The 72089-nt window shown below is 45.1% G+C and overlaps 2 protein-coding genes across 2 annotated transcripts in view; both read right to left on the reverse strand.

The window, feature by feature from the left end:
* Positions 1-3828: 3828 nt before the first annotated feature.
* LOC149746867 (putative guanylate cyclase soluble subunit beta-2) lies at positions 3829-39841 on the reverse strand. The gene is given in 20 exon segments (XM_089899611.1): positions 3829-4063; positions 6215-6364; positions 6923-6924; positions 7396-7550; positions 13468-13612; positions 14158-14225; positions 14227-14315; positions 15923-16135; positions 16138-16242; positions 20190-20261; positions 20264-20402; positions 22219-22322; position 23451; positions 23522-23580; positions 23583-23628; positions 24615-24811; positions 25630-25729; positions 29244-29313; positions 29560-29668; positions 39564-39841. Coding segments are annotated over 20 exon segments (2139 nt in total). The 5' UTR covers positions 39778-39841; the 3' UTR covers positions 3829-3962.
* Positions 39842-67742: 27901 nt separating this feature from the next.
* Positions 67743-72089, reverse strand: part of C18H13orf42 (chromosome 18 C13orf42 homolog) — a 19091-nt gene continuing 14744 nt past the window's right edge. The window contains exons 2-4 of the mRNA XM_022574430.2: positions 71262-71409; positions 68877-69108; positions 67743-67917 (exon numbers count right to left, since the gene is read on the reverse strand). Coding sequence (XP_022430138.1) covers positions 67743-67917; positions 68877-69108; positions 71262-71409 — 555 coding nt within the window. The remainder of the gene's footprint in view (positions 67918-68876; positions 69109-71261; positions 71410-72089) is intronic.

Genomic DNA, 72089 nt, shown 5'->3' on the forward strand with positions numbered 1-72089 from the left:
GATCTCAGCTCGTTGGACACATCTGGGAAAGGCACTTGTATCGTCAAGACTCTGTAAAGCCAGGGGCAAGGACCCTGGCAATTAAGTGACCACAAACCCATCCAAGAATTACCCATGGGGGTGGGAAAGTTCTTCCTGTTGGGAAGAGTAAAATACGAAGGGAATCAGCAAGTTCCCCAGCAGGCATGCTGCTTAAACTCAGTCAGGAGAGAGACCCTCAGCACTAAAGTTCTCCAGAACGATTAGGAATTGTTGTAAGAACTCCTCCGAGCTGATTTAACCTGCCGTGAACCCAGCAAGTGGACACCCACGGCCTGTGATTTATGGGGAGGAGTTGCCTCCAGGGAGGAGCCCGGGCTGCCTGCCTTAGCGCCGTACGCGGGTCAGTCTGGAATCCATTATGATAATCGTTGGGGGAATCAGCTTGGAGACAAGTTGAAGCAAGTTGAAATTTGAAAAACACATTAACAGGGGTCTGAAGAGATGCCAGAAGAGCCTGCCAGCAGGGACAGCTGGAAGGCCAATTTTTTAGTCAATACTGAAAGGTGGTTGCTTAAATATCTGAGTCAAACACATGATTTCTCTCCGGCTCAATACTCCCGTTTAATTGCTCTGGGGAGTCTCTCCACTGACACATCTAACACCCAGATACAGAGCGGAGTGAAAGAAAAGCGTGTTATTGAAGTGCAAATGAGGTCCTGGGTGGAGCCTGCAGGCCTGGGTCCGGCTGGAGAGGTTCCTGCCGCCCCGCGGGCGCTGGCTGGGCTTCCCGGCCGACCGGCAGAGAGGGCTGAGGAGGGCGGTCCGTCTCAGCTGCCCTCATAGACGGCTCTGTGGGTCGCGCCTCGCCCCTGCAGCTCCACGGACTGCCCAGGCCCCGGGGGAGTCTTCAGGAGCCAGGGTTCTCCCAGGGAGAGGGAGGCACGGCGCTGGAGCCCAGTCAGAGGGAAATGCGTGCCCCTGCGGAGCAGTCGCAGGCCTGGCAAGCAGGTGACAGCCTGGTGAGGTTGATCGGTGAGGAGAGCCTCGACTGGCGTCCTGACGTTGGGAAACAGGCTGGTCTCTGAGGTATCGAGACCCAACAGCCTTACCTTCGGAGGGAGTCCTGCCAGACTGGTGGTGCCTGGTGGGAACCCTTTCCCAGGATGACGCCCACAGAGGGGCCCAGGACTGGAGGTGAGAGTTGGGGCAGCCCTCACCTACCTCAGAGCTAAGCAGGACGTTATCAGATGTAGCTAGAAACCCAGGAGAACTGGGACCTCAACCAGGATGAAAAGGAAAAGGCAGGCCCTGGGGGCAGGTGACACGAATCCCTCAAGGCAGAATCAGTGATAAGAAGAAGCCTGGTGAACTGGAACTCAGAGCACCTGCAGAAGCCATTAAAAGCACTTCCTGATTCAGCGGGTCTGGGTCTGGGGGGCTCACCTGAGGCCCACGGCCCAGCTGGCTTTGTCCTCATTTCCCCAGGCCTCCAGCTCATGAGACACGGTTTCCCATTCAGCCCCAGCGCGTGAGCTATTCCTTGTTCACAACTCCGCTAATCACACCCAACAATCAGAAACCTGTTCAGGTGGGGCTCAGAGGATCTGACGCAAACATGGCTGGGCCATCCTGCAGCCAAGAAGTCCAAGTGCAGCTGCCTATGCCTGGGGAAACTCTGAAATTGACCTGGTCTCTTCCTGAAGGACGGCTCCCATGGATGTGGGCTGCCGCAGACAGACAGCCTGAGGAGCGTCTTGCTTCCTCCACTTGCTGCTTGTGCGACCGTGTACAAATTATACCACCTTTCTGAACTTCAAGTTTCCTGCCTCTCTTATGGGACTAGGCATGGGACTGGTGTAGCACAGGACTTGCATCAAATACGATCATGTGGGTAAAATGCCCAGGACAACCAATATCAGTTCCCCCCACCCGCCAAACCGAGGTGGCCTCAGGTTCCCCTTCTCTTGCTGTTGGGTTTAGTTTTTGTCCAGGGAAGCAGCAGTTAAAAGAGGTACTACATCAGGGTCCCAGATGAGAAATTTGTCTCTCACCTCTAAGCAAGAGGCCAGCCCTGCCCAGCCCTGTTGGTTTCTCCCATGGAGGCACCCCCTTACGCAGCAGAAGTTTGAAAAATGAATCTCTTCGCCTTCCTGGAGCAGGCGTTCTTAGGGCTCCCCCTCTGAGCTGTTTATGGAGCAGCCATTGAGGAATACCGATGGCAGAGGTCTTCTCCCCTTGGGTGTCCCCATGGAGACCCAGCAGCTCCTAGTTTGTCCCGTACTTCATGCTCACACTTCTTGTGTGTAGATAGGGAAGCGCAAGGCCAGGCTTTCCACGGCTCTGCCCACCTCCCTGACTTCGTCCCCTCCAGTTCCCTTCCCCTCCCATCCCTCTCTAGACACACTGGCCCTCTTACTACCCTGTGAACTTGCCAAGCTTGTGTCTGCCTTAGAGCATGGTGCCGCCCGGAAGCCCGCACCTGGAGAGCCGAGTGGCTCTTACCCTCCAAGAATGCTGCTCCCTCCACGAAACCTTCTTGGCCCTCTTCTCCATTACTCAGTTTTATTTCCTTCTTAACGCTTATCACTACCTGAAATGATCTCATTTATTCTGTTACATGTTGGCTGTCTCCCTCTACTAAAACCCAAGCTGTGTGAAGGCAGGGACCTCATGTGTTTAGTCCGAGGAACATCACAGATCCCACATAATGCCTGGCCTCCACTCTCTGCATTCCTGGAGCATCAAGAAACATTACTGAATGAATGAATCTATGAATGTTACATTCCAAACTGTAATAGCATTAGACAACTGTTCAAGGCGTGAACACTGTCAGGAACATGTTAACTGCAAGCAGGTAGGGAGCAGCGAGGGGAGGAAAACGCCTCTGGGTGATGGCAAGAAGTCTGCTTTGAGCTTCTCATGCTCCAGAATCCAAGATTCTACCTGCCCCCAGATCAGAGCAAGGGAAGTTTTGCTCTGTCTCCTTTCACTGGAATTGAACAGAAGGGTGCTGGTCATTCCCTCAACCTCATGTTCTGGGATCAAACTAGAGGGAAGTGTACAGGCACTGGGGCAGTGCTCAACGCCAAGGGCTCAAGCAACACTCAACCTAAGAGACATCTATTAAAAAAACGATAGCTACCTCTTTGCAAGGATTATTAAGCTGTTCTAACTCTTTACGTGGATTGTCTCATTTGTCTTATGAAATTGTCTCAGTGACCAGGGATGGTTCTTGAAAGATGCCTGGGACGCGACCCTCTGTAACAGACACACACTGCTGCTTTGCCTCAAAAGCTTAACTCCACCGGGATCACCGAACCCTAAATGGGGTTTCCAGAAAGGGAGAAGGAGGCAGTGGCAGCACGAAGCCAGAAAGGAGAGGGGGGCGGGCCTGCTGCTACAGTGGTTCGTTCTGCAAGCCCGTCCCTGGTCCTCCAGCACTCCGCTGGGACCCCACTGTGTCAGTCCTGAGAAGGGCTCCTGAGGGCAGTCGAGGGTAAGCATGAATTGAGAGAAACACTCATTTCCACCGCCTTCAGGGACAACGAGGAAAAGAGGGTCCCTGCGCCGGGCTTTGTGGTGGGGTCCATGCTCTGAGGTGTCTAGGGGAGCACCACGCGGTACCGGGAGGTCTCCAGCACCCCTCCCTCACAGGCAGCGCGCCACCGAGGGCACCGCGTGCAGAGAAACTTCATTTTGTGGGTTCACGGGGGCTAAGAAGTTTTTCTGAGGATCACAGGTTCTTTTGGAGGGGGCAGAGAGGACCCTTTTCATAATGAGGGACTCCCACTTGGGACACTTGCGGCGGGGAGCTGGGCGGGTTGAGGAAACATTTTTTAAAAAGCTTCCTCAAAACACAGAAGCATCCTGCCCCGGGGCCCCAAACTCCACCTGAGCTGCCCCACTCCAGCCCTTTCCCCTCCCCGGGAACCGGGCCTCTGAGGCCGCGGCAGCGCTGGGAGGCTCTCTAACCATCTGGGCTACTCACCGCGGGCTGTTTCACTCTTGGGGAGCAGCTGCCGGCTGTCTGCGGACCTCATGACGGCCAGAGTTCCGCTGTCTCGACGTCCCTGAGCACTCGCTTCCGCAAGAAAAGCACGAGGGGGAGGCCTCCGAGCAGGCGCCCAGGCGGGGCCTTCCTAACTGCCGCGGAAGGCAGCAGCCCCTGGGCGCTCCCCACGCAGGTCACGCACGGAGGACCCGGAAGAGCATTGCCCAGGCCCCGCCCCCAGGGCACACCCGGCTCCCCTCCAGTCAACCGCTCGGCCTTTCAGGCCTCCGCGAGGTACCCAGAGCCCGTGGGCGTGCCCCAGGGATGACCTGAGGGAGGACGCAGCTTGGAAAGAGCACCCCGCGCGCGCGGCAGTCTTTCTGTTTCCCCTCCTCCATCCCGGGCTCTGAGAGGCTGATCCAGCCGCGTGGGGGAATGTCCCGTGGCCCCTGGAGGCTCACGGGTCACATTCTCGGACGCCTTGGACACTGAGGGAGCAGTGTCAGCACGGGGTCTCCCCTGAGGGATCCCGGCCTTCCTATTTCTGCTGGAGCTGCACCCCGGTGCGGATGTGGGGAGGGAAGAGGAGGGGCAGAGACCCCCTTCCCCAGAGCTTGACAGCCAAGACTCAACGTGGGAAATCCTAGGCTGATAGGGAAAAGGTGAGGGAAATATAAGAGAAGCATGAAAAATAAATAAAGAGAGAGAGATGGGGGCTGACATCCGCCCAGAGGAAGGGGTGACTTTCCTCTATTATAAGCCATAACCGGGGGCTACCAACCCCCTACCTACCTGGGTGCCTTTTCCCATTTTGCACCAGACACTGTTTGGGTGCTGTCCCCTCCGCCCTTTTCACATCCTCTCCTGTCCTCTTACTCAGGGTCCACCTTGAGATCTTCAACCAAGACATCCTTACTCATTGCTGTTTTGTTTTGTTTCCAGCTCAGAACTGAAAGTGGGTTAGATTCTACCGACCCAGACCATGTTCTAGAATCCTGTCTCTCAAATTTCCAGCTTGAGAGCCACCCGCGGGGGGGGGGGGGTCTGGGAGGAAGTGGTCTCAGGTTTGAGCTAGGCACACCTAGTTTGTTAACCCTGTACAGCCCTCTGTCCTGTGGGGAGGACCGGCTGGTGAGAAGAACCAGCGATGTCGGTGGGTGAAGCGCCCAGAGCCTAGAAATTCAGAAACTCTAATGAGGGTGGCTCCTGGTTCTTATTAGCCAAAGCTATTTCTACTTTTTAACTTAGATCTTTCTATCTCAAGTGTCTCCAGCAATAAAATGTGGCCCAAACCAGTCACAGCTCACAAGCATGCTAAGGTGAGCTGCTATTGGAACGACAGCACCACCAAAACCATTTAAAAAGCTTTCAAATTTCTATCTCTTCGTTGGTATAGCCCCACTTTTAAAAACAGTAACTATAATTCATTTGTCCCAAAGAGACATCCTTCCTAAATTAGCTACGTAAACGAGGAACCTCTGGATTTAGAGATTTTCCTCTGCAGGCCCCAGGAGCAGCTAAAGATTAGCTTCTGTCAGAATGAATCCATTTCCTTCACCAGTTTGCTTCAGAGGTTCAGGAAGGTTTGCTTTCGGCTACTGGGTCTCCCCTTGAGGTCAGCATTTCCCAGCATTAACTAGGGCGGTTGTTAAGAAACCCTGACCGTGTGGGGGGATGCACTCCTCCATACAGCTGAAGGAGGCCTCTTTGGTGGACTCCAGCCAAATGGTGTTTTAACCTAAACTCATTCTCTTGCCGTCACTGGAGCCAGGTGAGTCACAGATTTTGTCTTTCTTCCCTGTTTTCAAAGCCAACAGACAATGAGGAAGGTGGAAGCTGCCAGTGTGTGAAGAAAGCCTGTCTGGAGCCTCCCTGGAGGCTAAAGAGCCGAGGGAAATCCTCCCCCTGCTGCAGGAGAGGATGAGAGAAAAGCCCCTTCCTTGGACAGGGAAGAACCTTGAAAACAAACGCATGAGGGACCCTTTAGGCTGGTTCCATCAGGCCAACTCAAGAGACATCCTAACATCCAGGATGCAACAGAAGAGTGTTCAGGGCAAACTGGTCGCAGGGATCCTCAGGGGCTGTTACCAAATGGAAGGTTGCAGCGTGGGCGTGGGCAGGGATGGTACCCACGCTGGCCCTCAAACCCAAGGAGCTCACTAAACACAGCTGAAGTTGTTAGTGAGGAAAAAAAACAACAAACATTCAGCACAAATGACGAGGCTTATCTTTTTTGCTTACCCTCAGGATCAAGCCGAGTTTGAGGTCTCCCCATGATCTCATCCTCTGAAGCATTCAAGTTCTGGATCACAAAGTATGTGGTCATTTTCCCTTTCCCTTTCACTTCAATTTCACCCCTCTCAATTATTTCAAAACCTTGATTTTCCAGGGCTTTGCCCAGAGAAAAGAAAAATGCCCCTGATATCCAAAGATCGCAGGTCTGCAACTTGAGAGTCAGCTGCAATGGGAAGGGTGATGCGAGAAGAGGAGTACAGGGAGGGGACCATGCAAAGGGACCGGGCTGCGGGATGACTACGAAACGTGGAGTTGCTTATGTATTTACTGGCTGCTGAGAAATGTTGGAGACAAACCACAGAACGGTGCAGACCAGCAACGTTTCAGATTCATGGCCAGCTGCCTCAGCCAGGGCTCAGCACTCATCAACCTTCCCTTGTCCTTGGCCAGTTTTGTGGAGATTGCAGACCTTCACCATGCTCATCACGTTCCCGCATTTAGCACCTGCCCTCCCCACCCTCACGCTGCTGACCATGCCTCCTACTTCGTGACGTGATCCATCCACAAAATTACAACCCTTAGAGCAGAGACCCTGCACCTTCTCATCCCATTGACCACACCCATCCTTTCCCCCAACCTGAGAGGATGTCTTGTTCAAGGGCATCCCACCCACGCTCCCTTCCGACCTCCTCAACGCTTGGTGCCCTGAACCACCTCTTCCCTTATCTTCAGCTCCCTCTTCACTTGCCACCTCCCCTCAGCCTGCCAGCACGCCAAGGTCTCTTCCATCCTAAATAGAAGTAAAAACCGTCTCACTTGATTATCTTCTGCTTTAATCCCATACAGACACAACTGCTGTTGTAGCATGAAAGCAGCCGTAGATAATATGTAAATAAAGATCCTGGCTGTGTTTCAATAAAACTTTATTTACAAAAACAAGCAACAGCCGAGATACGGCCTGTGACTATAATTTGCCAATCCCTGAACTGCACCATATGCTCCTTGAGAGCAAAAACTATCTTACAGTAGAGGCTCAACAATATTGTCTGCCACAATGTCCTCTGTAAGTGTGGCATGGAAGGAAAAACACAGGCTTCCTCCACTACCCCCATCTGGTGGCTACTAGGCACTCTGTACGTTCTGGAAGAAAAAGGGACAAAGAGAGGCATGAATAAGTGAATGGTTACCTGCAGGCCCTGGGGCTAAGATGCACTTTGTTGGGAAGCCCGTGACTTTCCATCCTACAGACTGTATTCACAGTGTCACCAAACAAGCAGTTCCAAGGCATCTTGTCCCCCATGACACCTGCCAAGACTGGTGCCATAGGGATGCCCACTCTGATCTGCAGAGAGAATCTCACTGAAAAGGGACCATCAGATACTCGTTTTTATTTTTAAATTAAGGTATAATTTACATAAAAGGCATACATAAAATGCAGACCTTAAAGTATTTAGCTCCACGAGTTTGGTAAATATCCCTGTAGCCACCATCCAAAATAAAATACAGAATAGGTCCATCACCTTTGCAAAATTATCTTGTGCCCCTTTCCAGTTAAGGTCCATCCCTCCCTGCAGAGGTCACCACTTTCTTATTTCTTCTCCCAGAGATGAATTTGCCTGTTCTGCAACTTCACATAAATGGAGTCATATAGTATATTCTGTTTTGTATCAGACTTCATTTATCCAAATCAATGTTTTTAAGATTCACCCATACTGTTATATGTATCAGTAGTTCATTCTTTTATTTCTAAATATTAGTCTACTGTAAGAATATATCACAATTTATTATGTCCAGTCTTCTCTTCACAAACATTTAGGTTATTTCCCATTTGGAGCTGTTGTGAACATTCTTTTACAGATCTTTTCATGGACGTACACTTTTCATTTTTCTCAGGAAAATACCTAGAAATAGAATTCCTGGATCACAAGGCAGATGTATACTTGTATTACAAATATTTTTCCCATTCTGTGATTTTTATATATGCATTTTCCTTAATAAGCAGAAATTTTTAATTTCAATGAATGTATTAGTTTGCTAGGGTTAACAAAATACCACAAACTAAGTGGTTTAAACAACAGAAATTTACTTTCTCACAGTTCTGGAGTCTGGAAGTCCAAGATCAAGGGGTCAGCAGGTTTGGTTTCTCCTGAGGTCTCTCTGCTTCGCTTGCAGATGGCAGCCTTCTTGCTGTGTCCTCACAGAGTTTTTCTCTGTGCACACACATTCTTGGTATCTCTTCATGTATCCAAATTTCTCTTCTTATAAGGACACCAGTCAGATTGGATTAGAACCCACCCTAACAGCCTGATTTTGACTTGTTACCTCTTTAAAGGTCCTATCTCCCAATACAGTCACATTCTGAGGTACTGGCGGTTAAAGCATCAGCATATGAATTTCAAAGGGAACACAATTTGTCTTAGAACAATGAAGTTAACCACTGTTTTGCTTTCATAGTTTGTGCTTTTTGAAGCACTAAGAAATCATTGCTTACTTCAAAGTCATGAAGCTATTCTTCATATTTCCTTCAAGAAACTTTATGGTTCTATCATTTAGGTCTGTAATATATATCAAATTAATTTTTATAAATGGAGTGAAGTAGGATTGAGGTTCATTTTTCTTCCCATATGTATATTCAATTGTAACAGAACCCACCTTTTTTTTTTTTTTGCGGTACGCTGGCCTCTCACTGTTGTGGCCTCTCCCGTTGCGGAGCACAGGCTCCGGACACACAGGCTCAGTGGCCATGGCTCATGGGCCCAGCCACTCCGCGGCATGTGGGATCTTCCTGGACCGGGGCACGAACCTGCGTCCCCTGCATCGGCAGGCGGACTCTCAACCACTGCACCACCAGGGAAGCCCAGAACCCACTTCTTAAGAAGAGATTCCTTCTCCACTCAACTGATTTGGTACTTTGGTCAAAAATCAATTGTCCTTAAATAAGTAGTCAATTGCTGGGCACTATATATTGCACCAGTGATCTATTTGTCTGTACTTCTGCCAATTCCACTGTCTTTATTACTGCAGCTTTAAAATAAATCTTGAAATTAGGTAGTGTAAGTCCTCCAATTTTGTTATTTTTCAACATTTGAAACAGTCTATTTTTATTTTCCAATTTGTTTATCCTTAGTATATAGAAATTCAACTAATTTTTGTATACTGCTCTTATATCCTGTGATCTTGGTAAACTTACAAGATCTGGTAGTTTACTGCAGTTCCTATAGGATTTTCTAGGTGCACCACTGTTTGGTTTATGAATAACAATAAATTTACTTTTTCCTTTCCAATACTTATGTCTTATTTTTCTTTTTCTTGCCTTATTGCACTGGGGTGGGGATTTTGGTATATTTGACTAGAAGTGCCCTTCTTTGAATTTATCCAATTTGGGTTTCTTTAGCTCTTGAATATGTGGGTTGATATCCTCCATCAGTGCTGGGAAATTCTCAACCAGTTTAGTGAACTTTTTTTTTTTTTCGGTACGCGGGCCTCTCACTGTTGTGGGATGCTCTATTCCACTTTTTTCACCCTGTTTTCTTCTTTATGTGTCAGTTTGAATCATTTCTATTGCTCTGACTTCAAAATTCCTGATCCTTTCCTCTACTGTGTCTAGCCGCTTTTAACCCCATACATTGAATTCTTCTGATTTCTGACATCTTGGTTTTCACTTCCATGGGATGGATAGATAAGTAGTGTATATGTATATCTCATCAGTTCAAATGTGTTGTTCCCCTTTTCCAGCAGATTCTTTAAAATATTTATCAAAGTTATTTTAAAGACTGTCTGATAATTCCAACATCTGGCCATCTCTGGATCTGCTTCTATTGACTATTTTTCTCTTGGCTACACACCACACCACCATTTTCTCGTTTCTTCTTACAGCTCATATTTTTAACAATTTAATTGTATAAAAGTACAGTGGAGACTGAAATAGGTAATATTTACCCCTCAGAAAAGTTTATACCCCTTATTCTGGCAGACTGCTAAACTGGAAACTGAGTGAATTGAATCTGTATTTTAGTTAAGTCAGGGCTTTTTCCAGAGATACTGTTAGATTCCATTCAGCACTTTTTTCTTTTTAACATTTTTATTGGAGTATAATTGCTTTACAATGTCGTGTTAGTTTTTGCTGTATAACAAAGTGCATCATCTCTATGTATACATATATCCCCATATCTCCTCCCTCTTGCACCTCCCTCCCACCCTCCCTATCCCACCTCTCTAGATGGTCACAGAGCACCAAGCTGATCTCCCTGTGCTATGCAGCTGCTTCCCACTAGCTATCTATTTTACATTTGGTAGTGTATATATGTCAATGCTACTCTCTCACTTCGTCCCAGCTTACCCTTCCCCCTCCCTGTATCCTCAAGTCCATTCTCTACGTCTGTGTCTTTATTCCTGTCCTGCCCCTAGGTTCATCAGAACCATCTTTTCTTAGATTCCATATATATGTGTTAGCATATGGTATTTGTTTTTCTCTTTCTGACTTACTTCACTGTGTATGGCAGACTCTAGGTCCATCCACCTCATTACAAATAACTCAATTTCATTTCTTTTTATGGCTGAGTAATATTCCATTGTATATATGTGCCACATCTTCTTTATCCATTCATCTGTCGATGGACATGTAAGTTGCTTCCATGTCCTGGCTATGCAGCACTGGTTTTAAATATTATGAAGGCTGGATCAGGACTTTCTCTCCAGCAGGACATAGGATCTGAGCACCACCAAGGTTCTGAGGACCTCCTTATGCTAACCCCAGCCAAGCTTCCAGCTTTGTGAATTGTGGGAGATCTCTTTCTGCTTTACAGCCCAACAGTGAGATTTTGGGCTGTCTCCTTGTTCTTCACTCCCACCTGGACTCTCTGCACCTTGGGAGATTTTTCTCTACCATTCTTCTCTGCCCCCAGACTTCAAAGGGTCATTGTAGTGCAGTAGGTGAAGGTCAAGAGCACCTCAGAGCAACTTGTCTTAGTTCTCCGACTCTAACATTACCCTTCCATGGACCACGGCCTTGCATTTGGGAAAGGCCCACACTCCTCTGGAACTGGTGATCTCTCTCAGGTCTCCTCCCCTATCCCTAGCCTTTGACCAAATGAACCTATGCATTTGGTGAAGACCTGTGGGGAAAAAGTTGGTAAATGGGTACCGACTCTGTGGCTAGAACTTAACAAAGACGGGCTCTTTGGGATTCTAACCTGTTATCCCAGCTCCAAGGTGGCCATTACAAGTTCACTAAACTTTTGCCGCAGAGCGGCTGGGCCCGTGAGCCATGGCTGCTGAGCCTGCACGTCCGGAGCCTGTGCTCCGCAACGGGAGAGGCCACAACAGTGAGAGGCCCGCGTACCGAAAAAAAAAAAAAAAGTTCACTAAACTTTAGACTGGTTTCTTCTTACCCTCACCTCTGGTAGATTACTTCTCCTGGGGCTCTACAAGGGATGAATGTAGTCAGTCATGGGTGTCCTCCTCAAAAGAGTTTGCCACTTTCTGGAATTTGGTTCATTTATATTTCTTTGCTATGTGATTTTTTAATTTTTTTAACTACTGGCATGGAAACAGAATTCTCTTGCAGCTTTCAATATCCCAGTCAGACTTACTTGTCTTTTCATCTTTTCATGCTAGATTTTCTTTTCCCTAAAATAAGATTATAAATTTCTCTAGGAAAAAGAATCTGCCATACATTTCTCTGAATCCTTCAAAGCACCTAGCACTCATGCATAGTGTGACCTCAGCAAATGTGTATTAAAGGCTTTATGAATGAAAGAATAAAAGATCTCAATGAATATTAATTTTAAAACTGTAGAAGTAGCAGCACAATTCTCTTAAGAGAGAGAATGTTTCCAGCCCTCTCCCCCACTTCCTTAAATAAACCCACATGATATACATTTTCTGGTGGATATTTAATGATGCTTTTAACTATGTCCCTATTCTTATCTTAGAATTGATAACATCTTTTCCTGTGTTTTTCTTGGTAAATCCACGATGCAAGTTTCCAGGAATTCATTGTTTAATTTCATTCTTTTTGGTGTAGCACTATTATTATCTCTGTTGCCACGCCTCCTCCACAAACAGACACACATGCTATCTATTTACACAACAGTATATTTTCAATTATTCTTCAACAGCTTACATTAGAATTCTTTAACCAAAACACTTATCTCGTATCTGACCTTCTTATCTCTTCTTATCTCATTACCCCCCATCTTGATCTTTTAATTTACATTTAATTTACATTTAATTTATTACATTTATTACATTGGGGGTTTTATACAGCAGCTGTATCTGTGTGTTTGCAATGGGCCGGTATCATGGACATGATACATGACCAGCTTTTACTCTGAAGACTGCCATGGACACCATAACCAGGACCTGCAGCATTTCTCAGCTTCTAAATCATGATGGCGAGCTGTGGTGCATTTTCAGAATCTCCTACCTAGGGATTATCATTTGGGAAAATCCTATTCCATCTTATAATTGGCTTTATTTATTTTTAGTTGGCTGTTTATTTTGCAGATCTGACTGACAGGAGTGGGAAAGGGATCTAGATTTTAAAAGACTGAGACACTGCTCTACGCCACCGCGAGGCAGTTAGGATCAGCCGAGCAGACAGAAGACATTTACTTTTCATCACCAAACATGTCCAACTTTTACACTGTGAACAAACTTCCGTACGTGGAAGAGTAGCTTCCTGTATTCCTGTGAGAAAGGCGAGCAGATGTGTCGCTCGTGGCCACATGCTGAAGGGAAAGCTATTCTGAATATCTTATGGCACCCCGGTGTCTGGACGGCTGGCTGGAGACAGTTGCACACCTCAGCCTGAGTTCCAAGCCTGTCAGACGGCATGCTGGATATACAACTTCCCTAAGCGAAGAAAAGTGGGCTGTTTAGTAAACCTGAACCACTTGTTGAAAGTCTCGAACAAAAAGGCAGGAATTAGAAGTGAGCTGGCTCCCTATGGATCGAGTGCTACAAAGTCAGTGAGGAGACGCGCTCAGCGCTGTCCTAGGTCATGGACAAAGGAAGCCAGTGTGAATCGCATCATAATCCCGAGCTCCACAGCCTCTTCTCAAATTTGAGAGAATAACATCCTGACTAATATCTCTATTACTTAGTAACATATGCAAGAGAAGAGACGAGTTGGGAGAAATGACCCATTTTAATTACTGTCACATACCCAGTAACCATCCGAGCAGACTAATAAACAGAATTCCCCTTTTTTTGTGCGAGGTGGCTGGTATTAAGCAAAGAACTCAGCTGCTCTCTGCCTGGATGGGTTCTCCAGTAACAGGATTCATCACTTCTTTTGCAGAAATTCTCATCCCCAAGGCAAAGTCAGCTATTCTTTGAGCGTGGCTTCCAATAGGCACTGGTACACCCCCTACCACCATATAAGCATCAGGTTGTTTCCACCTGTAAGGAGCAGCGGTAAGGGGGGATTCAGAGGGTTTTCTTAATGCACTAAATATAACACTAAATATTTTTTTCATTTTCCATGTATTGATAGAAGGATCATATTAAAGCTGGTGATTATTTTCTAGGGGCATAAGGGGAAAGGTGAGAAGAAAAATGACTCAGGAAACAGCCATGAGGGAGCCCAAAGGGCTTTCTGCTTTTGGTGGAGACAAGTCCCAGAGAAGACAAAGCTCCTGGGGTCATTGTATGATGCTGTGTATTAGATCCACATTATTTAGGTTAGACTTGCTGCTGAAATGAAGGAGTACTATTCTCTGGGAAAACAGTATGCCCCTCAAAGGCAATCTTAGCATTGTGTAGTATAAGAGGATTTTTTCAAAATTAAAATCCTAAAATACCTCTACTTCCTTTTTAGTTCTTCCTCCCACCCCCACTCTCATCCACACCAAACCCCAGACCAGTGAGGGGAGAGGAAAATGAGGACCCACCGCCAGGTACGTGACCTGCCTAGGCACACAGGGACACGCACCCCAGAGCACCACACGCTTACTCTGTAGACATCGTGGACACTGGTTAACCTGTCGAACTTGGAGTACATTAAATTCAGCATTATTCACCATCTGGATTGGTTCACAGGCAGCACAGATGTTCGTAAATGTCACTACGTCGCTGAAGAGAATTGTGCAGGTTTTAAATTCTCCTGCAACATAAACCAGGTGTCAGTGATAGCCAAGGATGGAGAACACCAGTTCTACTAATTCTGTATTCAAGTGCCCTTTGGGAACCAAATCTGACTGTGCCTTGGAGTAAAGGAGCCAGAATGCCCATCACCATTCACCATCCACCCACCAGACATTTATTGTCTCTTATGATCTGGTCATCATGCTGGAGAATCTTATACTGTGAAGCAGACGGGGTCCCTGCCCATAAGGAGCTCCTAGTCTAGTGAGGAGACAGAACGCAAACAAACACTCAATAAGACATGCAGAGTGGGCTTCCCTGGTGGCTCAGTGGTTGAGAGTCCGCCTGCCGATGCAGGGGACACGGGTTCGTGCCCTGGTCCGGGAGGATCCCACATGCCGCGGAGCTGCTGGGCCCGTGAGCCATGGCTGCTGAGCCTGCGCGTCTGGAGCCTGTGCTCTGCAACAGGAGAGGCCACAACAGTGAGAGGCCCGCGTACCACAAAAAAAAAAAGAGACATGCAGAGTGCTGGGGGATGACAGGATGGATTGGGTGGGTACGGGCTTACAGAGAAGACCTTGGCAGGTGGGCCAAGGCAGAGCCTGAACTATGGGAGACCCAAAGGGAAGGGAAAGTTACTCGAAGGGGAGATTACTACCAGAGGTATACCTGCCCAGCCTCAGAAGGCACCACTTCGCCATGTACCCTCTTGTTCTAGGGATAACACCCTGCAGTATTGACCTTCATGGTGCCTTACCTTGGCACTTGCTGTGCCATTCTCCTGAAATGCCTTTCCCTCATTTTTCTTGCTGAAATTCAGCCTCAAGGCCCAACTCAAGTGCCACACTTTTTGTATCAGCCTTCACACGCACACCCATCCCTGTCTTTCTCTTCTGACATTTATATATTATTAATTTCCATATTATCTATGTTTCCACAGTAACTTATGTGGTGGAAAACGTACGAATTTTGGAGTTAAATGGACTTCTGACTGGTTTCCAGCTCTTTTACTCATAAACTGGAGTGAATTTTCTTAGCTGTTATGGCTAATAACACCTCCTTCACAGAAATGTTCAGAAAATTAAGTGAGAAAGCATACATATAATGTCTAACAGAGGTGCTGGCACAATAATTTCTCCTTAATGCACATAAATTTCCTTTTTGTCGGCCACCCCACCCCCATAAACGTATTCTGTATGTATCTGTCAAACCCACAAGACCAAGAGCTTCTTTGGGTCCCCAGGACCCAGGACAGCACCCTGGCAAGTTCCCGTGCTTGTCTGGTGAATGAACACTCGCCGGTGACAAATGGAAAGTGAGTTTGGAGTAAACACGGCATTCGTCCTCCAGAAACGCCTTGTTCTCCCAGAATGGTCCTTAGAGGCACCTCATGATTTATTTAGTGTGTGAGTGTATCATTTTCAGTTGTAGTGAAGGATGCCCATCAATGGTCACTGCATTGTTTTTATTATTCTCAATGTAGAGAAAAGAAAACTAGGCTATGCAGCTTAAGTAATTAGACCAAGACCATGTTGCTTTGCCAGAATCCAAACCCAGATCTGTCTGGTTTCAGAGCCAGCGCCCCTAACCACCAAGACGCACCGTTAAGGGAAGGGCACTCCTCACCTGAGGCGACCTTTATGCCTTCCTTCAGCTGGTTGGCCACGTGCTCAGGCAGCACGGCGTACAGCAAGGTCTCCGTTTTCTTCTCTTCGATGGCCGAGTGCTTGGAGAGGACCTGCAGCTCCTCCTTCTTCCTCTCCAGCTGGCTGGACAGCTCAATCTCCTCCAGGCGCCACTGGTTCAGGAGGACAAGGTCCCTGGTGGTATCATGGGGGTGATGTCGGAAAGGTGCATCTGGCGCTCCTCCAGTTCATGCAGGCTGCGGAGCTTAGGGGAGCACACGTATATTATGCACCACATGGACTCCATCCAGATCATCTGGCCTTCCCCCAACGGAGAGAAACGGGACAATGCAGCATGTCACCTGCAGGCAATGACGCAGCGCACCAGACCACTCAGAACACATCCTTCTCTCCACGGCACAGTTCAACTCCTTCCCTTTTAGCCGAATATCATGAGAGTTATCTGTACTTCCTGTCTCCACGCACTCCTCTCCCCATCTCTCCACAATGGCTCTCTCACACTGTTTTTTTGACCTTAAGCTGACTCCCGTCCACGGCCTCCAAGTGACCTCCCCCAGCACAAGTCTGTAGTCCTTTCCTCACTCAGCCCTTCTGCTCTTTGAGGGTGTTAAGCAAACCCTCCTTCCTGGAATCTCACTTCCTAGGACTTTCCTGACGCTGCTTTCACTCAGATCTCCCCCACCTCTTTTGATTTCTCCTTCAAGACTTTCACTCATTCTTTAGATGCTGGTGTTCTCTTTTCGCTTTCCCCAACTACATCCTCCACCGGGCTGACAGAGAATCTGAATTTACAGAGAAACCTTGCTTCTTGGACTCAGGATGCCTATTATTTTTAACAATAGATGTTTATTATCTTATTATGAAAGCAGTAGACATTCACCGCAGAAAATGAAAAAAGTGGGGGACTTCCCTGGTGACGCAGTGCTTAAGAACCCACCTGCCAATGCAGGGGACAGGGGTTCGATCCCTGGTCCGGGAAAATCCCACATGCCGTGGAGCAACTAAGCCCGTGCGCCACAACTACTGAGCCTGAGCTCTAGAGCCTGTGAGCCACAACTACTGAGACCACACGCTGCAGCTACTGAAGTCCTCGCACCTAGAGCCCGAGCTCCACAACAAGAGAAGCCACCACAATGAGAAGCCCACATGCCACAACAAAGAGCAGCCCCTGCTCGCCACAACTAGAGAAAGTCCGCATGCAGCAACAAAGACCCAACACAGCCAAAAATTAAAAAAAAAATTTTTTTAATTAAAAAAAAAAGAAAATGAAAAAAGTGGGAGAAAATAATAAAAGTCACCCATAAGCACATCAGAGATAATTACAGTTACTATTTGAGGGTATATCTTTTTACTACCAAAAATTGGGATTATCAGCCATCTTTTTGTAACCTCAATTTTTCACTTAAATTATGTAATAGGTATTCGTCCATAGCATTAAATATGGATAGGTATTATTTTTTGCTGGGTACATTGATTATACTGTATTTTACTTAAGCAGTAAGCTAACATTGATTATATTATGTCTATTTTATCATTCCACAAACAACATTGCAATGAACAAGCTTGAGGTACATCATTGTGCATAACTGTAGCTATTTTGTTAAAGGATATATTCTTAGACAAAAATATGCTCATGTTTAAGATTTTTGATACATATTTCCAAATTGCCCTCTAAATTGTGACAACTTACACTCCCAGCAATGACTGTTTTTTAAATTATTGTATTATCTATTAGGTATTTATACATGGATGTCTACAACTGAACCTGCCTTCAATCCCCACTGTAACTCTCCTCTTTTTAAATTCTTTTTTAGTTTTTGTTTTATTTTTTTAATTTAATTTTATTATTATTTTTATACAGCAGGTTCTTATTATCTATTTTATACATATTAGTGTCTATACATCAACCCCAATCTCCCAATTCATCCCACCACCACCACTCCACCGCTTTCCCCACCTTGGTGTCCATACGTTTGTTCTCTACATCAGTGTCTCTATTTCTGCCTCACAACTTAATTCTTTTATTACAGACATTTTTAGTTTCTACCATGAGCCAGGCACACTGTTTTAGGTGTGGAAGCGGGTACAGCAGCAACTCAAACTGACAAAGCTGCCCTCAAGGTGTTTACATCATGCCTTCTCTTAGTTAATCACACCTTTATGACCCAGTTACCTAAGCAAGAAAATTAATAATTACCCAAATAATCTCTCTTTTTCAACCTCTACATCCAGTCACCAATTTCTGCCTTAAATCTGTTCCCGCATCGCCACCCCAGAGCCACTGCCTGGCTGCATTCAGCACTCGAAGCTGCTCACCTGCTCTCCAGGAACAGTCTCCCCTGGCCTCCCAGACTCCATCTTCTCAACGCTCTGGTCCATCCTTCACAGGGCTCCAGCGTGATCATTCTAAATCTCAAATCTGATCCCAGTAGACACTTAAAAGTATTTCCAGTGACATGACAGAGCTCAAGTCCTCATCTCACCAGCCTTCTCTCCCATCACTCCCTGTACAACTCACTCAGGGTTCCCAGAACATTTCATCTTCCTCTCCAATGTCTCCATGGCTCTGCCTGTGTTTGTGCCTAGAATACCTGACTATTGTCAGTCCAATAGAAAGCTCAAAATATGTGCCCCCTATATCATATAAAATATGTGCCCCCTATATCATATAAAAAATTAACTCAAAATGGATTAAAGACCAAATGTAAGAGCCGAAACTGTAAAGCTCTTAGAAGAAAACGTAGGAGAAAAGCTTCATGACGTTGGATTTGGCAGTGACTTCTGGGATGTGACACCAAAACCACAGGCAACAAAAAGGAAAAATAGGTAAATTGGACAACATCAAAATTAAATGCTTCTGTGCATCAAACGACACAATCAACAGAGTGAAAAGGCAACCCACGGGGTGGGAGAAAATATCTGCAAATCATAAGGTGTTAATATCCAGAGTATGTGAAGAACTCCTATAACACAACGATAAAACCCAAACAACCCGATTTAAAAATGGGCAGATAACTTGAATAGACATTTCTCCAAAGAAGATATACAAATGGCCAATAAGCACATGAAAAATGCTCACATCACATCATTAGGGAAATGCAACTTAAAACCACAGTGAGATACCACTTCATACCCATTAGAATACCTATTATCAAAATAACCGAAAAAAAACACCCACCAAAAAACAATAACAGAGGATAACAAGTGTCCGTGAGGATGTGGAGAAATTGGAACTTCTGTGAACTACTAATGGGAGTATAAAATGGTGCAGCAGCTATGGACGACAGCATGGAAGTTCCTCACTAAATTAAAAGTAGAATTACCAAATGAACCAGCAATTCCACTTTTGGATATACACTAAAAGGAATTGAAAGCAGGGGCTCAAAACATTTATACACCCATGTTCATAGCAGCATTATTCATTATTCAGAAAGTGGAAGCAATGCAACTATCCAGTGACAGATGAATTGATAAGTGAAATGTAGTCTATACATGCGGGGATAATATAATAATAATTCAGCCTTCAAAAGGAAGAAAATTCTGACGTATGCTACAACAAGGATGAACCTTGAAGGCATCATGCTAAGTGAAAAAAAGACAGTCACAAAAGGACAAATACTGTATGATTCCACTTATATGAGGTACATAAATCAGTCAAATTCATAGAGACAGAAAGTAGAGTGGTAGTTGCCGGGGCAGGGGGAGGGGAAAACAAGGACCTGGTATTTAATGGAGTTTCAATTTTGCAAAATGATAAAGTTCTGGAGATGGATGGTGGTGACGATTATACAACATTGGGAAGGTACTTACCACTGCTGAACTGTACACTCAGAAATGGTTAAAATGGTAAACTTTATGTTATGTAAAATTCACCACAATTGAAACAAAACCAAAATCAAAACATGTGCCCTATTAACAGTAGGTCAGATGATCACGTTGCTGTATAAAGGACAGGCCATGTCAAGAGTACAAATAATAGCACGTGCATTCTAAAACTTTTGGTAACAGACCAGAATTTTATAATTATATATAAATATAATTAGAGTTCATGTCTAAACTAGACATGGTTGAAGAAATAAAATATATTGTTAACTATAGATTAAGCCAAATGGGAAAAAAAAATATACTGCTCTCAGCGTAGTCCCCCAATTTTTATCCAACTATTTTCAGGCAATTAGAAAACTGCTTCTTCCCTTTTTTGTCCAGTCTCCCAGAGCAGAAAGCAGCGAGGAGGAAGGAGTTACTACCTCGGAGTTTGAGTGCAGGCTGACTTCTCCGTGCTGCAGGCATCGTCTCCCTTTGCGCCTTCAGGACAAATTGTTGATGAATTTTCAGATGCTGAAAATGTTGAAGGTAACCTGGGGATGGATGATGGAGAAGTACTCATCTAATCGAATCTTCTGGGTTTGGAGTCCCGGGACGTACTTCTGAATGTTCACTCCAGCTTGTTTGACCCACAGCTATCCACAGAGGACACACATGAGACCACGGAAGAGACAGCAACCTGCACGTAAACTTTCCCCTAGAAATAGCATCCGCCCATGATTTGTGACTTGCTAGGGGGAAAAGGGCCAGTAATGGAATAAATACCATGGAAGCAATAAATATTATTTTAAAAAGCAAATCTGCAGCTAATCTCTGAAAGAGCAAAGAATAATTGCATGAGAGTGCCTGAAAGCACAGCATTTCTCTGACTAACAAGAAACAGAGGTTAAAGCTCTCAATGGGGATAATATTTCTTCCCTTGCTTCAGTCCTCTCTGTCTTTCTGTCTTTGTGTCTGTCTCTGTCTCTTTCTTTCTTTGGAATTAACTAATAAAGAAACCAGAAAAAACTGTAGTTGGATCTGATGCCCAGGTCCGGGTGAAGGGACCCATCGTGGAGGTGGGGAGACAACTTTCACTGCCATCTCCAGGGAACACACAGAAGGAAAAAACAAAATGAGCATCCTTTACATAAAAAGTCCAATGCCAGCCCAGGTTATCCAGAAATATTTAAATTAACTTCACTCTGTCAGGCTGCAGGAATCAACCTAGTCTTATAGAATAGTGTCATTAAATTTTTGGTTTCTATGCCCAAAACTTAAAAAGAAAGGGAGTGTTTAAGTAGATCAGAATTTTAAATGTTAATAGTAGTAATAATAATAATATCCTCATGGCATTGGGGAAAAGCCACAGTACATAGCTTTATAATTCCCTGGTTGTTTCATATAGGGGTGTTTGAGTTCCTCAGTTAGATCATAAATTCTCTGCAATCAGAGATGACCCTCAAGTGAGTAAACATTAGAGAATCTGTATCCAGCATCCACTGGTAGGTGAAGATTTGACATGTCTGTGCATTCACATAAATATCAGAGGAAATCAAAATGGCTGAAGGCATTTTAACTGATAATTTTTGGACCAATTTATTTTGCCTAATTGCCCTTTGAATGAGTCCATAATCAATTCAACTTAATCAATTTTATCCATCAATTTTATCCAAGGAAATTGATAATGACCACACTTAAATGGTCACCATCTGTCACACCTCCCACAGAACAATGAATGGCGTGAGTGGGCACAGGCCTCTCCTCCACCTTCAAGATGCAGAAAGAGAAGCTTGGTGGAATTGAGCCATCCATGGTAGCCACAAGGATGTGGGGAGTGGTCACATTTAGAATCCCACCCTGCCATTGCTACTGTGCTCTTTTGTCTCTAGTGATTTCAGTGTCATTTCCTTTTTCTTTAATGGCAAACTTGCTCTTGCACTCACTAGTTCAAACCCCTTGGCACTGCTCCCTTCTGTGCCTATCAAGAAGATGCTGTGTTCTGGTTTCTGGAGGATGCTACAATGGAAAGGAAGGCAGTGGTCCTGCCAAGCTAAATCCTAGCCTCCCAAACCCTAGGTACTCCTCAGGGACTTGAAAGGCCCCCCAGCCGTAAAAGACTATATGACTGGGGGCGCAGTGGTTAAGAATCCGCCTGCCAATGCAGGAGACACAGATTCGTGCCCTGGTCCGGGAAGATCCCACATGCCACGGAGCAACTAAACGCGTGCGCCACAACTACTGAGCCTGCGCTCTAGAGCCTTGGAGCCACAGTTACTGAAGCCCGTGCGCCTAGAGCCCGTGCTCCACAACAAGAGAAGCCACCGCAATGAGAAGCCCACACACAGCAACGAAGACCCAACGCAGCCATAAATAAATAAATTAATTAATTAATTAAAAAAAAAATAAAGACTATGTGACTTACTCCTCTCCCCAGCCTATCCCCAGTTCAAGAGGGAAAGGGCCTCTTACTGATTCATCAAATACCACATGGAAGGGAAAAGCATCGCAGAATGTCTTCTCTTCAATCCAGAGCCACTCGGGATAAATTGGTTCAAAGGTGTCCCTGAGATGCCCTGGATGGAGAAACAGAATCCCGTTCACAGGCAACTCAGGCCACCAACCCAAGAGAGTATCTCAAATGTTTCCCGGGCAAAGCGCAGTCCCCACTGCTCAGCACAAGCTCCCTCAGCGTTTCCAGATGGCCACGGCAATTCTGCTTCCAAATTAAAACAAACAGAAAACTTGCTACCAGGTTGAGAAGCCCTCCTGCCCCCTGCCAAGTTTCTGCCCGCCGCTGAAGAGTTCCTGGGCCAATTGAGTGTGTCTCGCCATGAAAACAGGGCCGGCATTGAAAAGCTGACAGCCAGACAATGAGCTCGCACAGCACAGCGCACACGCCCGGCCGGTGTCAGGGACATTTGCCATGGAGCTTTGGAGACTGACAGTTTTGGGTGGCACATGAAAATTTAACCAACAGCCCTATTTGGCAGGGGGTAGAGATTCGAAATGGAGCCTTTTTGATATGAAAATCTCCTAGACAAAGCACGTCAATTGCATGTTTGACTTGCTTGCCATGGCTTGAGGGACTCAAAATTCAGTCCTTTGAGCCCTGCAGACCTTCTCCCAGACTCATGTCATCACGACCCCCGGGGCATGACCAGGAGTGTCCAACTCCCTTCTCCCAGTGGGCCGGAGCCCCTGTTCCGACTCGGATCGTAGGTGCTGATCATGAGACCGGCTCAGCGCCAACAGGGCCACTTCTGAGAACCTAATGCCTTCATTTTGTGGGTGGAAGATGGAGGACTTAGGTTCCCCAGGGACAGAGCCAGAAATCTACTATCCTGGTTCTCGATCCAGGGTCCTTCGCACTCTTGGACACCATGATTCTTATCTACAGACTTCCGGGCCAGAAATACATCCCAGTCCCAAAGGCCTGAGGAGCTGTGGAAAATTCAGTGTTCTTGATAATATGTCAGCACTCATCCTCCTTCGCTTCAGCACAGTCACCAAAAGGGGTTGATTCCAATCCCCTCTCCAGCGGCTTCCCCTGATTACAAGGAGAAACTGCGCCTCCAAGTGACCCCCAACACAAATAAAAGGGGCAAAGGAAGACAAGTTAGAGTTTGATGTTTTAAAGTTAAAAACCGTGCCTGCCAAGTCCAAGCCCTGAAGAAATCAGTGACATCCTGATTATAGAGGACTCTGCCCATTTGTGTGCACAAAGCAATCATTCTGCTCTGAGAGCCAAGGTTGGGAGAAGAGCCCACTTAGCTTTTCCAAACATGACTATGCTTCTCACAACTTCCCAGCTGGACTTTTTCACGGGACAGAGACACTCAAATATTTCTCTTTCATCCTAAGGAAAGCTGCCTCCAGGGCCTGCAAATGGCAGGGAGAGAAGCATACAGGTCTGGTCATGTGACAGGAGATGCACGAGGATACACTGTTCCTCTGTGATGGGGCCAGAGGAACAGTGAGGCCACACAAGATGAACTTTAGCAAAACTTCATAAGCCCCCAAATTGTTATCCAATTAATCCTCATGCTGTTTCTCCACCAAAGGCAGCAAGAACTTTTTACAAAATCTCAAGGTGAGGCTGGCAGGAAAATCACACAGAAACTTCTCTTCCTGTGGATGAAGATTCTGCAGTGAAAAGACTCTGAGGTGAGCTTTGAATACTCTAAAATATAAACCTTGTGTGCTCCAGGAATCACAGACTTCTCTGGATATTCGTATGAGCTCTATGGACACAGAGAGCTGTGCACCTAATAGGTGTGGTACCTAAACAGATAACAGTCACACCACAAGCTGCAATCGAGGCAGCCAACCACAGGCTCATGAGTTGACTCCAGATCCCCAACTGGCCCCAGCTGCACAAGTGGGCACTCAGGACTTGAAAAGTCAATTTACACCATGAGAACTGCAAAATAAGCCACCAGATTCCAAATTCCAAGGACTTTACATTGCCATTTTTTTTTACAGGTAAAAATGTTTCAGCCTAAGGTCCATCCCAGAGAACCAATAGAGCCACTATTGGTTCTCAACCAATAGTGACTTTGTCTCCTACCCCTACCCTGGGGATACTTGGCAATGTCTGGAGACATTTTTGATTGCCACAACCTGGGATGGAGGGGGAGAGCTGGGTGCTGCTAGCATCTAGTGAGTGGGCTAGGGATGCTGCTAAACACGCACAGGACCGCGCCTCATAACAAAGATTATCTGGTCCAAAATGTCAACAGCGCTGAGACTGAGAAACCCTGCCCTAAAGCCACAATTAGAAGGTCCAGTTCTTTGCATAGATTGTTCCAAGACTAGTCACTCCACCAGGAGGAACTGTGCTTTCTGAAGACACAGCACACTGGTACCTCTTGGTCTCTCTGGCTGTCCTGAGTGTCTTGTGATCCCTTTGGCTTTGCCCTTCTCATCTGTCTGTGCGACTTCTGCACGATCAGAAACACAACGTGCTCCGTCTTCCCTGTCCTCTCCTCCTCTTGATTCACGTCAAGGATATCCATGGTCACGTCAATGTCAAAGAAGTCTTTGGCCACAGCCTCAATGGTACCTGCAGCAGAAGGATACCTATTGGTGAGGGATGGCGGAAGGCAGTTGTGTCCGCAAAAATCATAAAATAATCCGGTTATACAACTTCTGATAAATATTCCAGAGTTCACCAAGCCCAGGCCCTGCATCAAGGCAGGCAGCATATGACAGATTAATAAATTAAAAAACAATAACTTAAAAGCAGAGATTTACACACTGGATACTAAATATATCCCTCCTACTCTGATTTCTTTTTTTTTTTAACATCTTTATTGGAGTATAATTGCTTTACAATGCTGTGTTAGTTTCTGCTGTATAACAAAGTGAACCAGCTATACATATACATATATCCCCATATCCCCTCCCTCTTGTGTCTCCTTCCCACCCTGCCTACCTCAACCCTCTAGGTGGTCACAAAGCACCGAGCTGGTCTCCCTGTGCTATGTGGCTGCTTCCCACTAGCTATCTATTTTACATTTGGTAGTGTATATATGTCAATGCCACTCTCTCACTTTGTCCCAGCTTACCCTTCTCCCTCCCTGTGTCCTCAAGTCCATTCTCTATATCTATGTCTTTATTCCTGTCCTGCCCCTAGGTTCTTTAGAACCTTTTTTTTTTTTTAGATTCCATATATATGTGTTAGCATAAGGTATTTGTTTCTCTCTTTCTGACTTACTTCACTCTGTATGACAGACTCTATGTCCATCCACCTCACTACAGATAACTCAATTTCGTTTCCTTTTATGGCTGAGTAATATTCCATTGTATATATGGGCCACATCTTCTTTATCCATTCATCTGTCAAGGGACACTCTGGGTCTGGTTAAGCCACCCGCATACCTGGTACGATGTGGCACAGATCACTTCTATCAGAGTAGTAATGGAGAAGCATCTTCCAGTCTGCTCCTCTCTCCACACAAAACGATGGTGCATTCATCTCCTAATTAAAAGACACAGCATATTTTTCCCAGTGGGTACAATTTCTCTAAATTATGCTTTTGAGGCTTTGTGAAACTTACTCATTACATCATGCAGAACTGTATCCCCAAACCCCCTCCAATCACATAAAAATAAAGTCTACCATGGTTTCAGCCCCTAAAAGTCAGGAATTTTATATTATACCTAATCACATAACCAACTCTATATGGCAAGCATTAGCTCCATTGTAAAGAGGAGGAAACTGAACCTCAGGGAAGTTAAGGCCAAATTCATGGTAGAACATCTTGACACCCAAATGAACCTTTCTGCCATGCCATGCTATTTCTACCTACACTCCAAGGAGTGGATGGCTGCCATTCTTGGCCTGTGACCAAGGGACCATGAGCATCTTTACTCTGAAAGATCAGGGTCTCAGAGGAATTGGCAAGTGGAGAAAAGTTCACCTCTTGTTCTGGAAGGATAATGCCATCTGTGGTGCAAAGTTGCATGTCTGGAAAATCAAGGATACATCAGAAGAGATCATCTTTCTCCAGGAATAAATGTTGACACCAAGTGTGTACCATCTCATGGTAGATTATGTCAGGACATAAGGATAAAGACTTTGCCTGGGGGAATCCCTGAGAGAAACAATTTTCTCTCCCATTTGATTAGTAAGCAGCTCAGCACCCTGGCTCACAGCTTTTGGTCTGAGTGAGAGAAGAGATTAAGGAAGTGTGTTCCTTCTGAGATTTTTGTTCTCTTCCAAAGTGGTGGTGGTAGTGGGGGCTGGAGGGGGAGTAGGGGGGAGGCGGGGAGGGGATGCTAGTTAAAATGAAGGTTTTTTTGCCAAGTATTAATCTTTCCAAAAGCATATACAAAGAGAAGGTATGTATTTGTGTGTTTACATTTTGACTGAATCTAAAGATTTGAGTCAGCACATATAAAAAGCATACGATGAAACAGAAAATTAAGTTATTTCAAAAAATTATATCCAAACCCTACATAGCAAAAAAATAATAATAACAGAGTACAAAAGGGCTGAAATTAAAATCCACAAGCTTTTGCTACCATTTCCACCCTCACTCCTCACCCTAGCCTAGGCCACTTCCTAGACATACTTCTCAAAGTTTGTGCTTTTAATCCTTCTGGTCAATGTCTCCAACTCTCTAAATAATAAGATTATACTTTTATTTTTAAAAATTGAAATAGGGTTTTATAAAAGTGGAGAACTAGGGCAATGAGAACATAATGAGAAGTCGACCAGAGCATGGTCTTTGGAGACGGACGCACTTGGGGGTGGGTCCTGGCTCAGCCACCACAACCTGGGCAATTTGGGACAGTTACTTGACCTTTCTGGACTTCAGTTTTTTCATCTGTATAATGGGAAGAATAAGAGTACCTAATCTTAGGGGTAAGAGGATAATTCAATGTTTATACATGAGTTAGCCCAATATCTGTCTCATAATTGGCCCTCAAGTGAAGGTTTGCTAAAAAATAACAAGATTAAAGGCACAGTTAAAACCAGAAATGTAAGCCTTAAGGTACTGCCAAATTACTAGAGACAGACATAAAGAAAAAGTCAGGTTTATCTTACTGTATTTTTGCCTAAAGAGATAATCTATAACCTTTTGTCCAGTAGAAAGTACTATACAACAATCAGATATCATTGCACGTATTTTATTTCAGCTTGTGTGTGTGTGTGTGTGTGTGTGTATAGTATATTTACATATTTTATTTATCTCATTATGTGCAAAATGTCCTTACTGACCCCAGAGAAGTTCTAGCCTATTGCTTCTCTAACACTGGTTTTAGCATATGAAGGAATGACTATCAGAGGAGGGGTAGCAGGAGTAGGCATAAAAACAATTGACTTGGGACTTCAGAACCTTGGTTCCTTTCATCTTATTCCTAAGAATGACAATAATATTGTGAGAACAATATCTGGAACATAAAAGAGATTCCACAATATTTTTATTTAATGAATAAAAAAATATTAATATCTTCTCCAGAACTGTGACTTAAAATATTAGCCCAATTTTCAAATGAAAGATGTGATATTTATAATACTATGGAAGATTGCTTAAGGGCCTTAATTGTATTTCTTTCCATAGTAACTGTAGTGCTTTAGCAGAGAAATTTAAAAGGAAGTTGCCATATGAATTATTGTAATTTTAAAACTGGCCATACAGAAAAGAGAGGAAGAAAACATAAAGGAAGGAAGTTATTAAACATGGAATGCCTTATCTGGACTGATTACAATGCTAGAGATTTCTACATGTTACCTCCTGTAATCCACACATCACTATGGAGTAAATTTTTTTTTCCTATTCATTCCTTTTTGTCTCTCTGTGTGTCCAATGCCTAAAAAGTACTTGGCACATAGTAGGTACTCAATACATATTTATTAAACAAATAAGTGAAAAAAATTGAAGACCAGAGAGGGCAAGTAACTTGCCCAAGATCACACAGCTAGGAAGCTGCAGAGCTGGTCAGACAGCATCATAGGCTCATGTGACCCCACAGCCAGGGCTCTCTTCACTCCCTCTTCCTGAGTAGTTCACATGATAACAACAGGACGGATCCGACTACTCATCCTACTTGAAGTCAATTAAGTCACCAAGCCTCTTATTCCTTACTTGAAAATTGGAGGAAATAACTGTTTTCCCATTTAACACCTATGAGGATACATTGTGGTTCATGAGGCACTTTCACATTCATGATCCCACTTTCTCCTCATGACTACCCGTCAAGGGTAGTTATGAGCATTCAATATAGAAACGGTGAAGAAACAGCTTAGCAAACTCTGAAGGGCCCTAGAAACAAATATTAACTATTTTATATAAAATAATAAACTATTATTATGATATGTGCAAGTGCCACTTTGCCTTTTCAATGAAGCATTTTCTTTTTTAAAAAAGAAAAGGGAGTCTGGCCATTTAAATTTCCAATGATCTCTACAAACAAGAAAACCAAGGACTGAACTCCAGAAGGACATATCCCAGTAGGGAAATTAGTTTAGCACCTCAGGCAGTCACTTCGTGGGTTAATCAGAGTTGGATGGTTTCCGATTCCGGCTCTTGGCCCTGTCAAGTCTTTCCTTCTAATACATGAATAAATGAATCTGGCTGCACAAGTTATTTATCAGCTCCTTCCAGGCCAGGAAACCTGAGGAGAGATTTTGCAAATCCACTGAAACCTGACTGGCTCCCAGCCTTTGTTCCCATTGTGATCAATCTTCTGGATTTAATGTCAACCCCCCCACCAGCCGCCATCAGAATAGGCCCTCCCCCATCACAAAGGCGACCTCTCCAGCTTGCCCTGCTTTGATTCTTGCCGGCCAGTTTATAAAAATGGGCAACAGGTTTTCATTTACCATTCCTTCCCCCAGAGAACTCAGCCCACCGACGCCGCGTACCGAGCATTCCACAGGCCCCTGGCAACTGCACCCTCTTGGGGGAGGCGGTGAGATGGCCCAGAGCTGCTAGAGTCACCTGCTTCTTCTCAGGGCCAGCAAGATCAGACCTAGATAGGCTTACCTGATAAGGGAGCGCCAGGTAACTCTGGAGGGCATCTAGGTTTTCAATAAACTCCGTGAGAGGGGCTTCCCTGGTGGCGCAGTGGTAGGGGGTGCGCCTGCTGATGCAGGGGGCGCGGGTTCCTGCCCCGGTCTGGGAGGATCCCACGTGCCGCGGAGCGGCTGGGCCCGTGAGCCATGGCTGCTGAGCCTGCAGTTCTGGAGCCTGCGCGTCTGGAGCCTGTGCTCCGCGGCGGGAGAGGCCACAGCAGTGAGAGGCCCGCGAACCGCAAAAACAAACAAACAAACAAAATAATAAAATAAAAAATAAAATAAACTCCGTCAGATTTCCTCCCAGTGTCCGTAACATCCTGTCATCGCCAGACATCTTGCAGGATTTAAAGACGTATTTCCCAAAGAGTTTCAGAATGGCTTCCATGGAGACACCTGTGGGATCCAAAATAAAAGCACCGGCCAGGTATTCATTCGCTTCCAAAGGGTTCCAATCCCAGCTCTGGGATACGTTTCTGAATTCTCTCTAAGGCTTCACTTTCCTCATCAGTAAATGCCAATAATACCATCGAGGTCACGGGGCCACCACGAGAAGCCCCGTGCAGACTGGCATCTAGTAGGTGCTCGTTAAATTGGTGAGTCCCCCCCAATCCTACCCTGGTCTTTTCCATGGCTCCCATGGCAGAAATTTCTCTAGAATCCAGAAGGGGGTTCAAAGCTGTCAGTTTCCTGTGACAATGTCTCCTGCCATCTTTAGACATCTTTGAACACAATGGCCATTAAGTGAACTAAAAAGTTATCTCTGAGAAATAATTAATATTGCAACTGAAAAACAATACCAACAAATTCATACTATATCAATTGAGCCAGAAGAGGATACCAAATATTTGCAGTGGTTTCCCCTTTCTCTCTCATCTCCTCAGCATCCTAGACTTCTGTTTTTTTTATGATAAGACCAATTATGCAAATATTTATTTTTAGGATATTTATATGCTATTTACTCTTTTTTTATATACAGCAGGTTCTTATTACTTATCTATTTTAAACATACCAGTGTATACATGTCAATCCCAATCTCCCGATTCATCCCACCACCACCCCCCCACCGCTTTCCCCCCTTGGTGTCTATACGCTTGTTCTTTATATCAGTGTCTCTATTTCTGCCTTACGAACCGATTCATCTGTACCATTTTTCTAGATTCCACATATATGCGTTAATATATGATATTTGTTGTCTTCTTTCTGACTTACTTCACTCTGTATGACAATCTCTAGGTCCAACCATGTCTCTAGTCTTCTTTTCAGGGCAGTTTTTACATTACATCCTCCACAGAAATTTCTCTGACTATCCTACATCACACTGACTTCTCTCTTCCTAAGTGCTGCATTTTTCTTTTCTTCCTAACTGTATGGTAATTCTGAAGGTCAGTGACCTCACACTACATGTTTTCTGAGCTGGACACAAAGTGGGTGCTTGAGAAATCCCTGGGGGTAGGTTTTCGGTGTGAGCGGGGCTATTGCCCCATCTGCTCTGCTGGACTAGATTGCGTGCCATCATTTGCTTTATGGAGAGGCATGGAGTGTTTTTAAAGAATGCTTTTTATAGTTCCTGAAACAGTCATTAATCGATGTTATTTTACTCAGTGCTTGCCAAAATCTTGTAAGAGAGATCACCTTATTAACATGTCCCCTTTTTCACAGGTGAGACCGTGGAGGCTGACAGTCACCTATGTGAATTGACCTAAATTACCCAGGGTGGCAGAGGCTCTAACTCTAAATGTGGTGCTTTTTGTGCCATATCCCACAGCCTCTGGAGCAGCAGTTAGAGAGAAAAGGGGTCTCCCCCCAAGGTAGGGGCTGCTTATAGGTTTTCATTATTGATACAGGAGACAGCACATCCATTCTCTGTGAGAGAACACTCTCTTATTTAGGCTGGTGTGGTAAATCACGATAGGTGGCGTGGTAAATCACGATAGGTGGTGTGGTGAATCACAATAGGTCCTGAGGGCTGGGAGAAAGTCTGGAATACCCAGGCTGATGGGAGACCTGCCAGATTCACAGTCACCAGAATCCGTGGCTGGACCCTTGCAGGTTCTATGATGCTCCGGCTGGGCCTAGAATTCACAAGTGGCTTTCAGCTCTCCAATTCCTACGCTCTCCAGGACCAATTCCTACGGGAGCAGCAAAGGATCCGAGGAGGTCTGGGCACTTTCCAGCCTCTCCTTTCTTCCTAGGATGGCCTGAGCAGCAGCTTTCCTACAGCTCGTTGTTCATAGCCAGACTGTTGGACAGATCATCGTTCTGCAAGCTGAGCAGAGCGTCCCCACTGAGTTGGTCAGGTCTCATCGGAGATGAATTATGCATACGTCCCCAAAATGTATTAGCCAGGTCTTCAGGATCCAAAGGAAGCTTGGACGGTAGGGTGGGTGTGGTATGTGGCTTGTGTTAATTGCCTCTGCCGGGTTCTCTGCTGGTGGGTCCATCCCTAGCTGGATGCAGGCAGGTTTGTCTATAACAGCAATCAAGAGCCACCTGCTAACCCCCAAGGGAACTGGAATGATAAATTCCACTCCTGTCTTTTCCAGTGTTGATGAGCAGCCCCTGGGAGGAGAACTCCTGAAAAGTACATGGACACGTGTGGAATTGTTCCTTCCTCTTTCCTCCTTCCACCCCTCCTTTCCTGCTAAACCTAGCTTGTTCAAGCTGAGGAAAAAGAAAAAAACAAAAAAAACAGCTGTGCTGCGCATCCCCTAGCCTGGAGCTCTGAGCAGGTGCATCCTGTAACCTGCTGAGAAAGTACAATCCCAGAGGCCTCCCCATCCCAGGGACCTCTCTCAGGTGGACTGGGCTGTCTGCAAGACCAGCAAAGTTGTATTAAAGTGGCAGTGGCAGCCTTGTGTAGAAAGACTGTCTGCTTGACTTTTAGGTCTATAAACATATAAAAATCCATGAAGTTTCTTGTTCCAGACACTGGTTATTTTGTCTCTGAGCACCAAGCTCTGTTCATAGGAAGGACATCTGGCGGAGTGGCCGACTCTTCCTTGAACAAGCATCTTGGGTTTGGGTGTGGTCTTTTCCTTCCGTGCTGGGTTTGGGGCTTCCTGTAGGATTTGTAGTTGAGAATGCTTGTCCAGCAAAGGACAAAGGTCACTTTTCAAAACCAACACCTGAAGAGTGTAGTTACACAGTTTCCCCTCAGTGAACTTAGGATTCCACGAGCTTTCTAAGTCACAGGGGGTCAGAAATATATAGGAAATGCCAAGAAAATGCAAGACAGAATGAAACACAAATCGTAGATGCCTTAGCATATTTTTTGATAGTGCAAAGGAAAATCTATAGCATGCTTAGTATTCTATCTTTTGTGTAGCAAATAAGGGGAAATAAAGAAATATCCATCTATCTACTTATTTGTACAAAAATAAACACAAGAGACTATTGAGACTGTTAATCTACAGGGCACTGGGAATGGGTAGAAATGTTAGAATGGTTATGGAGAGTGTGTGTATGCAGGTGGTGGGGAACTTATCTGAGTGTAACTTTTTGCAGAGTTCTGGTTTGCAGAATCATGTTAATGATTCATAGGCTTAAATTAAAGAAAATAAGAGCAATAAGGATAGGGAAAACTCTAATATGGAATACAAACAGAAACATAATTAACAAAACAGTATTTCAACAGAACAGTTCTGAATAACCTAATTGCCCAAGAAAAAAATAACCCAGTAAAATTTGAACATAGTATTTAGACTTTCTCTTTAGGCTAAAAAAGAAGCAAAATTAAACAAATATTTGACTGTAGCGAGTAGGCTTCCTTCTCACAGCAGTATGGGTCAGCAATTCTGAAACGATTTTCTAAACGCTCAAGGATGAAACCTGTAAGTAAATACGTGGTAAATGATGGGAAGCAGCTTTCTCATTATGCGAGAAAGAAGACTAGAATGAAGCTTGTGGTGTAGGTTAGGAAATCTATCCTAAGAAGACCACAAAACCCATCACAGTTTCAGATAGATGGATAGAAAGGAAGAAAGAGAGGGAGGAAGACGACAGATAGATGGATGGTGTGTGTGTGTGTGTGTGTGTGTGTGTGTGTGTGTGTGTTCAGGGTTCCTTGGAGAAATGGCAGATTTCACGGCTGGGGCAGGAAAATGATGAGTTTATAACATCTTGTCACACCAGAAAGTAAAGAAGTGATCAAAGAATGATGGGGGAGGGAGGGTGGGAGGGGGACACAAGAGGGAAGGGATATGGGGATATATGTATACATATAGCTAATTCACTTTGCTATACAGCAGAAACTAACACACCATTGTAAAGCAATTATACTCCAATAAAGATGCTAAAAAAAAAATAAGAATGATGGGGACATGTCAAGGACACAAGGACCAGCTTGGAGGGGCTCTAACTGGCTAAATCTTGGAGAATTTGAGCATCAAAATAATTAAAGGATTACAACCTACTAAAAAATGAGTCAAGCGTTCACACTGGGATGGATGGATAGATAGATGAATAAATAGATAGATAGGGAAAATTCTTCCTTATAGTAGAAATTCAACTAATAAATGTAAAAGAAATGATATACTTAGAAAATCACCATTTGGCCACTCTTATAATTTATATTAATTCAGATAAGAATCACCAATGAATACTAAAATTAGGGAAGGAGAAGTTTGAGAAACAGCAAGATAATATACATAGTCTGAAAGTATCTTCTCACAAGATACTAATTTCAAAGGGGAAAGATAATAACTTTACAGTGGAGAAACCTGGCAGATTCCATATTAACTAAGCAATCAAAGTTAACAGCAATAATGGGACAAATCGACATAAGATGCCTCCTGATACAAAGAACTGGGAAGGAAAAAACATTACTCTGTGGTCTTTCCACCAAGAAAGCATAGCCTGAATTGAATCATGAGAAGATATCAGATAATCCTGAGTTGAGGGGCATGCTACAAAATAGCTGACCAGAACTTTCCAAAGATGTCAATGTTATAAGACCCAAAGAAAGACTTGGGGACTGTTCCAGACTGCAGAAAGCCAAAGAAATGTGACAACTGACATGATCCAGGGTTTTCTTTTGTCCTACAGGTCATTACTGGGAAAGTTGGAAAAATCTCAATGAAATCTGTACATGAGACAATAGCACCGTATCAGTGTTCACTTCCTGAGTTTGATAGTTGTGCTGTAGTTACTTAAGAGAACTTTTAGGGATAAAGAGACATCATTTTCTTAACATACCAACGATTCAGGAAAAATATATAGATATAGATATAGAGAGAAGGATAGAGCCAACATGGTAAAATGTTAACATTTGGGGAATATAGATGAAGAGTCTATGGCAATCCTTTGTACTAGTCTTACAAACCTTCTGTGAGTTTGAAATTATGTCAAAGTAAAAAGGTTTTTCCGATTGTCCTGAAAAGACCTTAGGAGATCTAATATAAGAAGACCACAGTTATCCACAGCCAGCTGAGATACGGCTGGGTCCTGGGCCTCTGTAATCTCTGAATTTTGAGTTTTGCTAGGTATAATCAGGGTATTATGATCATGCTTTAAAATGTCTTTATGTTGTTAGAGACTCATACTGAAATATTTACAGGTACAATTATGAGAAACCTGAGATTCACTTTAAGACTTTCCAGCAAGAACAAAACCAGAAAAAAGGGTAGAGGAACCAGAGAGATGAAACGAGATTGGTGAAATAGGAATAATGATTGAAGCTGGGTGAAGGGTATGTGGGCTTCGGTGTATAATTCTCTCGACTTTAGTGTATGTGTGAAAATTCTATTAAAAAGTGGGTTTTTTTTTTTTTTTTTAAATAGAAGACTTCTTCGATGGCAGGGAAATAAGTGTCACAAAGCGTCTGTGCTTGGCTTCCCAGGAGAGCTGTAGAGCCTTCTGGGGAGTTTTTCAATTGGAATGATGTATAAACTCAAACTTTCTGACTTAACAAGCTTGACTCTTTGGCGTCACCAGGAAATGTTTGCTAATTGCTGGGCGACAGCTCAAGGGAATGGAAAGAGCAGAGGTAGGCTGTGCAGGGCAGCAGGAGGGGACACCTGCTAAGGCTCAGTGGGGGCCCCAGAGCCACTGCTGCCCACGCTGGGCCTTCTGGGCAAAGGGCTGCTCAGGGCTGGACTGCCCACGACCCTTGCCTGCTTCCCATCACCCAGAAACAGGCAACAAGAGCTACTCCTCATGGTGACCCACCTGAGGCACCCAGAAAAGCATGTGCTCTTCCACAAGACAGGGAAGTGATTGCCACACATTTTTGAGAGTTTTCTATTGAAAATGGGTATTTTTTTCCCCAAAGCTTTGGTTTCCAAAAGAATACGTTTTAGGTATCAGGAAAGAACTATTCATCTAGAGTACTCTCCTTCTCAAATAATATATGGCTTTAGCCAGGCACGAGATAACCAGTGGGGAAATCTCCTGTGAGGAGATAGAGGCCTTTAAGAAACGGAGAAGGGAACTTCCGTGGTGGTCCAGTGGTTAAGACTCCATGCTTCCATTGCGGGGGGCACGGGTTCGATCCCTGGTCGGGGCACTAAGATCCTGTATGCCACACAGTGTGGCCAAAAAAAAAAAAAAAAAAAGAAGAAAAAGAAAAGGAGAGGAACAGCTGCCCATGTTGATACCATACATTGCAAGAAGGAAACAGACTCTAAATTGGGAGGGCTGGGTTCCAGGTGCAGCAATAAGTTGATCAGGCAATAGAGAAAAGGGAGCTGGGAAATGGATGCAGGCAGCTCAGGTGGGAGACCCTTTGCAGCCAGGGCGCAGTCTCACTCATGCCTGGTATAAGCTGCCAGCTTCCTGGTGAGCTTTGAAACAGAGACGTTGGCCCAACTAGGGGTCCACCGGGTGGTCTCAGTGGACCCGCTTTGCTGGTCCACTGAGAGAGAGGGGCCTGCTTTGCTGAGCACCCACTCTGTGGTAGGCACTTTGCTTACATTACTGGACACCATCTTTAGGATAACCATCCATGGTAGGTGCTGTAGGTAACAGCGATGTTTACCGATGGGGAATTTGCCCCCAGGTTACCCTATTAGGAGACGATACAGCCAGGGGACTCACCCAGGGCTCGCTGATTCCAAAGCCCTCACCAGAGATCTCATGCCCACCCAGCCAACTGCCCCTCCCGCCCGCAGGCTGCAGCGATGGCCTTGGAGCCAGGACACCTGAGTTCCAGCTCCATTTTTGGTTGGTTGCAGGGTTTGGGTTGCTTATCCTACCTCAGAGGGTCACAGTAAAGATCAAATATGATAAGGCCTGATTTGAGGACTTTGTAAAAGTTTATGTTGTTACTCTTCTTTTTACAGAGGTAGGTGCAGAGAAGGCTTGCTGCCATTTGCCGATGGCTAACTGTTGAAATGCATTTCACTACTGGTTTCTTAGCGAGCAAAGTCTAGACGGGCACGACTGTGTCCAATGGCTGTTGTGTGTTGTTTTGAATTTTGTCACTTCAGATCACTAATAACCCACTTACAGACTAAGTAGGCACTTATTCATATACAGAACAATTCTTAGGCAAGGCTCAACCTGCCATCTGGTCCCATCCTGAATTATGCTAATTAGAAAGCACAGAGCTATGCAGTGGCAGAGTGGTCTGGATAAGTCCCAACAATTGCTTAAAGGTAGAGAAACGGCATTCTGGAGCCCACTTGGAAGGCAAAGCACTAACGAGTGGTAATGGAGCGTGCTTTTTTCTTTGTCTAAGGGAAGAGTTTGTCTCAAGTGACGAGTGTCTTTTATTAAACAGTGAAATGCCCTTCCTGCAGACTTCTTTCCTTCGGCAGGGATTTGCTCTCTCTGATTCATGGGAGATAGATGTTAGACATGATAGAAAGATAGAAAGATAGATGATAGATAGATAGAAAGATAGATAGATAGATAGATGATAGATAGATAGGCAGGTAGATGTACAACCAGGGCACTCACCCAGGTCTATATGATTCCAAAGCCTTTGCTAGAGACGTAGTCAGTCTATATATCTATATCTGTATCTATATCTGTATCTATTTCTATCAATAGATAGATAGATGTGGAGAGAAACTACACAGCCTATGCTTCCCAGGGCCATCCTGTCTCCAAGTCTCAAGCATGTGTTTACTCAGATTTGAATCTCAACTTTTGATTTGAAAAATGCATTCACTGTTCTTATATACCATTTCAGGGATAGGTCAACAGATGTCGTTGAGATAAACAAGAAGAAAACACCCTTCTGATTTTCAAAGCTGGACAGATAGAAATCACAGCGGTAGACTTTGGCCTTTGGTAGAAAGGTGGTGTGAGTCAGACGACACATTGGTCTATAAACTTGTTGCCGCCCCTGAACGTATTAGTTGGTTTGGAACTGTGAATGCACTGGGGCAGGTGTGTGACGGGGTCTCTCTGCTAAAGGTACTGCTACACCACATGGTGTCCACAATCATACATAGTTACAAAAACAGCCTGGGCATGATATTAGACGTATGTAGCATTTCTTTCTGGACATATAAAAACTTATTAGATTCCGGTACTGGTCTGTCAGGGCTGCCTTAACTACATACTGTAGACTGGAGGGCTTTGGACTTCTGGCCTCCACAACTATGGGAGAATAAATTTCTGTTGTTTGAAGCCACCCAGCTTGTGGTACTTTGTTAAGGCAGCCCTAGGAAATTAATACAGAGGGAAGGAAGGGAGGAGATTTTTTTGAGAACTTAGTATACACCAGGTACCACATTTGGTATATTCCACATACATTATCTCATTTAATCCTCAAAACAACTCTGAAGGGTAGATCTTATAATTATTCTCATTTGAACAGTGAGAAAACTATGACGGAATAAGTTAGTTGTCCTCGGTCCTTAAACTAGAAAGCCAAAGAGCTAACGTCTCTCTTTATCCTGTAGCTGTGCCCCTTAGCGCCTGGGGAGTGAGCAAGTTAATATAATAAACCATCCCTTGCTGATATATCCATTCTGGGAGTACATGTGCATTGTAAATGGGACCATCCATATATTGTCCCCCCAGTTATGACCCTGTCAATGGCATTTTAGTGTCTGGGCAGATGGCAAGATGTCCCATGGCAGAGCAGACGAGGGAGAATGGCCCTCAGCACCCCACAGAGCACACCATGTCCATTTCCAGAGAAACACAATGGGATTCTCAGTGCTGTTCTTTCTGACAGCCAGAAGTCATTGTGACGATCTATTTCAAAGATATAACAACATCTGTCAGAGACAACATAGAGGCCAAATACGACAGTGGTGTTGCAGACGACGAAACTCAGTGTTGCTCACAATTTTTGCCCATAAGACGCATAAGGTTACTCAAATGGAAAAGATGAGTTACCAGGTTGGGGTGGGTCTGAAATCCAATACGACTGCAGTCCTTACAGGAAGAGGGAAATTTGAACCTAGAGACATAGACACACAGGGGAAAGGTGGCCATGTGAAGACAGAAGCAGAGATTGGAAGTATGCCGTCACAAGGAACACTTGGGGTCACCAGGACCTGGAAGAGGAAGGATTCTTCCCTAGAACCTTCAGAGGGAGCTTGGCCCTGCTGGCAACTTGATTTCACACTTCTGGGCCCTGAGCTATGATAGAATAAATCTCTGTTGTTGAAGCCACCCAGTTAGGGGTACAGTTGGTGCTCATTATTTGTAGATCCGTATTTGCAAATTTACCTACTCCCTAAAGTGTACTTGTAACCCCCAAATCAATACCCATCAGAGCTTTCGTGGTCATTCGTGGATGTGTACAGAGCAGGGAAAAAAGTGAGCCACCGAACATGCATGTTTCTGGCTAAGGTCACAGGAGGCAATGCTCTGCGCTCTGGACTTGGTTCTCAGACTATAAACAAGTGTCCTCTTGGCAACCTATGTAGTACTATGTTTTTGCATTTTTGTTCTTTTTGTTGGTCTGCTGTTTAAAATGCTCCAAAGCATGGTGCTGAAGTGCTGTCCAGTGTCCTAAGCACAGGAAGGCTGTGATGTGCCTTACAGAGAAAATACATGCCTTAGATAAGCTTCATTCAGGCACGAGTTACAGCGCTGTTGGCCGTGAGTTCAATGTTAATGAATCAACAATACATATAGAAAAATGTGTCTTTAAACAGACACACACACAAAATAAGATTATGTATTTATGAGTTATGCAAATGAAAATGGTTGTGGCCAGAGGCTCTCAGGAACCTAACCTTATCTTTCCTATAGGAACAATGGCTCAGTATTTGCTAATTCAGTGTTTGTAAACTTTACAGACCAGAACTACCGCAAATAATGAGAACTGAACATACTTTGCTACAGCAGCCCCAGGAAGCCAAAAAAAAGCCCTATTCAGACTTACCAAGAACCTTGCAAGCCTCTTGGATGAGCTTAATGGTGATGACATCATCATACACTGTGTAAGTCATGAAGGCATCCTGCGCTTCTGCAGAAGCTCTGAAAGATAGATCAAGGTGCAATGGAAATCCAGCAACTGGAGCTTTGCCCCAGGAATATATCCACCGACCCAGCAAGATATAGAAAGAACACTCCTGATCATAAGGGATGGGAAGCATTAGAGTGTTTGGGTGTCAGCTCTTCAAAGAAGCCTTCCCTGGAGCCCAGTTTTGATCCAGAGCTCCCTTCTTGAGTACCCACAGCAGGCTATGAGTTTCCCCAACTTCTATCCAGATTATTGGTCTTACCCTCTAGACTGGGTTCCTTGATTGTGACTTTTATTGTGACACCTTTGAAGACCCTGCAGACGGCACTGTGCTTGGCATGTGTTAAGAACCTAATACATGGTAGTGAACTTGGAGCTCTGTGGTCATGGAGCCTCCTTCTCTGAAGCAGGTAGAGTAGCTCACGGTTTTACACTGTGCTTGGCTGGGTTGTAGGAGCTACTGCTGGACTTTGGTCTTGCGACGGCTAACCAGACCTGGTGAAGAGAGGCTTAACCTGGGAGTCAGAAGGTTTGCACTCTTGGCTTGGCTCTTGTGTGAATCACTGAAATGTAGTTAGCAATTCAGTCAGCTTAGGGGGAAGGAGGCAGGTCAGGGAATGCCTCCCTGAGACAGGGAGGTTTCGTTGGAACTGAGGAACGGGTAGGCCAAGAGGAGCATTCTGGACACAGAGGATGTGCTTCGTGGCAGCAGAGAGCGCATCTGAAGAGCCGCGAAGAGCACAGAACGTTTGAATTGATCCCAGAACACACCTCAGAATCTCGGAACTGGGGGAGGCGAGAAATTTCCTAATTGTCCAATTTCCCACCTTATAACTCAGTTTCTTCCTAACAAGAATCTCACTTCCCAGCAAGGCAGTACATTCTATTCACAGACTACTCTCTCTGAAAGAAGGTTCTTTCTTAAGTTGAGCTGATACCTACTTCTGAGCCCTATTAATACCTTCTATTTGTTGAGCATCTGCTTTTGGCCACAGATGACAGGCTATTTCTAATGACCCCTTGTACTGTTGAGGAAACTGATGCTCAGAGAGGTTAGGGTCTTGCCAGCATCAGCCAGTGGACAAATGAAGGATCTCTGAAGACCACATACATCCTGCATTTTGCTGCTGCTACTGGCCTTAGTTCTGCCCTTAGGGGAAAGGCAGACTGGGCTGGTCCCACCTCCAGATACCTAGCCCTCTGTATTTGAAGATCCTTACTCACTCCTAAATCTTTAAATTTTTCTCCTTTATCTTTCTGGAATTCATCTTCTTCACTGCAAAATACGGTAACGATAACTGTCCCACCTTTCTGACAGGAGTATGGATAAAGATAAAAGAGGATGACCAAAGGGAGAGAGCTTGGGGAAAATGAGAAACACCGTCTCATGTGCCAGGAGGAGCTGCAATAGTACTGAGGACACAGAGGTGGCCCGGGAAACTGGGGAGTGACTCGGGGTGGGAGGCAGGAGACTGTCTCAGGCCCATCCTGACACAAATGAGCTCTGAGGGAAAACTCACTCCCTCTCTTTAGGCCTCAGTTTCCTTATCTGTAAAATAAAGGAGGTGGTTGGTGAATTCAGTGTTCCTCAACCATTTTTTCAATCCATGTTCCTCCTCTTCATATACGTACTCACTGGGGATTCTCAGACAGCCCCAGGGGCCCTGATCCTGCGGTCGTACATGACTGAACTAGAAGCTCCCTGAGTTTCCCTCTGTTTGTAAGGCTTCCTGCTCGGGTGCATGTCTGTACAGTGGTCCCTAAGCATCAGTGGTCCGATGCAGCTCTTCAGAGAAACTGGTGGGGCCCGGGGCAGTTGGGGGATCTAAACCACCACCTCTCCCTTAAGTGGGGTGCTCTCTGCCATGTGGCCATCACCCTCCACCTCCTCCCCAGGGCCTGTGGACCTTTGTGAAAACACGTGCCCTGCTTCTGTGTCTATGAGCAAAATAGAAACATAATGGGCAAGACCCATATTTAAACTTGATGTGGTGCCATGGTTTGTTCTGAAGGCCCCAGAAAGATTAGGTCATTTCCAGGACGCTTGGAAATGGAACAAACTCTGTGGCATCCCCAGGCCTTTGGTGGGACCACCCATTCATACCTGTCTGGGTCTGGCAGCCTCTTCTTTCCCATAGGCTGAGCTCATAGCACTTTAGTGTCAAAGTGTGTATATGTTGCACATTTCTGGAATGCCAGACATACCCAGACTGTTATGATTACACAGAGATTGTCAGCCTTGTTTACTGATCCCAGGATCTTGCATCTAACACTTCTCACAGAGTCAGTGCGTGCTCACATATAGAGTCATTTGAATCGCTTTAGTGAAACAGTATGTTTACCAAGAATTAAAAAAATAAATAAGCCAATTGATATCTTTCTAATGAGATGGCAAAGCCTCTGGTAAGAAGAGAAGGAGAGAAAAATGGCTATCAGAAAACATGTTAAAAGAGATTGGGGATTGGAAAATCAATGAATGCAGGAAACGAAGTAAGAGGTCAATGTTTCCAGCTCAAAAAAGAGCAGAGTATTTCATGTAACACGAAAAGTGCCAACCACGTAGGTGGTCACATAGACACATACTCAGGAGATCCTGCGAGTCAATATTTAACTAAAACAGTCAGCCATTAAATGTATGTTCCTCTTTAGTTGGTTCCAGCTAATCATACCCAAAATATCTGGGCAGGAAACCACGGCCAGGCTGCCTCTTCCAGGATAACTTGGGGAGCAAAATAAACGTACAGAGTCCTGGCCCCTGGAGGTGGTGTCTGGAAATTCATATTTTTTTAACCACTTGTCTCTGATGACTCTCCAGGCTTGGACACCACTGCTCAGAAACACTTTCTAGGATTCAATCTGGCAAGGCAAAGGATTACAAATTATAGATCTTACATTGTTCGACATGACTAAACTGATGTAATGGTTTCTAAGAGTCCAGAGTGAGCCGTAAAGCCCACAGGAAAAATAAATAGCACTCTGTAGCCAGTTTCAGGCCAAGAAAATGGGATTGATTCTAAAGCATGGGAAATTGTTTCTTCATGAGTTCCCTTATGGCAGGTGGGGAATTCATATAACAAATCTGAGTGTCACTGCGTGACCCAAGGTATAGCTGGGGAAGGGGAGGTGCTGACAATTGGTGGGGGAGGAGGGGTGTTGTCCTAGTGTCGTGGCCATCTGCTATTTGGAAGACGCAGCAGCCTGTCACCCAGCCAGTCGTCTGGCTGGTGTCCACAGCTCCCCAGGCTTTCATGACAAGTCCAGACTTCTTGGGTTGATGCAGAGAGTCTTCCACGACCTAACACCTGGACCACCCCCACTTCTCTCCTCCAGACTCTCCTCTAGCCATTCCCCCAGCTACACAGAATTCCAGCCATGCCCATTCTTCCTCCCTCCCTTCCCACAGACTCTCCCTCCATGAGAAGGGCCGTCACTCCCTCTTATCTGGCTAACTTTTGTTCCTCCTTCCCAGCTCAGCCTAAGAATCACTGACCCTGGTTGTTCTGAGCAACAGTCAGATGCAGGCATCCCTCCTCAGAGCCCAGAGCCTCCCCGTGTTTACCTGCCTTAACACTGGCTGCAAGTGGAGGCTTGGATTTACCTGTCCAAATGCTCCCGAGACTACAGAGTCCCAAAGGGCAGGGGAATGTCATTTGACTTTATATCTTCAACACCTACCATTGTACCTGGCACGCAATAGGGCCTGATGGATATTTGTAAGAGAATTTAGCAGATGAGGGACACCTACCTTGACAGAGGCTCACACATTCACTGCATGTGAGTCGGGAGACCTGGGAGCTAATCCTGGTTCTGCCATAATGCAGCTGGATAACTTGGAACAAATCTCACTGTGCCTCCATTTCTTCATCTTTATAATGATAGCATTGGGTTAGGTCAATGTTTCCGTGGAGATTTTGATGTCCATCCCCGCCCTCTCGTGCCCACCACTCTCCCCAGCCAACACATGACATGACTCACTGAGAAAGACTCTGATGCGTCAACCAGCAGCTCTCAAACTGTGTTCCATGGAACCCCTGTGGGTCCCTAAGATGCTTTTAGGGGTCCATGAGGTCAAAACCACTTTCATAATAAAATCAAGACATTATTTGCCCTTTTCACTGGTTGATATTTGTGCTAACGGTACAAAAGCATTGGTGGGTAAACTATTGGTGCCTTAGCATGAATAGCAGTGGCATTAATCTGTGCTAAGTAGCCACTGTATTCTTCACTGCCACACATTCATGGTTTAAAAAAGAAAAAAGAGGAAAGGTCAGCTTCACTTCAGATCATCCTTTATGACACAGTAAAAAATATGCCTTATTAAATCTTGACCTTGAGTACACATCTTCTGACCATTCTGCATGACAAAGTAGGAAGCATGTGTACACAGAAAGCACTTTGCTGTATACAGAAGTGTAGAGGGTCACCTCAAGGAAAAGCACTTCTGCAATTGTTTTTGTGAGCTGAATTAGCCACTTTTTTCATGGAACATCATTTCTACTTGAAAGAACCACTGATAGACAAATAACGGTTACTCAGACTTGGATATTTGGCAGACATTTTCTTAAGAAAAGAACAAAGTTAGCTTGTCATTTCAAGGAAAGTAACTGACAGAATTTGTTGCCAATGATCAAACTCAAGCTTTCAAGTGAAAATTGGAATTTTGGAAAACTTGCATCTGCTACTGTGAGCTCATTAGCTCCCCAATTCTAAGAGGTTTTGGTGAGATTGTGGTGATATTGACAAATGTGATTTTGATATTGTATAATGTACTGTATCATGTCAACATTCATAAGATCTGCATAACTCAAGGAGCTAGTATTTTCCAAATGACAAATGCATGACAGCTCAAAACGATGATAAAAGATTTATTTCAAAGGGTAACACAGGCCATGGGACTTGCACATAACAGAGTACAAAAAGGGCCATTGGTGTGGTTTCACACTCAATATTATAACAGATCTTTGAGAAACAACCACTTGTGGAGCTTTGGTGGGGTTTAAACGATTCACCACAATTATCTAAAAAGAGCATTAAAATACTTCATCCTATATTTTCATCATATAGTTCAACCAAAACCACAGATCACAGCAAACAGGGTATGGAAGAGAATATCCAGCTATCTTCTAGCAATTCAAATATTAAAGTGATTTGCGAAAATCTGAAAAGAGTGACATTTCACTTTTCTCCCTAATTCTTTTATTTGGATAATGCAGTTATTTTTCATAAATATAATATTTATGCTGACATGTAATAGGTTTATTATTGTTATTTTTAGATCAATTAATAAATGACTGTTTTTTAAAGTTTCTCAGTTTAAATTTCTAATACAGTAAATGCCAATAAATGAACAAAAGTCCTTGGGGTTTTTAATAATTTTTAGGAGTAAAAAGGTTACCTGAGACAAAAATGTTTGAGAATTTCTCGTTTACACCCGGAGTGAATCAGATTTACTTTTGAAGCCAACGAGGCTGAAGCTGCTAGGGAGGAATCAACCCTGCCCAGCCCCATCTACATTGGAGCCATCCCCAGCATGGAGGGGGCATCCCTGTGTGCCCTGATGGTGGTCCTGGGTGCCTGTGGGAGGGACTTCTGGTCACCCAGCCCCCAAGGGCCACCTTCCCCTGGAAGACTCAACAAGCATCCAGACCTTAATGTGACCCCCAAAAAAGACATCCAAAGGAAAGGCCACAGTCCCTTAACTGGGGACCATCTCATCACAGAGAACTTGATAGAAGGCGGGGGAAGAAGCGGGGAGACAGGTAGAGATGAAGGGCTGGCCTTCTCCTGGGACTTGCTACCAGGAAAGAAGCATGCCTTGGTAAGAAACTGCTGAGAAAGTTATAGATGTACAGAGAGAAATTTGTCTAAGCTATCAATAAAAACAAAACAATAAAAATAATTTTCAGCCAGCCATGTCAGAGGAATATTCATTCTATTCTCTTTATGGAAAATGATCTTATTAAATCATTGTCATATGAATGGGCAAACCAAAAGCAGCCAAAGATGTGAGTAAAAATGTTATAAAAGTGGATCAATAGTTAATTAATGATAGTAATAATAAATAAACTTTACCTTTGGGGCCTTTGATGTTTTGTTATCTGTCAGCTTTTAATTTTTTTCTCATTCTAAATAAGTGCTCACTTTTGTAACTACATTTTTATCTGTAATTTTATATTCTTTTTTAAAGGAGGCTCTCCAAATTATAGAAGCTTCAAGACCTATAATATCTGTTTTCACCCGTGCTAAATTTATCTTCTATATCTTCCCACTGAACAAAAATATTTTTCAAGTTTTACTTTCAATGGTCTTTACTAGAAAAACAATTTCTATTATATATATAATAATATAATATTAAATAGGTATTTTAAAATTTTCTAAGTCCTTGAATATTCTGATATGATCTTTGGGGAATAAGTCCTCCCCAGTTGCGATATCCTAACCAAACTGATTTCTCAGGGCCCTTCTAGTTCTGATGACCTATGATTTCAGGGAGCTAGACAAACCAGCAAACACATCCATGGCCAGAAATGGAGGATGAGTTACACGACAGGCAGCATTCCTGGATAGAAGTTTAAAAATAGAAACTCTTGGCTTTCAACTACTTTTAAACTAGACATTATTTACGGAAAAAGTAGGGAACTTGGAGGGAAGGAGTGCTCTTGGTCTCTAAGGAAGGCTTGAGAGGCTCGGTGAGTCAATGGGAACAGAGGAGGTAAAGAACAAGGGGCACGAATGGGAACGATCCTGATTGTTTCTTACTCAAATGGTTTTTCAGTAGATTTGAAGGGATGCTTTTCAAGATGTTAAAAGGTTAGGAGCATTTCTTATTCAGTAAGAACAAAAAGCCTAGAATGTATAGGCAGGGACCCTTGACTTTAGGTCATAGAGCTCTTGGAGATTCTGATGGATACTATGGACCTTCTCCCCAGAAAATACATGTAGACACATGTACACATTTTCATAGATGATTTCAGAGGTTCTCAGACCCTCCCAAGCCCATTCAAAAACCTCCAGTTAAGAAGTCCTGACCCTGAGAGAAGCCATGTAATTCCACCCACCTCTCCCTAAATGGATTGGTTTGGGCCTGGTAGTCATCACCCACCTACCATTCGTTAATTTACCTCCCCTTCATACGTACATCAGTCATCCCTTCTCCACGCATTGTTTACACAGTGGAGAAGATATGCCAATCATGGTGGCTCTACACATAACTCTTCTTAGGGACCCTCCCTTCCAAAGTACACCTGATTGGGCTTGGTGTGGGCACCTGACCAAAGCTGGCCCATCAAATCCTGCCTTGGAGCATCTGGAGTTGAGACACTGAGAAACTGAGTCAATCAGGTGATGGTAATCTCTTGAGTCAAAAGGACATATAGAAAAGTTTGAAAGAAACAGAAATTAAGAGACTTGCAGAGAGAGCCAGGAGAAGGGAGTAAATATGAAGAGAGACACAGAAATGGAGCAAGTCCTTCTGAACTTCCATTTCCTCTGAGGCCTCTCTGTACTTCCTGCAATGGAACTGTGTGAGTCCCCTGAATCCTTCAACTAACTCCTTTAAACTTCAGTTCACATAGTGAATCACTCATCCTTGAAAGCAAAATCCCGGACTAAGTTCTGCAACCAAAGTGCCAGACACTTCACCTATGTTAGCCATCTCAATCCTCACAAGTGCATAAGTGAGTCCCCTTCTTATCCCCATTCACATGCAAGGACACGGAGGCTCAGGGACCTCAGTAACCCACTGCAATTAGAATAAAATTACAACTGCTTTCTGTCTCCTGCTCACCCATATTCTGATCCTTAGCGACTTCTCCACTTCCATCTTCTACCAGACTCTCACTTCAGTCACACTGAATTTCCTTCTGGGTCTCGAATTCACCAGACTCAGTCCGACCTCAGGACCTTTGCACTTGCTGTTCTCTTCACCTGGAACACATGTACCTCCCTGTCTCAAAGCTGGCTCCTCCCTGCGTTTCAGCTCAGATATTACCTTTGCAGAGAGGTCTTTTCTGATCACTTCAGGGAAACTGGCATGTTCTTTCCCTGGTCACTATCAAGGACCCTATACTTTTTATAGCACTTAGCCCAATCTGAAAGATTTTCTTTTATTTATTCTTTATTTACTTGTTTATAGTCTGCCATCCCACCATGGAATACACATTCTCAGAGAACAGAGCTCTCATCTGTTTCCTCCATCACTATTCCCAGGACCAGGAATTCTGGTTGGCATATACTAGGAGTTAAATAAATACTTGAGTAAATAAACTTGCCCAAGTCAAACAGCTAGTAAATGACCCAGGCAAAAAGTAAATGTTTATCTGTTTCCAGGGGTCTTACTATACTTAATCTATTAGTTGTTTCTCACCGTTAAATCTTGATAAAGGTTTTAGCCAGGAGGTTATGAAAGAGTGTTTCATAATTAGAAATCTATAAATCTAGGGCATATGAGAGGGAAATAAACAATGCAGACAAAGGAGGAGAAACGTCTGTTTCTGATTATTTCATATAAAATAAAAGTTATGTTGTAAAATCTGGAGACATACTTTATTTTACCTAATCGTTTCTTCTTAAAATTTCTGTAGGAATTGATGGGGTTTTCTATTTTAGCTGAAATTCTATTTTAAAAGCACTAGGGAACTTGTTATTTCAATGTAGCCTGAAGGAGATCTTTGCACACAATAACCTTGCCTTAATTTGCGTTTTATAAGTTGAGTTTTCTGCACTGCAGGTTTTGTGGTTTTTTAATGTGCTCTAACACGACGCAATTTTTGTCACTGGTTGAGCTTGTTAGATGGGCTTTTTGCTTTTGGTTTAAAGATGCATTTCCAATGCGATCACATAAGTGTCTAGTGTTCTACATACAAACACATCCTTTGAGACTCAGTTAAGCAGAAAATTGGTACTTCAAGATTAAAGAGGTGAAATCTAGTGACACACACTCAGGACATGGCCCCTCCAGCTTCTTTGTCCCTGGACATGTTCCTCTGATTCCCTGGCACCTTTCTGCACCTCTTGCTCAAATGTCCTGATCACCTTTGGTGCCTGTGGATGCCAAGGCTGGCCGTTTGTTTGGGGATGCTGTGAGAAGTGCCCCACTGGGGCAGGAAGAGAAAATGTACCATTTTCAGTGAGGTCACACCAAAGATCCAAAATGGAAAAAGCTTCTTCCATCTACTTACATATGGGAAGCTGGGGTTTTTTTCCCCTAGATTTGCAAATATCCGTTGAATATCTCAACCAATCAAGATCCTGAGAGCTGGTCATGCTACGTCTGCTCCACATGTAAGGGAGGGCAGGAGGCCTTCTCTAAATAACACGACTCAGCTGCCTGTCATAGGTAGACAACACCCTGTTTTACCTCCAATGATGTCTAAGTGCTCCAGCTACTTCTGGTTATTTTCACTTATTTCCAGAGCCCTGACCTCTCTCCTAGTCAGGACAGGCTCTTCTGGGCCTCCAGCTGAGCTAAGGCTCAGCTGTTATATGGTTCATCAATAAAAAATCAATCAACAAATGCCTATCCCTCCCTCCCTCTCCCAGGCCAGTCACTGGGGGTCCTCCAGGCAGGTCTGGACAATGGGTGTCGGGGACATCAGTCCGAAAAGAGGAGCAGAGGCAATGCCATCCACCAAATGATGCTAATTTTAGGAGCCAGGTTTCCTCTGGGCAAAGCAGAGGCCCTAGAGGAACATCTGCCTCTTCAAGATGGAAGGCAGGGTTATCTGACCAGCAGCAAAGTGGTACCTGTTAATGTCAAAAATAGTCTAATCCCAATGCCACACCTGGATATTGGAGGAGGAATGACACTTACTGTGTACCTACTATGTACTTGGGGTACCCTAGGAGACCCTAGAAGACAGGGTCTTCCCCTTTCATCAGTGAGGAAACAGAGCTTCAGAGAGGTGAAATGACCTGTCTTAAGCAACAGAGCGTTTCTCTCTGAAATACTTGGAAATGAGTAGTCTTTGCCTATATAGGCCAGAGCTCCTTTTTCCCACCCAAACTTGCAGCACCCAGGGATGCTGTGGAAATGGCCCGGGCTGCCTTTTCCTAGACAAGTGGGTCAGGTCACATGTGTGTAGGCAGTGGCTGCTGTGACGTGGTCAGAGGGGCCGAGGCTGTAGGGCACCCCTGGCTCCTCCCCAATTCAGTCCCCTGTTTAAGTCTCCACAATTCTCAGCTCCAATTACTTCACCTGTAAAATGGGGGCGGGGTGAGGAAAGTTTGCACTAAGCATTTTGAATTGTTCCTACCTTACAAAAGCAATGAAAAAATACAGGTATTAGAAAAAAAAAGTCAGTCATCTAGCATTTTATCTTGCTGACTCAACTACTATGAATAATTAATTATTTTGTTCCTTTTTCATTTGTGTAGTTTACTCAGTGGCTATGTAAGTTGGTGTCTTGTTTTGAGGAGGCTTTTTGTTTGTTTATTTGTTGTTGCTGCTGTTTTTACTTAAATTGTAAAATTTTACAGGTTGCTTCACGATCTTTGCAATCATCCGAATAATGGTGCATGTTCCTTTTGCCATCCCGTTTGTTTGTTGGTTCGTTTTTGAACATTTAAAGAATTTTTTCTCTTACTATTTATAAATGTAAGGCTATGTTACATATACATGCACACCCACCCATATATATGTTGTATATAAGTATGTGTGTTTCTAAGGGTATCAATTCTCAGAGTCAATTCTCAAGAATGAAATTACTACTTCAAAAGATTTCCACATTTTCATAGTTTTGGTACATGTTGTCAAATTTCCAAAGGGCTGCGCTAACTTAAAATGCCATCAGCAATTACTCATTTTGCTGCATCTTAACCAGAATTGGTTATTATCATTTAAATTTTTTGGAGATTTAATAGGCAAAGCACTGCCTAATTGTTTCCATTTGCATGTCTTTCATTAACTGAGGAAGCTAATCATTTTTCCATATTTTTCATTTCCTCCCTCTTCATAGGACCAGGAGATTTCTGAGACCCCTTCCACCCCATCCCCTAACATTTCAAGGCTGGGAGACTCCAAGAAAGCCGAGGGACAGCGTAAGATTACTGGAATCAGACAAGAGACTATATGAAGATGTAAATAACAGTGTTAAGTGTTTAATAGACAGAGGCAGAGAGGAAAACTATAACAGTTATCTAAAGAAAACCTAAGGAGGGATTCTGGCTAAACTTAAAAGGGGCATCCCGTCTTCTGTAGGATTTCGGCAGCTCCATTTATGTGCCATGGAAATAATGCAGTTACTTTCTCTTCTGCAATTAAAAAGAGTAAATAAGAACTCATTCATGAAAGAAAGGTAAAATAATGTTGGTATTATTCACATGAGAGCCCCGTTTCAAGGCTGGTTCTGGGAATTGAGATAGAAACCTTCCTTAAAGGCAGATATGAGATACCAGGTTTTTCTGTATTTACTTGGTGTGTTCAAGGAATTTGAATTGATCTCCCTAGTAACAACTAACTGGTTTAATCAAAAGGTTAGTAAAAAACCTTTTAACCTTCAAAACACTGGAGGCTTACCAATTGTACCAGAGGGTTTTCATTTTTCCTTTAATATACTTACTTCAGCTTTTCCCAATGTCTCTTCGCTAAATTTCTCTGTCACAAGAGACTGCAGACAGGTGTTGATGAATCCATACTAGAACACGAAACGAAGGAGAAATATGGATACTGAAGCATGGAACCCCCAGTCATAGACCTCTGAAGGGTTGCTTTTAGGAAACGTGCAATGGCATCCTAAAATGAATGGGAAGTGAATTATACCTTTTTCCTGTTTCTCGTGAGTTTACTGTGCTTGTTCCCAACTTAGGGAAAAGTTATTTCCATAGAGAAAACGTGAGCTAAATTTGAAATCAGATTAGAACTGGAAGAGGTTCATTGTAATCATCTTTGAAACAGGAAATCGTTTGGATAGAACAAAGAGGTCAGAAACACAACGGTGGCAAAGGGGTTGCTTAGAGGGACGACGACTGGCTGTCATCTCCTGTCACGTCAGGAAGGCAACGAAAGTACAGTTTTCTTTCCTTTATAAAAATGAATCTAAGGGGCTTCCCTGGTGGCGCAGTGGTTGGGAGTCCGCCTGCTGATGCAGGGGACGCGGGTTCATGCCCCGGTCAGGGAAGATCCCACATGCCGCGGAGCGGCTGGGCCCGTGAGCCATGGCCGCTGAGCCTGCGTGTCCGGAGCCTGTGCTCTGCAACGGGAGAGGCCACAGCAGTGAGAGGCCCGCGTACTGCAAAAAAAAAAAAAAATGAATCTAGGGATGGGTGTGATTGTGGAGGAAGACATATAAAGTGCAGGAAAATAAAGGGAGACAGTTACCAACAATAAAGAGCAAGCATTGGAATTAACAAAAAGAATTTTCTACTGGGTTTACTCTTTCATCTGTGATCTGCCTTCTTCCTTCCTTCAGATTAAAAAAAAATTTTTTTAATAAAAAGAGAGGGTCCGTGAATGCCTCTGCTGAGTGAAGGGCAGTGCAACCGACGCAGGCCAGCCTGCTGTCCACAACATGGGCTCCTAACCGGGGGGCTTATGGATGAGTGGATTCTGTTTAAAAGCACCAAGAGGGCTCAGTTTTAAAAAGATATCTTTGTAGAGTGAAGAATCATCCTGTCTCACAAATATCAGCCTGAAGGTTTATCCTATAAGTTTGAATTTTCATCTATGGGGATTTCTCAAAGGGAACGAGGCCGATGCCACCAGGAAGGAGAGGGCTCTAAAGCCTAGCAGCTCTTTCCTGGGAACAAAACGTGTGTCCTGCTTGGTTGTGTCTTCAGCTCCCCTTAGATGCGGTCTTTTCCCCTTGCTTCATCTTTTCCTGACTCTCCCTGCCCCACCATGTGGTGGGGCAACACAAATGCCTTCTGCTCTTCCCCAAACAGAGAGCACTTCTCTGACCGTCTTCTCCCCCTTTTGTTCAGTCACCTGTGGCAGGTCTCGGCTCCATTGCCATCTTGTCTCTAAGAGCGTTACTGATCCCTGCACTGGACACTGGCTGACCTTCCCTGTGTCCCAGGCTTACCACTAGACCCCTCTATGTGCTCATCACCATGGGATTGACTTGTTAAAATATCACGTGCATGCACACACACACACACGCATATTTCCTATCTATCCACCTATCTATAACACATGCACCCATATACACACACAACACATAAAATGTATGTGTTATATGTATACATACATATATACTATTTTTTCCCCTCTCCTTTGCTAAATTACAAGCTCCCTGGATCAAAAAGTAGATATAATTTATCTATATTTCAACTAAAGTGCCAAGACAGTCCTTGGCACAAAAGAAGTATTTAATAGATTCTTATTGAATAAATAAATACTGAATTGAAGCCTCAAGTCCAAACTCATGAAAATTGTTAAATACATTTTAAAGGCATTTAAAATCACTCCAACATTAACAAAGATAGTAACTTTTCATCCTAGCAATCCTAGCAAAAAGAGTGCCGAGTCCAATGAAAACATCATGCCTAAGCCTCCTAGTGTGTGACAAAGGAAACCAGGCACAGGGGAATCCAGCTGTCAGCTGCTGGGTTATAACCACATGGGGTAACGTAGCTCAGTTTGATGACTTAGGGTCAGTCTAGCACCCTAAGTCATTTGGGGGCATTCAATGGCCCCCAAAGCTGGTGGCATAACTAATCATTGGGGGCCCTGAGCATATAGTTCAACCCCCTCACCCTCTGCTGATTATAAACATGCCTTTCTCCTGGGCGCTGAAATCATGGGGCTTCCTCTGTCCCCAGAGAGAGCAAAAAAGTCTGGTCCCACATAATCTGTTCAATGTACGTCTTAGGTCTTTTGTATTGACTTCTCATATACCAGGTCACAGGGATTTTTCCCTAACATACTCCTTATACATTTGAGGGCCTAAGTGAAATGGGTAAGCATGACAAACAGCACCCAAGTTCTCTAACACTTGGGAACTAGCGCTGATAAACAGGTTAGTTCATCAAGCAGGTAGGCGCTCTCATTGACTGATGGCATCCAAAGCTTTCCAGGGCTACTTGAGTAGTAACCATGGCACCTCTGAGAAACATCAGTGTTCAGAAGAAGCAATTTGTTTCTTTTTATTTAAAGTCCAAAAATGTTAAGGTTTCACTAAATCTCCAGTAAAGATGACTTTGCAGAGTCCAAATCCAATCCTGCTTACCGTGCCTTCCATCTGTTGGCTGGGGGATAGGGGTCCATAATGCTACACAGCCCGGGACAGGGGGTGTGGCTGAGAGGAAATAGCTTGGGCTCTGAAGCCAGAGGGGTTTCTGTCTTTGGGCCCTACAGCTGTGTGGCTTCGGGTAAATTATCTAACCTCTCTGAATCCAGTCTATTCACAAGGTAAACTGGAAATCAGAGTGCTTACTCTTGGAGGACTGTTATTGGGGTTGTAGAGTAATAGTTCTAGAGCCAGACTGCAGGGGGTGATCGATCGCCCACCCCTATGTCTCACCAGCTGTTTGACCCCAGCCCTTCACCAAATCTCACTGGTCTTTAGTTGTTTCATCTGGAAAATAGGGATGAGAATGGTCCCCACCTCACAGGGTTGTAGTAAGGATTAAACAGGGTAATAGGTAAGAGGCACTTGGCACTTAGCAAGTGCTCAGGAAAGGACAAACAGTCTTCTTCGATAATAAGCATCATGATTAATAGCTGTTGGACAAATGGGAGCTGAGGGGAAGTCAGGGCAGAGGATGCTAAGAGCTGCTTACCATGTCCTCACCACCTCATCTTTCAGGTCTGAGCGATCACGACCATCCTGCCTGCCCCCAGTGGTTTGGGAGAATCCTGGGTATCTGCGGAAACCTGTCCTGTAGAGGTCGGGCACCCCTACACCCACCCTGGGGAAATCAGAGATGACCCCCGGCCCCCAGGTCAGAAGCTACCCGTGGGGCCCTTATTCACCAAGGGAGTAAAAAGTAAGGCTGCCTCCCCACCCCAGGAGAGTGCATGGGACCTGCTGCCAGGCGCCCCGGGGGCACAACCTCAAGGCTGACCCTGAACTTCTCCCCGAGGGGCCGACACCACAGCAGCGCCTTTCTGCCAGCTTGAGTCGAGCACCGGGGAGGTGGCCCTCGCCGATTGCTACCCGCGGTGGGAGAAGGCTTGGAGGACGAGCACATACTGATCATGCTGGGCCCTGGGGCTTATGGTCGCTTCCCACTTAATCTCGCTGCGAATTCAGAAACTCACTTTGCTCGCTTCCCTGTCAGTTCCTCCTCAGCGAGGTCGGCGCTGACTCTCTACGAAGGCTTCGTTCCTGGATTGGCTTATGGGGGAGGTCAAGACCCTTGAACCACCCAAGGCTTTTGCAGTCATTCATCCTTTCATTGGCCAGATTGTTGGTCACCTACCTGCGTGAGGCCACGGTGCTGATGAGCATCTGGGGAGCGTGGAGGTGGGTTGGGGCTGTGCTCTCAGGTGGCCACTCATGGCCGCAGAGCACGCCCAGAACCTGAACTTGACTTTGAGGATGCGCCTGGGATCCTGCTGGAAGACTGCCTCCGAGATGATATTGCCTAGTGAGAGGTCTTTTTAATTCGTCTTTAATTAAACCTCCTTGAATGTGGTCCAGGAAAGGCCTGCCTTGTCCTGAACTTGACTCTACAATGTTATAATGTGAAATTCCCTGGTGCCTTAAAGCTTTGTCCTCCACCTCACCTCCCCCACTGCTGCTCCCTTTCAGGCTCTGGTAGCCTATTTGCTAGAGGTCTATTTATTTTTATTTTTATTCATTTATTATTTTTGCGGTACGCGGGCCTCTCACTGCTGTGGCCTCTCCCATTGCAGAGCACAGGCTCTGGACCCGCAGGCTCAGCAGCCATGGCTCACGGGCCTAGCTGCTCTGCGGCATGTGGGATCTTCCCGCACCAGAGCACGAACACGTGTCCCCTGCATTGGCAGACGGACCCTCAACCACTGCGCCACCAGGGAAGCCCTAGAGGTCTATTTCTTGAGTGTTGTGATCAGAGGTGAGAAACCCAGGCACTAATCATGTCAGTGAATGCTGCCTGCAGCACTTCCAACAGACACGCCAGCTTTGATGTGAAAACAAGAGTAAAAATAACTAACTATAGTAAAATCAAGGGGTTAGGTAAGCCCTCCAGGCTGCAGTGCTCTGCAGAGGTACAGGACAGCCACATGGATGTGACTCACGGTCAAGGGAGCATGTCGCAAACCCAGCAATGCCAGAGACGGAGCCATTCCCCTGAAATGAATTCCCAGGCAGCTGACACGCCCTCCTTAAAGTACAAAGCACCTTTATCTTTGTATCCTCAACATCCAACACTTACAGAAAAATTCCAGACAATGTTGAAAGATCTCTCCCTTCTCACTGGGCACTACATCACTGCCCCCGCGCATCAGATCGCTCTCCCATCTTGCCTCCCGGCTCCTCCGCCTCCTCTTAGAAAGCCCTACCTGCCTCACCATCCATTAAGCCTTTTTGGCTCCCTTGTCTGTTTCCCTCCTGTCTGACTTGCACTATCCTCTCCCCAGAGAGACCTAATACTCAGAGAGGCTGGTGCTTGTTTAAACAGCGCCCTCTACTTCCTTTCTGAAACAGAGGCTGCTTATCTCGAAAGCTGGCCTGTCTATGGGCTGTTCCTATGTGGAAGGAAACATGTGGTCAGGAGGAGAAAAAAAAGGCTCTGGAATAGGTGATTTCCATAATTATGCTTCCCAAGCCTTTGCCACCATTCAGCTGACAGTCTCCTTTCTTCCCTGCCAAGTGGGCTTGCTCTGGCCGGGTCTTATGCACCCCCCTAAACCCGGCCCCCTGCCCTGCTTTTTCAAACACACCAGTACTCTCACATTTCACAATAAGTAAATGGTTAAAAAAAAAAATCTCCATTTCTTTTTCATGCAGCAGATGGCAGGTCTCAGGAACTCAGTGGAAATGAGGCTTTCTGATTTTCTAATAAATTTCAGCATCTCACACAAAAAGCACAAGCTCATTTTGATTCTGATGTTAGTACCATATGGCATATCATTCTCGAGCTGTGGCAGCTTCATCCTCAGGGTAACAAGGAAGGGGGATCTTTCCTAGAACAATGAGATGGAGCTGGTAGGGACCAATTGGATGCCTCAGTGAATACCATTTGATAATAATATTGTATATGGCAGTGGAGCAATTATCTCTCTTTTATGGTATGTGTTAATTTTCGCTGCCAGTTTTCCTAATTTCGACTGCCACCCAAAGGACTACTTCCTGTAAATACTCTGTAAACATTTGAAAAGACATAGGACATGTGAGGACCAAGACAAAACGTCCTTGGATTTTGAAACTGTCTGGAAAATTGGCTGACGTTTTATATGTTTTTCCATCATGTAGACAGCCTGGTGAGAAGTTGCAGTACATGGAAACTCCCTCTCTCTTCCATGACATAAGGGGCCTCCTGCCCGTACTGTGACTGTGGTTCTGAGAACCATTTCTCACTGCTTCTTCTGTTGACCCTACGTGTCCAGTTCCATGAACCCTGACAAATGTCTACATCCGTGTAACTCACACCCTAATAAAAAGATAGAACATCTCCATCGTGGCAGAAAGTTTCCTCGTGCCCCTTCTCAGCCTGCCCTACCGCGCCCAGCCACTGCTGTTCTGATGACGCGCTCTATAGATTAGTTTTGCTTGCTCTTGAACTCCATACGAATTGAATCGTAGAGTATGTTTCTCTTTGGTGTCCGGATTCTAACTTTTAACCCATGTTTGGTGCATTGAAGCGTTCAAACCCCATTCCCCACATTAAACATAAGTCTGTAAACACGCAGCCTCATTTGTTACATAACCAACGATACGTAATGAGATCCTACGAGACACCCGCTCATCTCCTGTGGTCTGTGTCTGACATGCAGCGAGAAACACAAACCTTTCCTTTTTCATATGACAAGAGGGGAAGGGTGAGCTGTCAGAGGGAGGTTCCAGGGGTGTATCTCTATAGATGGAGGAAAGAAATGAGAAGGAGAGTGCGAAGAAAGAGTATCTGGGAAGAAAACTTTCTCTGATAAAATATAACCACTATCTGTTTTTATTCGCTTGTTGAATTCCTAGGACCGCAGCGGCCATACTCTTGTTGGGGACCCCCAGCCTACCCCTGGTTCCCTCTCAGGGCCTGATACAGCAGGACCACCAAGTGGGACGTGACCAAACTCCTGGACTCTCAGACGCCCTTCTGATCAAAAATATCACCCGCTCCCCGCCCCCACCATGGGCCTGCCAGGTACCTGAAATTCTCGTTGCTTTTGGCTACAGCTTTGACAATTCTGCCAAAATGAAAATAGTATCTATTCCTTGGGCTAATGAGATCAGCTAGTATTTGCTGGGCTTGCTAAGAGGGAAGGAGACACAGAAGAGAGAAACTCTGATGTGTGTACATCAGAGAGCTAAGTCTCAATACCAGTCCCAGGCGTAGAGTGCCCTCTTGGAGAGGCCAGCTCTGTAGGGGATGGCAAAGGGGGGCCCTGGACCCAGAGAAGATGAGAGTTCAGCTTTACTCAGAGAAGAGTTGGTACCGTGCTTCAACCTTGCTGGGACCAACCTTGCTGAAGGAAGGCTTTAGGTAGAAATGGCTTGGCTAACGGCATAGCTGTGAAACATAGATTTCTTTCAGGCATATTTTCATATTTGGAACTTTAGTCCATGGAAACAACAGGGTCCCCTACTAGTAAGAATCTACAGGAAAAAATTTCCAGAAGACAAAGCAGCTTATTTTCTAAATGTTCATAGTAAGGGCTTGTTGTACTCTTGTCATGCTAGCTGTGATAACAGCTCACTTCCACCAAGTCTCACTATGGACTGGCACAAGGCACTGTAGGATGAACCACATGAAATTGCTGGTCTTGTGGGTCAAAGGCTGCTGGATGTCGACAATTTCATTTGATTGCACTTAATATCAATTCATCCTTACCACAATCCTATAAAGCAGGACAGAGGTTTTTCCTCCCTGGGAACGGTATCTATGCTGTTCTGAGAAAGGACACACCACCTCCGCTTTCCGTTTGAATTTCAAACCTTCCGTGATACGGCAAAAGAAGCAGCGGAATTGTTAGGCGTGAAGCGTCACCGTGTGGCCCAATGACCATATAGCACCGGGCTGCGGTGTAATTAATTCCTCCATCCGAGGGAAGGCCGCCGTATGTGGCTTTTTATTTTTTTTATCTTTATTGGAGTATAATTGCTTTACAATGGTGTGTTAGTTTCTGCTTTATAACAAAGTGAATCAGTTATACATATACATATGTTCCCATATCTCTTCCCTCTTGCGTCTCCCTCCCTCCTACCCTCCCTATCCCACCCCTCTAGGTGGTCACAAAGCACCGAGCTGATCTCCCTGTGCTACGCGGCTGCTTCCCACTAGCTATCTACCTTACGTTTGGTAGTGTATATATGTCCATGCCACTCTCTTGCTTTGTCATAGCTTACCCTTCCCCTCCCCATATCCTCAAGTCCATTCTCTAGTAGATCTGTGTCTTTATTTCTGTCTTACCCCTAGGTTCTTCATGACATTTTTTTTTTCTTAAATTCCATATATATGTGTTAGCCTACGATATTTGTCTTTCTCTTTCTGACTTACTTCACTCTGTATGACAGACTCTAGGTCAATCCACCTCATTACAAATAGCTCAATTTCATTTCTTTTTATGGCTGAGTAATATTCCATTGTATATATGTGCCACATCTTCTTTATCCATTCATCCGATGATGGACACTTAGGTTGTTTCCATGTCCTGGCTATTGTAAATAGAGCTGCAATGAACGTTTTGGTACATGACTCTTTTTGAATTATGGTTTTCTCAGGGTATATGCACACAAATCCTGATCAGGTGGAGGAACACAGCTCAGAGGACTGGAGTCAGGTTTGTGCCCACTCTCTGGGACCCAAGATCTGGATTAATCGTGAAAAAATCATTCAGTCTTCCCCAGTTGGCCGATCTTCGGGGTGGTAGTCCCGGAACTGCAAAGTGAATACACGTTTGCCTTTGCACCTTACCTACAGAAACCAGGCAAGACTGGAGATGAGGATCAAACAATGGCTTGGCACTCCTCTTAAGGCGAATTTAAGACCACATTCAGCAACCTTCAAATCTAACCTAGTCTATACTTTCATTTAAGTCCAGGAAAAACTGCAAATAAATCAGGTGATCTGGGGGCCATATGTAGAGACTGCGTGACAGTAAGGGATTCTCACGCTGTAATCAATTGAACATACTTATATATTTTTCAAGAGCCCATGAAAGTACTGATGGCAATATTCATTGGGTGCTTGCTATGCGCCACACGCTGTGCTGAGTGCTCTACATGCATTGCCACGTTAGGTGTTCTTAGCGCTCCCTGAGGTGGGTACTTGTGCTGTAACCATTTCACAACGGGGAAACTGAGGCTGAGAGTGAGTGGTTGAGTATCATGTCCAAGGCTGGCAAGCGGGCGGAGGGGCTGAGGTTCGAGCCAGACCCCTGATGGCAGAGCCTACTCTTATGCTGGGGTTGGTTCAGTGCTGTCTTCTTCGAAACAGTTATTTCAAGAAGCTATACCTTCTCCAATTATGTCCAAAACATTTTAGAATTTCTCTTTTACATCTATTTTCAGAGTATGTGGCAAAATCTCTGACTATTCTAAGTGACGGTGAAGCCCCATCCTTTAAGATGAGAATAGTTAACAACGACTATATAACAGGCACTTTAGCAGGTAGAAATTGTTTCACCCTCACCATGACCCTGCACGTTAAGAACTAGAATTATCATGCAGATTCACGTTTGAGAAACACAGGCCCAGAGAGCCTAAGTCACCTGCTCACGTCTACACATCCTGGGCTCCCAGGTCTGCAGAGGACCACCAGCTCAGAGAGGGTAGTTTGCTCATTGGATGAGCCAGCACGAGGGGCCTGCTCCAACCCCACCGGGTAGGGACCAGAGGCCATGCAGAGGAAGGGGCGCCTGAGTCACAGAAAGGCACCACTGCTGTCTGCAGTGGTCCCAGAGGGCCTGGTCCATTGGAGAGCCTGAGTGTCCAAAGTAACCTGGAGCCGGGCCTCGTGAGTAGCCAGTGAGCTCTCTGGACCTAGACGATACCATTTTGAATCAAAATCAAGGCTGCTTTTCTCACCTGGCCTTGGAGCATGCGCTGCTGGCCCTGCACCCTACCCCCTAAATTTGGTGCGTTTTCTCATACCGTACATGGTCCTTCTCGCCTCTCAGTGTTGGGATACCCCCGGGCTTACCTCACTGCCCTCCTAGACCTCCACTCAGTACCTTCGTGGCAGCATCCCCCTGTGGCTTCCGACCCCAGCTCTATGGTGGCAGCTCCCAGTTTTAGATCCCTGGTTCCACCCTCTCCCCTGGGCTCTGCACACAGATGGCTAATTTCCCACTGGGAGCTCTATGGAAAGCTGAAGTGAATATATCCAAAATAGAACTTAAAAAAAAATAATAAATTTATTTATTTATTTATTTTCGGCTGTGTTGGGTCTTCATTGCTGCGCTCAGGCTTTCTCTAGTTGCGGCGAGCAGGGGCTACTATTTGTTGCCATGTGCGGGCTTCTCATCACAGTGGCTTCTCTTGTTGCAGAGCACAGGCTCTAGGCACGCAGGCTTCTGTAGTTGTGGCACGTGGGCCCAGTAGTTGTGGCTGGCGGGCTCTAGAGCGCAGGCTCAGTAGTTGTGGTGCACGGGCTTAGTTGCTCCGTGGCATGTGGGATCTTCCTGGACCAGGGCTCGAACCCGTGTCCCCTGCATTGGGAGGCGGATTCTTAACCACTGTGCCACCAGGGAAGCCCCCAAAATAGAACTTTTGATTTCACTCCCCACCCAAAACCCCCTGCTAACCGGCCCCTCTCTTACTCAGCTTCATAAATGGTACCTTCATTTGCTAGTTCTCAGGCTAAAACCCCAAATATCCATGTCTAATTCGCGGCAAGCCTGAATACCTCTAGGTCCTCCTTCAGAGTTTATCGGAAGCCCAATCATCTTGAATTACCCCATCCCACCACCCAGGCCCCAGGCTCCACCATCTCTTGGCTGGGCCACTGCCCAGTGGCCCTACTGGTTTCCCAAGTGTTCCTTTTGACCCCTACATTCCAACCACCACCCAACAGCCAGAATCATCTTTTAGGGACTAAAGCAAATTACGTTACTTTCCTGCTCAGAACCCTCCAAGGACCACCCGGCACATTCCCTTCTGCATCCTCAGGGTCCCCTGATGCCGTCCTGCCTCTGGACTTCCCACTGGCTCCTTCCTTTCCTTTTCCTGTTCATCCCTCGTCTCACTCAATGTTCACTCACAGGTCTCTGTTCAAGCATCACGTCCTCTGAGATGCCCTCCTGACTAAGCGCCCCTCCTGCCCCTCCACTCTCTAGCCCTTTCTCTATTTTAGTTCACAGCATTTATCATTGCCTGGCATTTTATTATACTTCAATACATATACACATAATATACAATTGTTTACTACCTATACACCTCTCCTCCCAAATGCATAGGGATCTTGTCCTGTTGTTCTGCTCTCAGTGCCTGGAAGAGTTCCAGCAAATATGGGTGCTCAGTAATACCTTAGGTATAAATTAACAACATCTTTGATTTCCCTCAAACATGCCGTACTCCCTCCAGCCTGAATTTGCCCGTGACATTTCCTCAGCCTGAATATCTCTCTGCAGTCCCATCCGTTTACATTTCAATGCCTCATTTTCCCCTACAGATCTCAGCTCATTGTCACTTCATTCATTAATGCCAACCATCAATCAGTTGCTCAGTCAACAAACACTTTTGGTGCAGGCACTGTTCTCGGCGCTGGGGATAGAGCACAAACAGAACAGACCATGCTACTGCCCTCGTGGGCTCACGGTCTGATGGGGTATAGTCGTGTGTGTAAGTGTGTGTACATGCTCGTGTGTTAGATCACAGTACATGTGGTGTAGCCAGTATAAAGCACGGTGGAGATTAAGAGCAGTGATGGTCTGGAAAGGCCTCTCTGAGGAGGTGAAACTCGAGTGTTGGAGTGTGACAAATGAAACCGCTCAGGATCTAGAAAGTCCTCCCCGGCCACCCTGCCCGACTGGCTCAGAGCCCCCACTTACAAGTTCCCCGGGACCCTGAGGGCCTCCCTCACAGCGCTTGCCACAGTTCACATGAAGTGGGGTAATCCTCTGACTCCTGTCTTTCCCAGCAGTCTGAAAGCTCCGTGAGAGGCTCTGTTTAAATGATTTCCCCAGACGAAAGGCTGGGACATAGTACACACTCACAGTCTCTATCAGATGGCAAGTAAGCGGATAAACAAACATGGACAATTCCCCCAAGAGAATGTCCAGCGGCCTTCGGCATCCTCCGTGGCCTGTGAGGTCAACCAAAATGGCCACGTGGATTGATTTACAAAGTAGATCCGCCCAAACCCTCCCCTCGCTGCCACCACACACACCCTGCTCCTTCCAGGGAACGCTGCCTGGGGCACTCCGTGTTTGATGTGCATGTGATCCACACGGGGACCCTGGGCAGGATCTACCACAGAAGTCAGACCTGGGGCTTGAGAGCCTCTTCCTGAGGACTTGGGAAGCTTCGACTGGTTTAATCCAACAGCTTTTCAGGGGCTAGCCTCCAGGCTCCACCCCCTCCACAACTAGACTGCATCTTCTGAGGGCTCTGCTCTCCTCTCTTCAGCTCAATTCTTTCTTTTTTTTTTTTTTACATGTTTTTAATTGGAGTATAGTTGAGTTACCGTGTTAGTTTCAGGGGTACAGCATAGTGATTCAGTTATATATATATTTCAGATTACTTTCCATTGTAGGTTACTATAAGATATTGAATATAGTTCCCTGTGCTATACAGTAAATGCTTTTTGCTTCTCTATTTTATGTACAGTAGTTTGTGTCTGTTACTCTCATCCTTCTAATTTATCCCTCCCCCACCCCCTTTCCCCTTTGGTAACTGTAGGTTTGTTTTCTATGTCTGTGAGTCTGTTTCTGTTTTGTATATAGATTCATTTGTATTATTTTTTTAATTCCACATGATATATATTTGTCTTTCACTGTCTGACTTCACCAAGTATAATATTCTCTAGGTCCATCCATGTTGCTGCAAATGGCAATATTTCATTCTTTTTTAAGACTGAGTAATATTCCCTTACATATGTAAACCACATCTTCTTAAGCCAATTGTCTGTTGATGGGCACTTGTGTTGTTTCCATGTCTTGGCTATTGTAAATACTGCTGCTATGAACATTGGGGCGTATGTACCTTTTCAAATTAGAGTTTCTGAGTGCTCGATTCTTTTTTTTTTTGCGGCACGCGGGCCTCTCACTGTTGTGGCCTCTCCTGTTGTGGAGCACAGGCTCCGGACGCACAGGCTCAGCGGCCATGGCTCATGGGCCCAGCCGCTCCGCGGCATGTGGGATCTTCCCAGACCGGGGCACGAACCCGTGTCCCCTGCATCGGCAGGTGGACTCTCAACCACTGTGCCACCAGGGAAGCCCTGAGTGCTCGATTCTTGATCCCCATCTGACCAACTCTACACTCCTCTTTTGACTTCCCCCAATCTATCCATTCTGGCTTTCCATGGCTACTCAGTAGAAGCCTTGCCCTTTGGTCAAGGTCATCCCCTTACTGTCAACTTTCTGCAACTGTCCTGATGACTGTCCTTTTGCACACTGCTCCCCAAGCCCCCGGAATGCCAGCCTTCCCCAGCACTCAGTGAAGCAATAGGTGCTCAGCACTGTTTTATCTGAGTTCATCCTATCTTCCCCCTTTTGGATGCCAGTTGCTGAAGGGCATAAAGTAGAGCTTATACTATTTTGCTTGGTGCATAGCAGTTCCTTAATCAACTTGATAGATTGATTGAAGGAAAACATCACTCTTGACCAGCAGCAATGTTTATGTAGAACTGCTGCCTGTTACAAATCCTTCCAGGGTTGAAGTGCTAACGTTTTTCCAATTGGGAATTTTGTACAATTGAAAAGCCTTCCTGAAATAGGAACCTGTCAGACAAGACAGAATTCACTTTAACAAAATGACAGGGTAGCTGCTAGAACCAAAGGAATTTGGAAATGTAAGCTAAGTCAGAGTTTGCCATAGATATTGGGCTGTTATAAACAAGCTTAAAAGAAAGTTGGGCCAGATTAATAAGACGAGCTAGAACATCTTGTGATACGATGTGCCGTAGGCTGAATAATAGCCTCCCAAAGATGTCTCCACCCTAATCCTCTGGATCCGTGAACATTACCTTATTTGGCAAAAGAGAATTTGCAGATCTGATTAAGTTAAGGGTCTGGAGCTGGGGAGAGGAGTGTGGATTATCCAGGTGGGAGTGATATAATTACAAAGGTCCTTTTACGAGGGAAGCAGGAAGTCAGAGTAGTTGGGGGATGTGACCACAGAAGCAAAAGGGCTGGGGTGAGGCAAGGAAGGGGTCACAAGCCAAGTAATGCAGGCGGCCTCGGGAAGCAGAAGAAGGCAAGGATATGGATTCTCCCCTCAAAACCTCCAGAAGGAACCAACTCTGCCCACAGCTTGATTGAGCCCAGTGAGACTGATTTTGGTTCTTCTGACCTCCAGACTGTAAGAGAGTAAACTTATGTTGTTTTAAGCCCCTAAATTTGTGGTAATTTGTTACAACAGCAACAGGAGACTAAGCCACCATGAAAAGGCCATCAGTGATGAGGGGACTGCAGCTTCCTGTTAGAACCACTCTGGGCTCTAAGAGTGGGCACTGGAAAGCTCTGTCCTGGCAGCCCTGTTCTCAGTTGCCCAGCAACCAACCAAAGAGCTGGATGTATATGATTCATACTAAAGGCTCCCAAGTCTCTTCCATGTGAAGGAGAAGATATTTTGGGGTGGGAGTAGAAACCAAGGCTAGAGAACAAGCCAGATGCCTGGGACTCACATCCTCTATTTGGACATTCTGTCTAGGGATAGGTGGATTTTCATGTATCAAAACAGAGACAGTCCTGGGAAAGCTAGGGCCGCTAAGATTACACACCAACAATGAGCTGATTGAATAGTCAATTCAAGGGAGAAAAGAATCAATCACATCAGCGGATTTTACTGAATTGACTTCTATTGTCTCAAATGTTATTCATTTCAAGACCCCAGCAGACACCACCTCAAGATTCCCCAGGCAGAGCCCAGATCCTGGGGTTTATCACCAATTTCAAAGACCTAAAATCATCCCCAGGACAAGCCAGCCTTATGTTTCTAAACCATGGAATTTTTCAGGCAGTCTGTGTATAGTCTCATTAAAGGCAAAAAATATATACAAAACATGAAGCAAAAGAGAAAAGCACAGCTTCATGTTCCATAAGCAATAAATGCTAAAAAAAAAAAAAATCAAGACTCCAAACATCCTATCTGTCCTGTTTATTTTTTTCTTATCTATACAAGCAAAATATATACAGTGTCTTCACCACATCATGTCAGGGTTGATCTACGATAAACTGTAGTTTGATAAGAGGCAGAGTAAAGAGATCTTTATTCTGAGTCTATCCTGAGCAGTGAACTCTCATTTGTGGGACTTCAAAACAAGGCCACGTTTGGGGAAAAGAAAGATATATGGTGATGTAACTTGGTGGGTGTTAATGCAGTTTATAAAACAAATCTCCCAAACATTTATTCTTCAGTCAAGCTTCTGGCTATAGTGGGCTTAATATAAGCAACAAAAAGAAAGGAAACTCCCGAACATTGACATGGGCACTCAAAAACTAATAAAGGCAACTATTAAGACATTTCCAACATATTTTCATTCTGAAAATGTGCTGACATAAAATTTCTTGCCCCACTCCATGTTTTCCTCTTTCAACACTCAAACCTCCAAGTCATCGATTCTCAGAGTATGGACCCCAGACCACCAGAATCAGCATCACCTGGGAACTTTTTTAAAAATTTATTTAAACAAAAAAAAGAAAATTTAAGCATGTCACATAATTATTAGGTTTTTTTTTTTCTCATAGCAGTTACAAATACTTAGATTCAGAGAGTCAGGTTCACATAAATAAAAGCTTCTTTCTACAAAAAACCTGAACAATAAGAACATCATTCATCGCATGGGCCTCGCAGAAGGGAAGCTTTATTCAGTTCTCAGAGGGACCTTAGCCTAAAGCATCCTTGGCTTAATTTCGATTACCGGTGTTTCCTAGTCTGTCTCCTTCCCTTATCGCCATTAACACTCCTGCACCACCCCCCGCAAGGTGACTTCTTTTTTTTTCCAAGAAAATGCCAGAAGAAATAGGTGAGGATGGACAAAGTGCAGTGTAGTCTCCAAAACCAGTTCTCAAACTTGAGGGGTCAAACTATATGCAAACGCGCAAAAAGTACGTGAGAAAAGCAAAGAATATGTTAAATCTGTAATTCAGGCGGTTATGGAAATCAGAAATCCTTTCTATTCCAAAAGGTTCTCATTGCCCTCCGGACTGGGGGAAGGGAGGGGCGCAGCATTCATACACTGGCTCTATGGGCATCTATTAGGGTTCTGGAGGCTGGGGGTGCCCAGGCAGGATACACGCCTTCCCCCATCCTACTGCCAGGACACTGGCATCCTACTGCCAGGACACTGGCCTTGTCTTCAGCCTAACCCGGCAGAAGTTTCCAGAACACTGTGAAAAGGGTTAGGGTGAAAAAAAGCTGCTTCCCAAACTGCATTCTGCACAAAAGAAGGCAACTTCAGTGCATGACCATAACGTTTCTGAGCCCTGTAGGGAGAGGAGCTGCCTCTTTGAAAACTTTGGCCCAGAGATCCATGATGGGCAAATTTCGTGGTTTCCTGTACCAAGTGGGACGCTCGCAGCCACCTGGACATATGCATGGAGAGCCAGGGACAGGCCAGAGGAGGCCGGAAGTGAGCCTGGACCTTCCATTCCTTCTGCTCTTGAAGACCAGTAGGGCTGTAATGACCAGCCAACCCGCCCGTGCTGGGAAAGCCAGGCTCCAGAAGGCCCCTAAGGCAGGCCCTCCAGGAGGCCACGGGTATGTTTGGCACTGGATGGGCACCGGCAGGCAGTGTGCTCCTGGGCCTGACTTTGTGACAATTTCCATTTTTAACTCTACCAGACACCTCCTTCTGCAGTGAAAGCAGACGCCTTCGGGGGAACCCAGCCTGAGCCAGGCTGCAGGGCTGAGGCAGTCAGGGCACTGTTCGTTCCCAGAGTCTCTCCCGAAGCAGCCACTGCCCTCTGGGGTTCTCTGTCTCGGAGCGGTCCTCCCCCGGGGACGCCAGGGGCTCCAGTGCAAAGAGCTCTGCGTCCCAGTCTGTGTCGTCCCCCGAGAAGTTGAAGACGATCTGTCTGGAGCTCACCAGGCTGGAAGGGAGGAATGAGGTAAAGGGTTTAAGTCTGGCTTGGCTGGCCACACGGAGAATGGACGCTCTGATTTGCCATCCTGACGGAGCCCATCAGACGCTCCCCTAGTTCTGGGCCTTGTGGAGGACAAAGCAGTATCATCATGGGGGCTGTGGGTGGACCTCAGCTGGACCTCAACATGGCCTTGGAGGGGGAGGATGGGTGATGAGGGTTGAGTCCTGGTCTTAATACGTCCAGTACATAGTCCATTCTTATGGGAGGAAAATGCCATTTAGAAAAGCCCTGAACCCATCAGAGTTGGATGGCTCTTGTAGAAACAGAGGAAGACAGGTTGACAAGCCAAGACAGGCCCTTCTGTTGTGAGAGGTGAGCTCCCTGCAGCATGGCCTAGGGTGGCCAGATCAGGAGCGCACATACTTCTCTGAAGGAGTAAGTCATGGGGATTTGGGGGTTAGAGGTGGCAACTCGTCTTGGGAGAGAGGCCAAGAGATGGTGGCAGGAGGGCCAGGTGGGGCCCAGTCAGCGAGATGTTCTCCATCCGAGCCTGGCAATGCCTTTCTAGAGCAGGGCCATCTAATTGGTTCAGTGTTGCTTCCCTCATGGTGCTATGCCCTCCTCAACCCCAAAGTCTCATTAAAAATCTGCAGCACCCAGTGTGTCAGTGGCACTTGGGGGAAAGAGTGAAAGAGGATGGACAGAGCATGAGGGCTAAGTGGGCTGGAAAGGGAGAGGCAGGTCCAGAGCTCAAGGTACAGTTAGGGGTGGGGACAGTGGTGAACCAAGCTAGAATGTGAATATAAGACTATCAAAAAACGTTTTAAACTAAGACCTCCCTCCCCCCATAACACAAAAGAATGATTTTTCCATGTAAGATGGGGGTTCAGGGCACCTAAGAAGCAAGCCAAGAGTCTGGTGCACATGAGAGCATCTTGGTTATGCTATGTGATCTGAGCACTCACTCTTTTTTGCAGGCTTTGGGCTTAAATTTCAACGTGCTGAAGGCCCCTTCCACAGCCTTGGGCAAATAAATGGGGTGCCTTTCGAGTCTCCTCTGAGTGCCGAAGGTCCTGCGCTCCGTGCTCCTCCGGAACTGGCCGGCTGTCGTGTGCCCAGCGATGTCCTCAGAGCATCGGCGGGGCACCCGCAGGATCCAGTTGGAGTGCAGGCTGTGCTCCCGGGAGCTGGTGGCCACTGGAAGAGAGAAGCAGGGCCCCCGGGAAAGGAGGACTCACCATGCGGAGGGGAGCAGAAGGCCACGGAGAGGACAAATCCAGCTAAGAACCCACAATACATACATACGTAAAACGAAATTCTTAGGAAGGCCCGGAGAGCCAAGCAAAGGGGATGATTCAACTCTGCAGTTATCGTTTGGGGAGACAATGCACTAGCGTGTGTCCATTAAAGACAAGCACATAGACCTACGTTTACTGACTTGGAAAGATGCCCATGATGTATTGTAAATTGTTAAGTGAAAAGAGTGGATGAAAAATAGCACAGAGATCTTGTTTTTGTTTAAAAAGAGTAATAAAGTGAGTCTGTGTGTGTTTAAAGCCTTTTTGAAAGGATGTACACCAAAATGTTAACAATGATTATTAACTCTAGGTGGTAGAATTACAGGTCAAATTCTTTACTTTCTTCTTTATACTTTGGTGTATTGTTTGATTCATTTGATTTATTGTGAACATATGTTACTGTGGCTATCAGAGAAAAAACATGAAGTCATTTCCATTAAAAAATTATAACTGTGAAGGTGACACTTGCGTCCTCAGTAGATTTCATTGTCCTTTCACCAATGTCTGGATTTCCCAGGCCTGACTCTGAAAGAGAGGGCTGTTGCTTGTCAGGGGCTGCAGTGGGAGAGGGGGGCAGACCAGTTACCCTGCAGGGTACAGTGAGCTTGGGGAGTGGGAATCCCCTTCCGTGAAACTCCACAGAGCTCAGTGAGAACCGAAATCTCACAGATACATGTCCATCAGGGCTAGAAAAACAACAAACACACCACAAGAATGTAATCTTTGAGCATTAAATAAAATATTTAATATTTAGTATTAAAAATTATTTAGTATTGGTACCAAAAGCTGTTGCCTCAATAACCAGGGGCCAGTAACCGCTAAATTAAATCATCATTAGTACACCATGAGGGGCAAGTCGACAATGAAAGAAACTGACAGTTGAGTAATGGAATTTAAAAGTGGGCTCAACTCATGAATGTGGTTGTTATTTGCTCTCCATCAGGAGACAGCCAGTGATACACCTTGGCAAGGAGAAAAGCACCACCCTCGGCCTTCACCTCACTCCCTCTCCAACAATCCAGACTGGGCTTGAGCAAGCACCCCGGCCCTCTCCTGTCTACACATCCTCGCAGAGTGGTGGCCCATGAGGGCCACAGGGGGAATGCTGGGGGGAGGGGTGGAGAGGGGTGACAAAGCAGGTGAAGGGTCAGAGTCGGGTCCAGCAGACAGGGCTGCCCAGAGCCAAGTTAGCTCAGGTAGGGTCACAAGCCCAATTTTTAAATATAATTTGTCTATTCCCTTTTCTTCTTCTTTTCTCAATTCTGGTAAAAGACACATAACATAGAATTTACCATGTTGCCATCTTGTAGTGTACAGTTCAGTAGAGTTGAGTATATTCACATCATTATGTGACAGATCTCCAGAACGTTTTCATCTTGCAGAACTGAAACTCTAAACAGACTTGTGGTTGCCAAGCGGGATGGAGTGGGGGAGGGATGGATTAGGAGTTTGGGGTTAGCAGATGAAAACTACTACATATAGAATGGATAAACAAGGTCCTACTGTATAGCACACGGAACTATATTCAATAACGTGAGATAAAACAAATAGAAAAGAATATAAAAAGAATGTATACATATGTATAACTGAATCACTTTGATGTACAGCAGAAATTAATACAACATTGTAAATCAACTATATTTCAGTAAAAAATTAAATTAGTTAAATTACATTAAATTTAAAAATCACAACAGCTGTTTAAAAAAAAAACAACTGTAACTCTATACCCATTTAACAACTCTCCAACTCATCCCTTTCTTTAATTGTTGCCCTATTGCTTTCCCTCCTGGAGCCTTACAAAATTCCACCCCATCTCTGCTGTGGAAAATGGACCACAGGGAAGGAGTTTTTGTCCAAATACAGCCTGAGGATTTAAGGGGTAGCCTGGAGTGGCAGCAGCGGCAGCAGCGACGACGAAAGCCAGGGCCCCAAGGAGTAGAGCAGGCTCAGGGCCAGGCTTTGGCTTGCAGATGTGAGTTTCCATTTAATCAAAGAAAGCCCACTCCAGAGACCCCCACTCCACCCACCTCCTGCCACCGGGATGGCACTCACCATCGAAGTCCACGTCTTCGTTCTGCGGGTCAAACTCAGCAGCCCGCGGCCGCTTCTCCGTATCCAGCTCTGCCATGATGGAGTCAAAGAAGGCGATGGCCTCCGCCACATCCGCGCTGAACTGCGGGTGCTTCTTGGGCGTTGCTTTCTGCTAGAGATGAAGGGCAGAGAGGAGAAAGCAGAGCTGCCTGAGCCAGCCTTGGGGCGCCCACACACAAGTGACATGGAAAAGGACCACATGTTACTGAAACTAAACCAATGTGAAGTTATGAATTTGCAGGTAAATTTGAATAAGTGCCCTTGAAAGGAAGGTAGATACTCCAGATCCACACTTGCTGTAGGTCAGTGGATTTCGGATTATCTCCAGGAGGGGGAGTGAAAGGGTGGGTAGATCTGCCTCTATCTTGGTCAGGGACTGTTATTGACCATTAGGCAAAATAATTTGTCTTTCTTCGGCCTGTTGCCTGCTGATAAACCCAATTAGGAGATTGTACAGTTCCTTAGGTAGGCGATGAGATGCTCACAGCAGGAAAGAGGGGACGAGATATGTTGAAAATAAAATACTCCAGAAGAGTTTTCAGTACCTAAAGTGGCCAAATTTCGGTTCAATCATGGAATAAGTTGAAGACAAATTGGTGTGACTGTTTGAACAGTGTAAGGAATAATATTGGGTTGGCCAAAAAGTTTGTTCAGGTTTTTCCGTAACATCTTTAAAGTAGTTTTTTAAAAAATCTACAGAAAGCCTAACTAGGTTCCAGGTTCTGTCCTGACTCATTCTTCATGATGTTAGCATCACCATCACCATCATCACCATCATTCTCTTCACAA

This window comes from Delphinapterus leucas, chromosome 18, assembly GCF_059928025.1.
Source record: "Delphinapterus leucas isolate spDelLeu-1000000601 "Yukka" chromosome 18, BTC_Dleu_Yukka2, whole genome shotgun sequence".
In the NCBI taxonomy this organism is placed as follows: domain Eukaryota; kingdom Metazoa; phylum Chordata; class Mammalia; order Artiodactyla; family Monodontidae; genus Delphinapterus; species Delphinapterus leucas.